The following is a 72,089-nucleotide window of genomic DNA, read 5'->3' on the forward strand; positions in this document are numbered from 1 at the left end:
CAATTAACCCCCAGTGGACACATTGGGTGGGATTTTACGTCCTCGCTCGAGTGGGGCTCCCACCCGAGGTCAACAGAGATTTTCATTGTCAGACCCTTGCCTGCTCCGATTGTGTGGCAGGCAAGGTGGCAGAGTTCCAGCCTTAAGTCTTAAATTGGCAATCTCTTTTGCACAGTTAGTACAATCTGTTGTTTTAAGATTGTGGTTTACTAAATTTGAATTATTCCTCATACACAGCCAGCTAAATGAATTATCGTTTAGTTCCCGACCTTAAAAGACATTCATAAATTTGGCCTGCATCAGATTAAAGATTGATGCCCAACTTTCTCACTTTGCAAACTTGGATCAAGTCTGCACTCAGTTTTCATTTAAACTTTACCCCAAAATCTCTGTGATTTTGCCTTTGTGGACTGTTCCATAAAGATGTTTACACATTATTGCCGATTTTTTGAAACAGAGGTTGCACCGAATGTTTCAGAAAGAGTCACAAATCATTTCTCAACCTGCATTCTATTTTTTTAATAGGCCATAACCATTTGATCAAGGTTCATAAAAAAATTCCAAACTATAGATATACATAGAGATACACTCTTAAGGAATTCCCATCAAACTAGCCAAGGCTTTACATGTTTTTTTTCCTTCTGCTATGGGATTACTACATTAGCAAGATCATGCCATAGTTCTAGTTCTCCCAGAGCAAAATGTCAACCAAGTAGTAAGATAAAAGGACCTCTGTCAGATTTTCATAGTGGAGGACTAGGAGTTACAACGTAGACCTCATGCTACCCATTTTACAATAAAGGACAGATTTAGGCACAATTGTCTTGCACTTCAAGAGACCGTAAGTGGGGGTCAATGGGTACTATTCGGATTGGCGGTTGGTGACTAGTGGGGTGCCCCAGGGGTCGGTGCTGGGGCCTCAGCTATTTACCATTTATATAGATGATCTGGAGGAGGGAACCGAGTGTAGGGTGTCGAAATTTGCTGATGACACCAAGATTGGTGGAACGGCAAATTGCGCGGAGGGTGTGGAGAGTCTGCAGAAGGATCTAGATAGGCTGGGCGAATGGGCCAGGAACTGGCAAATGGAATTTAATGTTGGCAAGTGTGAGGTGGTCCACTTTGGTAGGAATAATGGTAGGAAGGATTATTACTTACGTGGAGAAAAACTGCAGCAGGCAACGGTGCAGAGGGACCTCGGGGTCCTTGTGCATGAGTCACAAAAACCCAGCTTGCAGGTGCAGCAGGTAGTCAGGAAGGCAAATGGGATGCTGGCCTTCATAGCGAGGGGGATTGAATATAAAAGTAGGGAGGTCTTGCTGCGGCTGTATAGGGCATTGGTGTGGCCGCAGCTGGAGTACTGTGTGCAGTTTTGGGCGCCGTACTTACGCAAGGATATTTTGGCCTTGGAGGGAGTGCAGAGGAGGTTTACTAGGCTGATGCCGGAGTTGAGGGGGTTGAGCTATGAGGAGAGGCTGAATAAACTAGGCTTGTACTCGTTAGAGTTTAGAAGAGTGAGGGGAGATCTCATTGAGACATATAAGATGATGAATGGGATGGATAGGATAGAGGTGGAGAGACTCTTCCCGCTCAGAAAGGACAGTAGGACTAGGGGACACAGCCTCAAGATAAAGGGGGGGCGGTTTAGAACGGAGTTGAGGAGGAACTTCTTCACTCAAAGGATGGTGAATCTCTGGAATTCTCTGCCCGTTGAAGTGGTGGAGGCTACCTCGCTAAATATTTTTAAGACGCGGGCTGATGGGTTTTTGATAAGAGAGGGGATTAAGGGTTATGGGGAGAGGGCGGGAATGTGGAACTGAGCCACGACAGATCAGCCATGATCTTATTGAATGGCGGGGCAGGCTCGAAGGGCTAGATGGCCTACTCCTGCTCCTATTTCTTATGTTCTTATGTTCTTATGTAAATGCAGAGGTAAGACATTTTTCAGCACTCTCTCATATGTGCCTCAGAGAGCTGATTAAGTTTCTTGCATGTGTAACTGAGGGACCCACGATCTGATTTAGGACCCTTTGCAAAAATTGGATTGCAATAAGAATTCTTCAGCTGCTGCAGTAAAGACAAGTACCAAGGGAAGGTTTTAATAATAAAAAATATTGTTTTGGGGCTTGGAACTCTCCTCCATGTCCCTGTTTTTGCCATTGCTCCCTCCGATTCTCAGGGCTTCCTTTAGCATCACAGCTGGTGAAGTAAGTGGCCTGATATTTATCGATGGAAAATGGCAAATGATGTGGAGATACCAGCGTTGGACTGGGGTAGGTACAGTAAGAAGTCTCACAACACCAGGTTAAAAGTCCAATAGGTTTATTTGGAATCATGAGCTTTCAGAGCACTGCTCTTTCATCAGGTGAGTGGAGAGGTAGGTTTCACAAACATGACAGCCAAATTCTGCGTGCATGAGGACGGCCTAAATGGGATCTTGGGTTTATGTCATGCTGCATGTAACCACCACCATTTGGCCTGGGTTTGCAAAGTTCTACTAAGTATCCTGGCTTGAAACAATTCACACCTCTTTAACCTGTAATTATCCCTCTCTCCACTCACAGTGTCTGTACCTGTAAAGGCTTAATTACCCGAAAAGACTTGCATTCCAACCATTATCTTGCTATTGTGTCTTTGTCTATATATGCCATGTTTGTGAATCCTAGTTCTCCACTTACCTGATGAAGAAGCAGCACTCCAAAAGCTCATGATTCCAAATACCTGGTGTTACAAGACTTCTTATGATGTAAAACAGGTAAGCTGTCTGTATAACTATCCTAGCCCTGTGTCAGCTCATCATGAAGCCCAGTATGTGCTGATGGCCTGCATCCTGAAGTAGGATATAACCAATTTTTAGTCCCAAGTGCATTATACAAAAGGAGCTAAAGTGTCAATCACAAGGAGATGGCAGTTTTGGCCTGAAAGAGATGGAATTCTTTGAACTGTCAGTTTGGGATCAGTTGAAGCCCTGACCTCTTCAGGATGAGAAGGATCTGAATTATGATTGAGTACAAAATAACCAATCTCCTGAAGATATTATTAGTGAAAAGCAAATGTGTGCAAGAGATGCCTCAGCTCATTGTTTTAGGATTGTTGAACAGGTAATTGAGTTGATGGGTTAGGTTCTTTCCATTTAAAACAAATGTTGATAATAGGTATCCTATTCAGTTGTAGCTTCAGAATTGTAATAAAATTGCAATTATTTTGTGGGCAGCATGGTGGCACAGTGTTTAGCATTGCTGCCTCACAGCACCAGGGATCTGGGTTCGATTCCTGGCTTGGGTCACTGTCTGTGTGGAGTTTGCACATTCTCCTCACATCTGCGTGGGTTTCCTCCAGGTGATCTGGCTTCTGTCCACAATCTAAAAATGTGTGGGTTAGATGGATTAGCCATACTAAATTGCCCCTTAGTGTCAGGCCGACTAGTTACGATAAATACGTGCGGTTACGGGGATAGGGCCTGAGTGGGATTGTGGTCGGTGCAAACACAATGGCGAAATGGCCTCCTTCTGCACTGTAGGATTCTATGATTGGAAAGGGTAATAATTGCAACAGGGATTCCATTAAAGGATGCTACGTGGTTGACACAATAAATTAAAAAGTCAGGAAAGAATTGCAACTTGTTTCTGTGGTAAGCTGGATTGATTGGTCTGAAACAGAACCGTGCAGTAACAGACACTAAGACATGGCACATCTCCAGCAAAGCAGTTCATGTGTTCACCATAAATCACATATACTGTCTCATTCCAGGTGTACACAGGCCTTATAAGAAATACGTGATAAAATTTATATTTGTGAATGCAACCCCATCAAAAAACTAACTGTTGTAGGTCTTTTTACAGGAGTGCAAAAGCCAGGTTTGGTTTAGATGTTTGGTTTAATTGAACTGAAAAACCCTAGAGGTAAGAATTTCGCTTCTACACTCACCTGCCCATCTTTTTCCTTCTGTTGCCGTTTAAGCCAGAACTTTGAAATAATGATTTTGTATTTCAAAATGGATCAAGTGCAAGTTTGTCACTTGCGCAAAGTACGTTGTGGTTTTCATTGTTTCCTCAGAGTCCAAAGATTTTGAGTTCACGCCCTTTTTCAGAGAGTTGAGCGCATGATCTAGGCTGACACTATGGTGCTGTAATGAGGGAGTGCTGCATTGTTAGAAGATGTAGGCTTTTGGAATAAGTTGAGGCCCTATCTTCCCACTGAGGTGGAAGTAAAAATTCCATCTTAATATTTCAAAGAGGGGTACAGGAGTTAGAAACCATAGAAAATTACAGCTCAGAAACAGGCCTTTTGGCCCTTGTCTGTGCCGAACCATTTTTTTGCCTAGTCCCACTGACCTGCACTTGGACCATATCCCTCCACACCCCTCTTATCCATAAACACATCCAAGTTTTTCTTAAATGTTAAAAGTGACCCCACATTTACCACTTTATCCGGCAGCTCATTCCACACTCCCACCACTCTCTGTGTGAAGAAGCCCCCCCCACCCTCTACTATTCCCTTTAAACTTTTCCCCCTTCACCCTTAACCCATGCCTTCTGGTTTTTAACCCATGCCTCAGTGGAAAAAGCCTGCTTGCATTCACTCTATCTATACCCATCACAATCTTATACAACTCTATCAAATCTCCCCTCATTCTTCTACGCTTCAAGGAATAAAGTCCTAACCTGTTCAATCTCTCTCTGTAACTCAGCTTCTCAAGTCCCAGCAACATCCTTGTGAACCTTCTCTGCACTCTTTTGACCTTATTTACATCCTTCCTGTAACTAGGTGACCAAAACTGTACACAATACTCTAAATTTGGCCTCACCAATGCCTTATACAACCTTACCATAACATTCTAACCATACTCATTCTCCCCAATGTCCTGGTTAATATTTGATCTTCATTCAATGCTCAAAGATATGGGGTGGATTTTTCCCATCCCACCCACCACAGGCAGGACACGGACCATACATGCAGGTGTGATCAGGAAATCCCGCCCAGAATATCTGGCTATTTACTTCAATGCTTTTTGTGGGGTTTTACTGTGTGCAGAATTGCTTCCACATGTCCTATATTACAGCAGTGGTTACACTCCAGAAGCACTTAATTGTGTATAAAGTGCTTTGGGATGCTCTAGTGCCATGAAAGGCACTATATAAATCTAAGCCTTTGTTTCTTTCTGTTTTGCTTTTACTATATATCATTTTGATTGGGCTACTTCTACGATCTTCCGTTTTATCAATTTGTTGTGGTAATGCTTTAAAAGCAGCTTTGTTTCTAGAAGTATTGGCAATTTTAAGGGGGCTGCAACTGTACAGTTCCCCATTTCCTCAGAATAATGTTCAAATCAGGTTTGTCCAGCCATATCGTCCAGCAATCAGGTGGGGTGCTCAACAGTGAGCGATTATGTGTAGTTATCCGGTTGTAATGGGGCTGGGTTATTCAATCATGTTCAGAAGATTGAGTGAGGTGGATTTTGATTAAAAGGACACAGGATGATTCACCCTGGTGAGGCAGGGAGAAGAGATCTTGCTAAACATGGGAGGAGGGTGAGATTTTTAAATACAAGCATTTTCTGCTGAGAATGCAGCATAATGTAAAAATGTGGCATGGGATTTTCAGTTGTATTAAGCAGTGAATATTGAATACCTTGTCTGTAGTTTAGTGTATTAGTTGCCTACTAAGTAATGTTTGGTCTTAGTTAATATTAATGTTACAGTAAAAGTCTTAAAATATTAAATCCTGCTATGTGATCCTTTGACTTGATCACTGGGACTGTGAGTCTTTTTTTAAGATTATCAGTCTGTATGGGGATCCTAACAGGTGTCATTCTAGTTTATCTGCAACAAAATTAGTGTAATGTAATGATGGTACTTTGTACTTGCGTAATCTGGTCAAATGATCATGAGAAGATGTACCTACCAGGCACCTCTGTTTCTTTAGAAATTCCAGCAGTTAAATGAACATTGCAACTGTTGGAAATATTAAAGATAATGCTAGACGTTATCATACGAGAGATTGTGTTGCATCTCCCGATGATGTAATCGAGACAGCTTCTTCAGTGTCACTGCATATCTCCTGCTCAATATAGTTCTCAGTTCAGGTGAGCAAACTACTGACAAAATGATACAAAAGAAATGTTATGGAATCTGTCGAATCGACTATTGTCATCAGCCAGGTGCTCAAATTTAATGTGTCTAACTACAGGTAATTGGTAACTTGTGTGATGGCAAAATCACATCAATGAACATCTTTTGCATATTCATACAGGCCATGGAACACATAATGGATAGAGAGATGAATTGTCACTCACAAATAGATGGAGAGACAAGCATACTTTTAGAACTTAAGAAAATGCCCTTTCCTTAGGCTGAAGGACAAGTGATAGAAAGTCAAATTTCAGTCATTTTTCACAAAATTATATTCCAACTATTCTCAAAACATATCTCCTCTAGTGAACATATTAACGACATCTAAAATTATTTTTAATTTGTATGAATTTTCATATACCCTCTCATTCATCAATAAGTTCAGCATAAAATGAATTTTCATTTTAGTTTGAGCTAAAGCCATTAATATAATTGTGTATGAGGTGATTTGGTGAAAAATATGATACTCCAGTACTTGTGTGCTATTTCCTTTAGTGCCACACAACAAAATCCTTGGTATCATTTTCTTTGCTTCTGCCAAAATAATATTTAACATGATTTTAACATCATTTTTAGGTACACGCACCTGCCATTTCACTTGCATGATTTTTATTTCTCTTCAGATAATTCTAAAGCGCAGTACACCTAACCAGGAGACCAGATTTCTGGAATGTAATGCATGCTCAGACTCCTTCTAGTCAAAATAAGAGGGTGTTTTGCAGAGATTGGAGAGACACTCCTTCTGCATCAATTAAATGCTCTTTTTGATAGACCTAAACAGAGATTTTAAAAAATCAACATGTCATCTGTGCATTATACCATCCAAAACCCTTTGGCTCGGGAGTCTAAATGAATATTGCACTTAAGGGGAGGGAAATATAAATAAAATTAACTATTCACTTTCTGTCAAGTCAATAATTTTAAAACAACTGTAATTGATAAACCAGAAATTTTTGCATGCTGATTTTGATTTATTAATGTCACAAGTAGGCTTACATTAACACTGCAATGAAGTTAGTGTGAAAGTCCCCTAGTCGCCACACTCTGGCGCCTGTTTGGGTACATGGAGGGAGAATTTAGCATGGCCAATGCACCTAACCAGCACACCTTTTTGACTGCGGGCAGAACCAGAGCACCTGGAGGAAACCCATGAAGACATGGGGAGAACATGCAGACTCCACACAGATTATGACCGAAGCCAGGAATCAAACCCGAGTCCCTAGTGCTGTGAGGCGGCAGTGCTAACCACTGTGCCACCATGCCACCCTGACCATTCTAGGTGAAGTGTTGGAGTGGTTAAATTTAAACAAGCTTGGAAATAAATGTACAGTTAGTCAATAAATTTTTGGTATTTTCTTACACGGGAATTTGTATCTGTTCGCTACTGTAGGCTGCACTCGAATACTGGAGTATGAAAAATGACTTAGGTGCTGCATTCAACCATTTTTAATCATTTGTATAACTTGCAACTCTGAACATTTTGGGAATGCGGTCTGTGAAATTTCAGTTGAAGTGCTTATGTCTTCCTTGGAAGATAGATGGAGTGACAAATTTGAGGAAATAATGCTACTATCGCACAGTACTAAAAGCATCCTGCAATACATTACATCACATTTATGACAAAAATGTTCAAAGCTGCAATGATCTGGTTGAGGGAGGTTGGACTTCAGATGCAGAGGTTCTGCTTTTTGTCTGTTGGTGATCTATACAGTTTGCTTTTCTGTATGGATAAGGTAATTGTGAACAAAATAGTTTCACAGCTCCTTTGCCTTTGTGCATTTGTTAGAAAAAAGCAGGAGCCAAAAGCAGAATCGTGACTATCACATGCTATATATATATTTCTCCTCTCCCCACTTTCACACTACCCCACCCACCCCCAACACCCCACACCAATCATGACATTACATTTGGTTTTCTGACAAAGGGTTACCAAATGTTACTTAGTTTTGCATAGTTAACATTTCGGTAATGGGTAGTCAGGATTCTCTCAGCAACTATACAGCATTTTCTAAAGCAATTTGGCGTTGTTGTAGCAACTTGTGGTAGTGCTCTGAATAAAACAGATGTCACTGTGGCAGACTGATGCAAGAACAATCTATCATTGCGTTGTTACCACTCCTCCTTGTCCAAGCAAGTCATCAGAATGGCAGTTCTAGCTGCATAATCATCACCATAAGCTATTAGCAATGTCTTCCTTCATTCTGCTATTAAACAGTGAGGTGTTATGTTAGTCTTCATGGTTGCTTGGTTGAGGAGCTGATAAACTAATGAAGCGTTGACCATTTACTAACTAATGTTTGGATTAGGTCTTACTAGGCTGAGGTTTCCAAATGTCTCTTTAAGCAAACACATTTGTTTTTTATTGAAATGTTCTCAGGTCGACAGTTAAGAGACTTCATCTTGGTGGGGTATGGATTTCATCCAGTGATCTTTCAGTGAATGTTATTTGAAAATACAGATGAACTTAGAAAATATGTTGACAGGCTTAGATTGATGTGGAATTTTAAAATATGCAGACAGATGTGATTCTTTACAACCACTTATTAAGGAAGTAGTAAAGATACTACTTTATCTTTAGTGGTAATACTGAAGATAAAGTAGTAGTATCTTTACTGCTACCATGGTAGTAAAGGTAAAAATATCATATATGAAGAGATGAAAAACAATAGAACATAAAAGAAGTGTTAGAAGCTGAGAAAACGTACAACCTTTACTGTTTTACATCCAATTTATGCTAATGAATCTGTGGATCACAAAGTATTGTGGCCTACAAAACTGGATAATCTTCTATAATGTGCAGACAAGGGCAGTAAACTATTAAATCATGCAGTATTAGAATTCTATGATACAGTTAGTAGAGCAGTATTTTTGTTTCCTACATTTATTCATAATAAAATCTTATTGTATATTTTTAATATTGTTTCTGAGAAAGATTTGATGTGGCAGAAACTGAATCACCTGTGTTCGAGATGCAGATAGAAATACAGACGAGAACTTTGAGAGAGTAACCTGCATTATCACGGTCAACACTGGTGAATAAATGTGCTGCAGGACTCCTGTGTGAATTTTCTATACATGTCTAAGCAAGTAGATTATACATTTGAGAACCTTGTTTTTTTTATTGTTAATGTTTTCAATGACAGCTGGTTTTGGATTTTCCTTCCTTTTTTGGCAGCAAGACAACTCTCAAAAGTGAATGTTCAGTTTTGGTGAGATAATTGCACATTAATGTATGTATCTAAAACAAACTCTGGGAAACAATGTCAAAATTGAATGTGACAATGCCTTGCATTTTCAGAGCGGGTAGAAATCATTTTCAGAGTGGGTGCACGGTTTAGTACATATTGGCCGATTGAATGTTATGTTAACTAAATGCGATTTCATTAACTAGAGAAAGATCTGATAGGATTTTAGTTTGGGTGTCTTAGAGCTTGTGTAAACTACAATTTTTTTGCATTCTCTTGATCTTATTTAACACTGTTGAATCTTAAAATTCAATAGTTTTGTTACACTTGAAAGTTAAAACAAAACATGCAAGATTTACCTGTGCTGCAATTGCTAACCAGTGAATGTACTCTTGGTAATGAAACCTTCTTGAATTCTCAGCATTCTTTATGAAAGAAATAGACCACTTTTCATTGTTGTTATAGATAACAGCTCTGTCTGTTATCTGTGTGAATCAGACAGTGTGTATAGTGCTAGTTTGTACAGTCACAGTCTGAAGCATGGCCGTGACGAAATCAATCTGACACTTTCACAATATGGAGCTTTATCTCAAAGCACACACAGCACATTTGCTAGTCATAACCCCACATTTTAATGACTGACGCATGCGGGAAGCAATTTCAATTTTTTTTTTCTGAAAGGGATAAATGAGTATCCAGTTAATACCAATCATGAATTCAAGCCAACTAACAAAATTGATGCTACATACCCTGTTCTTGTTTTGCATGTTCTGCAGTTTGAAATGCAATAATGAGCCAGTTTGTACACACACATCCGGATAAAGCTAATCTAAGAAAGTTCATTGTGCATTTTTGACGCATCTACCATTTGAATCTGAATTTATCCAGCTTGCTGCTGTTCTGTCCATAAACTAATCGGTCTTAATGCCGTTAAATTCCCTCAGATCTATTACAAATAATCACAGCTTTTATGCCTGTTTTAAGAAAAGTACTGGTTATAGAGTTATACAAGCAGAAACAGTATAAATAAAATATCCATATAAAAATAGTCTCTTACAAAATATATTCTCTTAACCTATGGTTCCTTTGTCCACATGATGGGATTTGTCTGGAGTATCAGATTTGATAATCTTTAGTTCAAATGATTTATAATTAGTTTGAAGTTTCGAAGTGAAAAATAATCAAGTTTTTACAGTAGTTTAAGTAATCACAACCAGTTTGATTTTCCAGACAACTAGCAGCAAAACAGCAGAAGATTTACAAAAGATGCCTGCTTTTGTCAGTAAAATGCCTGATGCTGCAGGACACAGAAGGTCCCTGCAAACAGCTGTTAGAAATATCTGAGCAAACCTAATATATACAGCCAAACAAATCCAATTCTTGCTGTCTCAAAAGAAAGTTTTCCACAAAGAAAGTGAAACGCTTTCTTTGCAGAAGTGTCCCAAGGAAAGTTTTCTTTTAAAATAAATTAATATTAGTTTTCTTTTTCTCTAAATATATTGTTAAATATTGTCGTTACTATTTACTTAATGTTGCTGGTATAGTCAGTCATTATGTCCAAGTGCCCCAGTCCACCATGGTTTTCTTAATGGCTGTGAAAAAATGTGGCAGAAAAGAAAAAAAGGCTGATAAGTCAGTGTCTATGGGAAACTGAAAACAGTAATACTTGCTGTAGCCAAAATGTGAGATCCAGACAGGCAAGACAAGCAGAAGCTTTTCACAAATGCAGAAACCTAAATCTGCATAATCCACACTCAAAGCAGAAATTCTCACAGGGGCATTGTCAGCCCTGTCCTGTTTATAGTCCATATTTAAAGCGTTCTTTTTTTTCCTCTCTCCAAGCCAAGTTACTGTTGATTTTCATTACGGCTTCTTTCAACTTTGTGCCTTTTTCTGTTCAGACAGACCGGGATTTATTTCAATGCACTAATTGAAATCGGCTTTGCGTATTTGAATTCTGTGTGGTATACTTATGGTGATGGCAACAGGTGCTTCCCTTTGTAGTCCAGCTGGGCTTATCTATCTGGCAACATTATCGGTACAGGGATCCTCAAGCTTTTGCACTCTATAGGAAAGCGAGACATTATTTGCAAACTCACAGCCACTAGATTGAGATCATGTGCAAATTTAAGGAATATTTTTCTTTGGAGGGTATGACGCTCCTCCCTATAAAAGGTTCGATATCATTTACAGGTATAAACTTCTGTTCTTTCGCTGCAGGTGTTGCACTTGACGTAACAGCACCAGTGGAATTTGCAGTTGCACTGCCAGACTCTGGAATACTGGTGCGTGTTGTATCCCCGTCCACAACACATCAAATCACAACTGTTATTTTGCGAGGATGTCTTGTTACACATTCGTCCCTGTGTCCCGACACTCCCGGTGATTGGATCCTCCTCGCAGTAGTTAGGAGATTTCTCAATGTACACTAAGTCTGTAACCATCGGCTTACGATATGAAAGTGGCTTTTTAATCTTCAAGAAGACCGGCCGTTTGTTTCGATGCGTCCTTACTGGTTCGACTTGAACCGCTTCATTGTATTTCTCTTTCAGGATGTAGCCCAGTTCTCTGAATTTGGGTAGCATTGTCCAGCACGTCTTAGTGGTACATGATCCGGACACTCCGTGACATTTGCATTCCAGTTTCATATTTTCTCCAAGGATCTAGAATAAAGCAAACACAATACATGTCACCAAACCCACGGTAAAGCCACAAGCATTTGTTACACTTACAGTGGAGAACCTTAAATGTATCATAACACTGGGCACTGAATGAGATGAAAAGACAATATAGATCAATAAGATTCAACCAACCAGATTAAGAATCAGTCCATCTTCAAGGATTCATTTCCAACTGAAATGTCAGAAGTCATAACAATGCTTAAACCACTGTCTGCAATGATGGTCACAGTAAGAAGTCTCACAACACCAGGTTAAAGTCCAACAGGCTTATTTAGAATCACGAGCTTTCAGAGTGTTACTCCTTGCTCAGGTGAGTCAACTCATTCACCTGAGGAAGGAGCAGCACTCTGAAAGCTCGTGCTTCCAAATAAACCTGTTGGACTTTAACCTGGTGTTGTGAGACTTCTTACTGTGCTCACCCCAGTCCAACGCCGGCATCTCCACATCAAAAACGATGGTGGCAGTAGTCTAATAGAAGTCTCATTGTAGTTACAAACAGACAGTGAATAGAACCTTTTGAGAAATGGTAGTTTTACAATTAATTTTTTGAAAGATGTTTCTACCAATATCATCACTTGGGTGTTTGCTTGCTGTGTTGACCTTTCAATTGGTAGCTTTCCCCTGTTTTAGGAAAACTGAACAATTAAATCAGGCAGTCACTGGCAAAACATCCCAAGATGAAACTTAACACATTTTAGGGAACTAGATAGTGCAATAAGAACGTTCACTGTTTTGTTTATTTATTCTTTCAGCATATATTGCCCACTGATAATTGCTCTTGAGAAGGTGGTGGTGAGCTGCCTTCTTAAACTGCTGCAGTGCATGCAGTGCAGCTACACCCATAGTGCTGTTAGGGAAGGAATTCCAGGATTTTGACCCAGTGACAGTGAAAAAAACGGTAATATAATTCCAAGTCAGGATGGTGCGCTCTTGAAGGGAAAGTTCAAGCTAATGCTGACCCCCACATCTGTTGCCCTTTTCTTTTGAGGTGGCAGAGGTCTTGGGTTTGGAAAGTGCTATCAAAAAAGCACTGGTGAGTTGCTGTAGTGCATCTTAGCAATGGTACTTACTGCTGGCCACTGTGCATTGGTGATGAAGAAAGTGAATGTTTAAGATGGTGGTTGGGGTGCCAATCAAGTGGGCTACTTTGTCCTGGATGGTGTTGAGTTTCTTGAGTGCTGTTGGAGCTGCACTCACCCAGGCAAGTGGACAGTGGTCCATCACACTCTGATATGCAAAGATATTTTATTTTGGCCTTGGAGGGAGTGCAGAGGAGGTTTACTAGGCTGATGCCGGAGTTGAGGGGGTTGAGCTATGAGGAGAGGCTGAATAAACTGGGCTTGTACTCGTTAGAGTTTAGAAGAATGAGGGGAGATCTCATTGAGACGTATAAGATGATGAATGGGATGGATAGGATAGAGGTGGAGAGACTCTTCCCGCTCAAAAAAGACAGTAGGACTAGGGGGCACAGCCTCAAAATAAAAGGGGGGCGGTTTAGAACGGAGTTGAGGAGGAACTTCTTCACTCAAAGGGTGGTGAATCTCTGGAATTCTCTGCCCGTTGAAGTGGTGGAGGCTGCCTCGCTAAATATTTTTAAGACGCGGGTTGATGGGTTTTTGATAAGAGAGGGGATTAAGGGTTATGGGGAGAAAGCGGGGAAGTGGAACTGAGCAGCGACAGATCAGCCATGATCTTATTGAATGGCGGGGCAGGCTCGAAGGGCTAGATGGCCTACTCCTGCTCCTATTTCTTATGTCCTTATGTTCTTATATGTGCCTTGTAGATAGTGGACAAGCTCTGGGGAGTCAGGACGTGAATTATTCATTGAATTATTCACCTGAGCATTCCCAGCCTCTGAATTCCCCCTATAGCCCCAGTATTTAAATGACCAGTCCTATTCAGTTTCTGATCAATGATAACTCCCAGAATGTTGATAGTGGGGTATTCAGTGGTAGTTATGCCATTAAATATCAAGGGGAGATAGTTAGATTCTTTCTTGTCATTACCTGTCACTTGTGTGGCATGAATGTTGTTTGTCACTTATCAGCCCAAGCCTGGATATTGCCAGGTCTTGCTGCATTTAGACATGGACTGCTTCAATATCCGAGGAGTCACAAATGATGCTGAACATTGTGCAACTATTAACGAACATCCCCACTTCTGACCTTATGTTGGAGCGGATTCATTGATGGAGCAATTGAAGCCAAGGACACTACAATGAGGAACTCCCGCAGCAAAGTCCTGGGAATTAAATGATTGACCTCAAAACAAACACAGCCATCCTACTTTGTGCTAGGTATGGTGCCAAAGAATGGAGAGTTTTCTCCCTGATTCCCATTGACTCCAGTTTTGTTATGGCGCTTCAGGTCTCATTGTTCAAATACTGCTTTAATGTCAAGGACCATTACTCTCATCTCACCTCTGGCATTAAGCTCTTTTGTCCAGGTAAGGACCAAGACTGTAATGAGGTAAGAGCTGAGTGACCCTGGCAAAACCCAAACTGAATGTCGGTGAGCAGGTTATTGATGGGTAAGTGTTACTTGATGGCACTGTCAGCAACCTCTTCCATTACTTGACTGATGACCAAGAGTAGACTGATGGGCTGGTAATTGGCCCAGTTGAATTTTCCCTGTTTATTGTGTACAGGACACAACTGGGCAATTTTCCATATTGCTGGGTAAATGTCAGTTTCGTAGTTATACTGAAATAGCTTGGCTAGAGACACGGCTAGTCTGGAGCACAAATCTTCAATACTATTGCCGGAATGTCATCAGGATCCATAGCTTTTGTGGTGTCCACTGTGCCTTTAGCTGTTTCTTGATATCATGTGGAATGAATCGAATTGGCTGAAGACTGGCATCTGTGACGCTGAGGACCTCTTGAGGAGGTCGAGATGGATCATCCATCTTTTGATTCCTGATTTTGAACACAGCCCAGATGAGATGAAAGTAACTTCTTTCTGCACGACATCAGATTAAACCCTCATTATGCGATAATGGAGAGACAAGCTTAAAAAAAGCTCGGTGTGAGAAATAGGAATACCTTGGTGAGGTGGGGTTGTTACCAAAGCAAAATGCAAGATATTTCAATTTACACTTCATTCACATTTTCTCTGATCTGAGAATGCTTAATTGTGACCCTGATTACAAAAGTGAATAATGTTCCCATCCTCAGTAGGAATAATGTTTTCTGCATTTACGCATTTGCCCACTATAGCACTGCTGCCAATAGACCTCGAGTGTTCTTTAATTCTACTCAGAAACTGCCTGATCGCTCTTACTGAAATCGTTTCTCTCCACGGCTGTGATCATCGCTTTTAGAAATATCGCTTGCTTCTTTTCTTTTCTCCCTGTCCTTTCGGAAGATGCCATAACTTGGGACATTTAACTTTCAGGCACGCCCAGCTTGTAGCCAGATCTCTGTATAGGCTACAACTGTATATCCTTTAAGATGAATATGTGCTTCAAACGCCCAATTTTTATTTCTAATACTACATACAAATGTGTGTGAAAATGTAGAAGGTCCCTATTCTGCCCAGGTGCCCTGGTAGTGCATTTCTCACATGTTTTGACCTATCACACTAGCTAGCTGATGTGATGCACATTGCTGCACAAGGAATTTAATATGTTTATATCTCTCATCACTCCCACATTATTTTTAGCAGCTATTTTATTATTACTTCCTTCAATCTTCTCTGTTCCCACAGTATTTACATTTTCTTTATCTCTTTTTGTGCTCTTATCTCCTCCTTATGTCATGTTTTCCAGCCTGGACCACTTTAGGTGCATCCTATACCTGTAGTACCACTCCCTCATGTCCAAGTACTGGGGCTATTGCCCCATGATAAGATCATACATTAATCTTTTACAAAGACATTGTTGTCCCTGATCAGTTTATCCCTCAGGTTATAACCAGAGATTATCTTGAGGTCTTGCTTTTAATTTGTATGACTAATTTATATTTTTTAACATCATTCTCAGGATGTCGGCATTTATTGTTTAAAATTTATTTTTATTTTATTAGTGTCACAAGTAGGCATACATTAACACTGCAATGAATTTACTGTGAAAATCCTTTAGTAGCCACACTCCAGTGCCTATTCGGGTGCACTGAGGGAGAATTTAGCATGGCTAATGCAGCTGACCAGCACATCTTTTGGACTGTGGGAGGAAACTGCAGCAACCAGAGGAAACCCACACAGACATGGGGAGAACGCGCTGACTCTGCACAGATAGTGACCCAAGCCAGCAATCGAACCCAGGTCCCTGGCGCTGTGAGGCAGCAGTGCTAACCACTGTACCACCATGCACCTGCCCCCTCCATCACTAGTTACCACACTTGCTAGAGTGCTTCTGACACAGCAATGTTGATGTGTGATTGGAGTCACATAGAGGCCAAACTTGATAAGAACAGGAAGTTCCGTTCCTTTAAGAACATGAGGCCCTAATGCCTTCATGTTCACATTTACTGGATCCAGTTTTCTATTCACAGATTATTTTTTTGAATTGAACTCAAATGTTCAAACTCCCATATCAGGATTAGAACTCACATCCCCAAGGTTATTAGTCTAAACCTTTGGATTGCAAGTCCACAAGTATAATTCTCTTACTCTCCCAGCATGAATTCCTCCCTGTTCTTTCCTATGTGTTGCTTCCAACATGGATTGCTACAACTGGTTATTCCTCCTCTGGTTCCAAGCTACCTTCAAGCCACTTCTGCTGGAAAATCTCAGCTTTGGCAAAGGGTCATCTGGACTCAAAACATCAGCTCTTTTCTCTCCTTACAGATGCTGCCAGACCTGCTGAGATTTTCTAGCATTTTCTCTTTTGGTTTGAGTACAGTTCCCCATTTTAAAATCAATAACCTGAGAATCTTACAGACTTCAGTAAGTCATTGACCAGAGATTTAATTGGACCAGCACTATAAATACAGTGGTCACAAGAGCAGGCCAGAAGCTGGGTATTCTGCAGTAAATAATTTGCCCCCTGACCCTTTTCACCATCTATAAGGCATAAGTCAGGAGTATGATGGAATGCTCCCAACTTGTAAGAGATAATAACAGGCATACCTCATTTCCAATTCCCTCATGGAGATGCCCAGGCTCTTCATTTGACAACTTTATGCAACGGCTTTAAGTCTCAAAAGAATCTGGTGAATATGGAATCTGCACCCACCACTGCAATGTCACTGCAAAGCAGCACTCCCAAATACTACACTTTGGTACAATGCACCTTAGTGTCTTGCATAAAGCACAATCGAGAATGACTATAATGAATTACAGCACTGCCTTTCGTTTTTTTGGAACCTGCGATTATACCTCAGATCATAGTTAAAACACATTACAACACACACAGGGTGGCATGGTGGCACATGGTAAACTCTGCTGCCTCACAGCACTGGGGACCCGGGTTCAATCCTGGCCTAGGGTCACTGTGTCTGTGTGGAGTTTGCACATTCTCCCCATGTCAATGTGCATTTCCTCAGGGTGCTTTGGTTTCCTCTCACAGTCCAAAGGTGTGCAGATTAGGTTGATTGGCCATGCTAAAATTGCCCCTTGGTGTCAGGGGGATTAGCAGGCTAAATACATGGAGTTGTAGAGATAGGGCCTGGTTGGGATTGTTCTTGGTGCAGGCTCAGTGAGCCAAATGGCCTCCTTCTGCATTGTAGGGATTCAATGATTATAAGGATGGTATACAAGGAATGTCACTCGGCAACTGACCTATGGCATACCTGACCAAGGGCTTGGAATTTCTACCTCTGAGGGGTAAGCATTTTCCAGAAGCAGAAATCTCACCTACTTCCAATACATAGGGGAAGACCACAGTCTCCACACTGGTCGTAGCGGCTTAAAAATTATCTCTTAAATATCAAAAGTGTTCACATCTTCAACATCACCTTAACATATTGTCCAGGTGGACCAGCATCTAAAAAAAGTTGAAGTCAAGTTTCAATTCTATTTATACTCCAGTTCTCCACAGAGATCAAGGGGAATATTTTCCAGTTACTGTACACTTGGACATACTGAATTGCCAGAGCAAAGCATAAAGAAATATATGGCTGAAAGGAGCACATTTTGGTTTTTCCAGCCATTTAAGTTTGTGGACGGAAGATCGATGGCTTTGCTTTAAGGGTGAGTGATCCTTCCCACCCAATATTCCTCTATCCTGTACCCAAGTGTTCTGATACGCCCAATCTGAGTAACAGTGAATTCAATCTCATGTATCACTAATCTCAGATGGCCTACTTGTCAGAGCAACAAAAAACTACTGGAGCAATCTTTTACTGTGCCACTGAGGAATGAGTAAGTAGTTTCAATGCACTGATGCATTGTTTCACACCTTGGTCTACTCATCCTGACTAGGGATAAATACTACGAACAGGAGAAATAGCAGTAGGAGTGGACATACAGCACCTCAAATCTACTCCAACCTTTAATTAATCCATGTTTGATCCTCTATCTTAGCTCCAATGCCTGCTGGATCCCACAGCATCAATTTGAAGAGCAGATGACTGTAGGTGACAAAATAAGCCATTCTATTTTCTTAAATATTGCTTTTCAAAATGTTTATTGGCACTGTAGGGATTCTATGATTCATCATTCTATGAACTGTAGATTCTTTGTCAATAAATTTACATCTTCTGTAAACTTTAGGATAGTAATGGAAAAAGATGAGTGTTGTCCAATGGGTAAGGTGCTGAATTGGGCGAAGGCTAACTACAGCCGGATTAGGCAGGATTTGGTGGTTGTTGATTGGGAGAGGCTGTTCGAGGGTAAATCCACATCTGGCATGTGGGAATCTTTTAAGGAGCAGTTGATAGGGCTGCAGGACAGGCACGTGCCTTTAAAAAGGAAGGATAGGAAAGGTAAGATTCGAGAGCCGTGGATAACCAAGGAAATCATGGGTCTAATCAAAAAGAAAAAAGAGACATACGTAAGGTCCAGGCAGCTAAAAACAGATGGAGCACTGGAGGAATACAGAGGAAGTAGAAAAGAGTTCAAACAGGGAACTAGAAGGGCAAAAAGGGGTCACGAAATGTCCTTGCAGACAGGATTAAGGAGAATCCTAAGGCATTTTATACAAACGTTAGGAACAAGAGGGTTGTTAGGGAAAGGATCGGACCTCTCAGGGGCAAAGGAGGGGAATTATGCTTAGAACCAAAGGAAGTTGGTGAGATCCTAAATGAATACTTTGCATCAGTATTCACAAAGGAGAGGGCCATGTTGACTGGGAGTGTCTCAGAGGGATGTGTTGGCCCGTTAGAAAAAATCTCAATTACAAGGGAGGAAGTGTTAGGTTTTTTAGGAAACATTAAGACAGACAAATCCCTGGGGCCTGATGGCATCAATCCTAGGCTGCTCAGGGAGACAAGGGATGAAATTGCTGGGCCTCTAACAGAAATCTTTGTCTCTTCACTGGACACAGGTGAGGTCCCAGAGGATTGAGGATAGCAAATATAGTCCCGTTATTTAAGGAGGGTAGCAAGGATAACCCAGGTAATTATAGGCCAGTGAGCTTAATGTCTGTGGTAGGGAAATTGTTGGAGAAGATTATTAGAGATAGGATATATACGCATTTAGAATGGAATAATCTCATTAGCAATAGACAGCATGGTTTTGTACAAGGGAGTCATGCCTCACAAGCTTGGTTGAGTTTTTTGAGGAGATGACAAAAACGATTGACGAGGGAAGGGCCATGGATGTCATCTATATGGATTTTAGTAAAGCTTTTGACAAGGTGCCTCATGGCAGGCTGGTGCAAAAGGTTAAATCTTATGGGATAAAAGGTGAGCTAGCTAGATGGGTGGAGAACTGGCTTGGCCATAGGAGACAGAGGGTAGCAGTGAAGGGGTCTTTTTCCGGTTGGAGGTCTGTGACTAGTGGTGTTCCACATGGCTCTGTACTGGGACCTCTGCTGTTTGTGATATATATAAATGATTTAGAAGAAGATGTAGCTGGTGTGATCAGTAAGTTTGCGGACAACACAAAGATTGCTGGACTTGCGGATAGTGATGACATTGTCAGAGAATACAGCAGGATATAGATAGGCTGGAAAATTGGATGGAGAAATGGCAAATGGAACTTAATCTAGATAAATGCGAAGGGATGCATTTCAGTAGATCTAATGTAGGGAGGAGCTGTACAATAAATGGCAGAACCTTCAGGTGTATAGACACACGGAGGGACCTGGGTATGCAAGTCCACAGACCCCTAAAAGTGGCAGCACAGGTGGAGAGGGTGGTGAAGAAGGCATATGATATGCTTGCGTTTATTTGATGGGGCATAGAGTATAAAAGTTGGCATATGATGTTGCAGCTATATGGAACGTTGGTTAGGCCACATTTGGAATACTGCGTCCAGTTCTGGTTGCCAAACTACCAGAAGAACGTGGAGGCTTTGGAGAGAATACAGAAAAGGTTTACCAGGACGTTGCCTGGTATGGAAGGTCTTAGCTATGAGGAGAGATTTGGCAAACTGGGGCTGTTCTCCCTAGAAAGAAGGAGGATGAGGGGTGACCAAATAGAGGTGCATAAAATTATGAAGGGCATAGATAGGATGAACAGTGGGAAGCTTTTTCCCAGGTCGAAAGTGACGAGCACAAGGGGTCACAAGTTCAAGGTTAAGGGAGCAAGGTTCAACACAGATGTCAGGGGGACGTATTTTACACAGAGGGTAGTGGGAGCCTGGAATGCGCCGCCAAGCAAAACAATTCAGGCTGATACGCTAGGATCGTTTAAAACTTATCCAGATAGCCACATGAACAGACTGGGAATAGAGCGATACAAACGAATGGTCTAGCTGGGCACATGAGCGGCGCAGGCTTGGAGGGCCGAAGGGCCTGTTCCTGTACTGTACTGTTCTTTGTCCTTTGTTCTTTGTTTTGTTCTTTGTATCTTATCTTTGCAACTACTAATTCCCGAACATCGTATCATTGCTAATCAAGTGTATAAAATCCAAAGGTCTATGACACCTTAGACTTGGAAAAAAAAGAGATAGAGCAATAACACAACTTTCAGGAATTTTTCAGTGTGTATAAAATAAAATTTAAAAACTCACATAAGCACAGTTTCTGTGATTATGTTGTCATACAATAAAAGTAGCTAAAGTGAACTTTGGCTTCTTAGAAGGTGAGGCTAGGGAATTAATAATGGGGAACGAAGAAATAGCAAAAACTTTGAAGAAGTGTCTTGTAGCTCTCTTCACAACTGAAGATATAAAAAGCATTCCAAAGATAGTAGAAACTCAAAAGGAGAGAGGAACTCAAAACAATCACTATCACTAGAGAAAGGCAATAGGAATATCAATAGGGCTTGGGGCTGACACATCCCCTGAACCTGATGACCTGTATCCTATGGTTTTAAATTAAGTGGCTGCAGATATAGTGGATGCATCCTTCCAAAATTCCTTAGATTCTGGAATGGTCCCAGTGGATTGAAAGCTCGTAAACGTAAGACCTCTCTTCAAGGAAGGTGGGAGAAAGAAGACAGGGAACTATAGGCCAGTTAGCCTAATGTTGGTCAGTGGGAAAATGCTTGTATACATTATTGAGGAGGTAATAATAGATTTACGAATTTGTAACACAATCAGGCAGAGTGGATAGTTATGTGAAAGGGGAATTGTTTTTGGGAAATTTATTCGAGTTATTTGAGGATGTAAAAAGCAGGGTGCACAAAGGGAACCAGTAGATGCAATATATTTGGATTTCCAAAGGGCATTTGCTACAAAAAGGGTTATCATACAAGATAGAAGCTTATGATGTTGGGTGATAGATTAGCATGGATAGAGGATCGGCTAACTAAAGGAAACAGATAAATGGGTCATGTTCAGGATGGCAAATTGTAACTAGTGGAGAGCCAGGGAGATCAGTGCTGTGGCCTCAACATCTATATTAATGACTTGGATAAAGGGACTGATTGTACCAAAGACAAAGTTGCTGATGATATAAAAGGTAAGTGGGAAAACAAGTTGTGAGGAGGCTACAGAGAGCCTGCAAAGGCGTATAAATTGAATGGGCAACAAATTGACAAATGGAGCAGATGCGGGAAAATGTGAGGTTGTCCACTTTGGCAGGAAGAACATAAATACTGATTAATATTTAAATGGAGACAGACTACAGAATGCTACAGTACAGAGGGATCTGGATGTCCTTGTACATGAATCACATATATCACATATCACCGAGAGGGGTGCCAGTACATCAAGTAATTAAAAAGGCAAATGAAATGTTGGTCTTTATTGGAAGAGGGATAGGTTGTAGAAGCAGGGATGTCTTGCTACAACTATCCAGGATATGCCTAGAGGTTTGTATACAGTTTGTTCACGTTACTTACATACTTGCATCGGAAGCAGTTGTGAGAAGGTTCACTAGGCCGATTCCTAGGGCCTAGTGTGTAAAGATTGGACTTATATTCTTTGGAGTTCAAAAGAATGAGACGTGATCTTATTGAAACATATATGCCGGAATTCTACTACCTCGCCTACCACGGAAGTCAGAGCAGATGAGGAGTGGATAACGGAAATGTCCGTTGACCTTGTGTGGGAATTTCCGGTCTCGCTCAAGTGAGGCCATAGATGCTGAGAGAGCTTGACAAAGTAGATGCTGGAAAAATGTTTCTCCTTATTGGGGAATCCTGAACTAGGAGGCATAGTGTGGAGGGTTGTTAAATTCACTGAAGGCTGAGTTAGACAAAATTTGATACAAAGGAATCAATGGTTATGGGGGGATGCGGTGGGGGTGAGGCAGGAAATTGGATCTAAGGCCATGATCAGATCAGCCATGATCTTGGACAGGATCTTAAGCCCGTGTTCACCATCCTTGGGAACGTTAGCCGGGGCTCAATATCTGGCGAAACCCGGAAGTTGCAAATCGAGTGGCAAGATCATGACTTCTGCCTCACTGGCGATGTAATTGGGTTCACAGCCGTTATGAGCGTGAAACTAATTTACTTGCATTACAATACACTTCCATACGATTAAAGGCCCTCATCTGCCAGATATTGAACCCCTGCCATATCTACAAATGTCAGCACGGTTTACAACAAGTACAGTGCATGTCTCCACATATGTGGCTCAGCCTCAAGTGCTTTCCCACTTCCTGAGTTCCTCTTAACATCTACTGTTGTTGCGTCCGTGCTAATATGCCTAAATGGCAGTGAAGAACTTGAAATCCATTGTCACACCCAAGAATGCAACTCCACCATTTCTCTCACATGGCCTCTCTTTATTTTTCCAGTATTCCGACAGCCAACAAACCATTTTCCCAGTACATCAACATTCCACCATTATCCAGCGCGCCCAGGCTCCAAAACCTTTCTTTCATTGGCGCTTCTAACACATTACTTCCATACCTCAGAGCTCTCCAAGGACCACCCCACTGCAGCTCCTACAACAATGCTCCCACCCCTCTCCATTCTTCTCCTGCCTTGCCTTCTGCTCTGAAACGCTTCAGACCACTCTACCAATGATGTAGAAACTGTATCACCTGACCCAACCTTAAGTACTTCCACATGCTTCCACCCCAACTGAAACTGGAGCATCTTCCCAATTATCTTCTCTGAATCCCTGGTGTGCTTTTTCAAAATAAGGCCTCAAATTCGTTACATAGTTAAATAAGTAAATAATGGCAATCACTTTCAAATCTGATTAAAAATAGGACATAATTGGATCGCAGGAACACCAAAGCAGTGCGAACATTCCTGTAAGATACTGTGATGAATAGCAGTTGAATTTATTTAGTCACTAGAAAGCACTGACCTTGATAATATACTTCATGTTATGCAGCAAAAAGCAGAATGTCCTCTGCCTCACCGCGAGCAATATCATGAGTAATTCACTAGCATTTGGAAAAAGATTTTGGGTAGAATTTTCCCATCCCCCCTGCCACAGAAATCCGTTGACCTTAGGCAGGGTTTTCCAGCCCTGGGCCGGAAAATCCCGCCCTTTGTGTCAGTCAAACTTAAGATGCCATATTTCAAAGTGGTGAGTTATTTAAATGAAAGAGAAAGATAAACAGTCATTTCGTGCGGCTGCTTCTCACCAACAGGCTGAATTTTAAGGCCCCGTCACAGTGAGGGCGGGGCTGGAAAATGTAGTGAGACATTTAAAGGTCATTGACTTTGGTGGGACTGGAAGTTCCTGCTGGTGGGAGGAGTTGTCAAATTCTGCCCAGTAACTATGCCCCCAGTCTGCAAAAACTTCCACCAAGGATAGGACAGGAAGTCATTCACCCCCCCACCACTTCCCTACATTAAGGTTAAAATTGAACTGAAAAGAAGATCCTTTCCGTTTGTCATCTGAGACAGGACGGTACCCCCAAACTCTCAACAGATAAAAAAAATCATCCATCCCCCGCTATGTATATACAGCACAGTATAATAAAGATGAATCTATTTCTTATCTCCACTGTCTCTTATTCAGGCTCAATAATTCAGGAGCCTCAGTATGTTTAAATTACAATGGAATGACAGACGTCCATGGGTACAACTAAAGCAACTGCAACGTCTCAGCAAGAACCACATCTAGAAATCACTGACTCGCAACATGACTCCCCTTCCCACAGCACCTTCCCATGCAGATACAGGGGATGTTCTACTTCCCCTCTACCTACCATTCAGGTCTCCAAACCCTGCTTCCAGGCAAAACCTCCATTTACTTATACCTGTTTTGATTTAGTCTTCTGTATACACTTTATGGTGCGGTCTCCTCATACAACTGGGAGTCCGAAGACAAATCAGGTGACCCTTCTGTGGAACGCCACCTGTTACACAACAGGTAAAATTCCTCATTAACCATTTTAATTCTCCCCCCTAATCTCATGCTAGCTTCTCTGCCCTTGAGCCCTACACTGCACAACTGAAGCTGAATAGAAGCATGAGGAACAGCACCTCATCTTTTGATTGGACACTTTACAGCACTGGGTTCAATTATTTTAAATTTCTTTTCAGATGACAACTGTTGGTAATGATTCTCTATTGCAATTTACACTAGCACAGTAGCACAGTGATCAGAACAGCTGCCTCACAGTGCCAGGGACCTGGGTTCAATTCCGGTCTTGGGTGACTGTGTGGAGTTTGCACGTTCTCCCTGTGGGTTTCCTCCAGGTATTCTGGTTTCCTCTCACAGTCCAAAAATGTGCAGGTTAGACGCATTGGCCATGTTAAATTGCCCCTTAGTGTGCCACGATGGGTAGGTTAGATGAATTAGTCGTGGTAAACATGTAGAGTGACGGCAATAGAGCAGAGGATTGGGCCTGGTTAAGATATTCTACAAGAGAGTTGGTTAGCCTCAATGAGCCAAATAGCCTCCTTCTGCATTGTAGGGATTCTATAATCTTCTGGACTAAGTTTTTGTTCTTGGTGTATTTCCATCTCCTTCTGCCCTATACCATTACCCATTTTGTCGTTTGATTTCTCCAGTCTCCACCCTACCACCGACCTTCTGTTTCATACTTTCTCCACACTTTTCCTCTGCTCTGTACTTGCTTAAATCCTGTTACATCCCTAACTTTCTCCAATTCTAATGAAAGGTCATTGAACTGAAACTTTAACCTGGTTTCTCTCTTCAACACTGGTGCCTGACCTACATTTTCTATTATTTTCAGATTACTAACATTTATATTTAATATATATAAAACAGCTTTAATGTAGAAAAAAAGCAAGAGCACTCCATAGAAGAGAAAAATTGAACATAGGTTGAAACAAGAATAGATTAGAAGGAACAACAGAAGTTCAGTCAAAGCAAAATTTTAAAGGAAGAAAACTGAGAATTTAGGGAGAGATTCAGAGGCTCTGGAATCCGAATAACTGAAGAATAGCCACCAATGGTGGGGCAAAGAGAGGGGCATATGTAACAAGCAGGCATCAAAAGGATAACTTTATTTATTAGTGTCACAAGTAGGCTTACATTAATACTGCAATGAAGTTACTATGAAAATTCCCTAGTTGCCACACTCTGGAGCCTGTTCGGGTACACTGATGGAGAATTTAGCATGGCCAATCCACCTAATTGGTACATCTTTCCGACTGTGGGAGGAAACCAGAGTACTCAGCTGAAACCCACACAAACACGGGGAGAACGTTCAGAGTCTGCACAGTGACCCAAGCTGGGAATTCAGCCTAGGTCCCTGGTGCTGTGAGATAGCTGTACTAACCACTGTGGAATTCAGGAGTATGACGGTGCTGGACAAGCTTGCTAGACAGGAAGCTTTGAGGTGACAGAAGGATTTAAATACAATGATTTTGATTTGAGATGCTGGGAAACTGGGAACCAATGTGGATCAACAAGGGCAGGGTGACGGATAAGCAGGACTTGATCCAGCTGAAGATAAAGGCAGCAGAATTTTGAACAAACTAAAGTTTATAGATAGTGGATGTTGGGAGGCTAGCCAGGGAACATTGTAGTCTGGAGAGGTCTGGATCTTTCAGTAGACGATAAAGTATGAAACAAGCACTATTACGGGGGTAGAAGTCTGTGATCATTGAGAAAGAGAGGAACTGGGCTCAGAAAATTAGCTGAGGGTCTAATAAGATGCCAAAGGTATAAACAGTCTTGTTCAGCCTGCAACCGTGGGCGTGGAAGAGGTGAGAATCTGTGCCAGGTGTTGCGACTTCCCAATGTTTAACTGGAGAAAACCATGAGTCACCTAAGACTTGATGATGAACAGGCAGACTGAGAGTCCCAAGGCAGTGGACAAGGCAGAGTCAGAAGATATAGGGTTAGAGGCAAAGCTGGGTTTCTCCAGCTTATGTGCAGAAGCTGACACAGGTCTGTGGATATGGCCACAGGTAAGCATGTAAATGAGGAAGACGGCTCAGAATAGATGCTTGGAGGACTCAGAAGGTGAAAGTGCAGGGGTCAGAAGTGACGTTATTGCTGGAGAAGCTTTGCAAACATTGGGTTAGTGAGATGAACCAAGAAAGATTGGACTGGCCAAGCAGAACAATAAAGGAACAATGTTGGAGGAGGATGTTGCAATAATCTTGTTGTTGGTTATAAATGGGTTGAGGCTGATGCAGAAGAGCAATTAATTATGGTCACGGTTACTGAGAATATCATTCATAACTTATATTAATACTATTTCACTAGTGTGGAGGAGTGGAAACCTAATGGAGAAGATTGAAAAGAGTTGCAAGAGCAGTGGAAATGGATCTGTGAGACAGTAACATGCTTAAGGATAATAACCAGGAAAGTGAGGTTGGTGCTGTGCCAATATTTTCTAAGGACATGGGCTCACTGTTTTCTTAGGGAAAAGAAAGTTAAGAGGAGATTAGATAAAGGTGTTCACTTGTGGGGACTAGACAGTGTAGATTGAGAGAGATTGCTCTCTTTGGCAGAAGCTTCAAGAACCAGGGGACGCTGACTTAAGGTGATTGGCAAAGGAACCAATGACAAAATAAGAATTCTGTGTAGTGAGTTGTTAGAGGTTGGAACACACTGCCTGAGAGTTTGCTGGAGGCAGATTCAATTGCAGCTTCGAAGGATAAACATATGAAGAGACACAATTTGTAGAGTTGCAGGGAAAGAATGAGAGAGTGGGAATGAATGAGCTGCCCTTGCAGAGAGCTGGCATTAACATGATGGACCAAATGTCCTCCTTCTGTGTTGTCACTGTATAACTACCTTGATCTAGTGACATGAGAGTTGGACAGTCCCCGAGGAGAAGAAATTATTGACAATGTCAGCAAGTGTGGGAGCTGGGAAGGGAAGTTAGGCTATCAGTGGTTTTGTTGGAATTACAGACTTAAACCTTCTAAACTTTAGAAGGTTTAAGTCTTAACATGTCATTATCACTAGGAAGGCACTATCACTAGGAAGCAATCTGTGCAAATATTGTCTCAGACTTAAAAAAGGAACACACAATTTCCGTAAATAATCCATTTTTCATTGCCATTCAGGAAAGATTGTCCACATTCAAAAAGATCTCATAGTCCTTCTTGGGCTGAATGGAGGCTTACTGAAGCTACTTCTTGCCTATATTTACACTCACTCTCCTCTTAGTTATTGGTTAACTCTCAACTAGCTACAACATGTAGCACAAAAGGACATCAGTAAAATCAGCCTGGCATCTCAAAGAGCTTCAGGTCATCATGGTTCTGCAGCTGTTTCAAAAATTCCACATCACTCAATATAACATATTCTGCTGCTTTCTAATCTACTGCAACTCGGAGACACAAAGGTGTGCCCCAAGCTCCTTACAACTATGTCTCCAAAGTCTAAAAAAATCTCTGACAGGCAGATCTCCTCCTTCTGTTTAATATCCATCTTCACATCAACCATGAACACAAAAAAAAACAGAATGGCCAGAGGCTGCCACATAATGACAGAGGAATGGATAAGTTATTAAAGCTGCTCCTCAATAATCAAATGCAGCACAATCCACCAAAATCATACATGAGGAGCATACTGTCACAATGTGCATCGTACAATCCCAGCATTTCCTGTAAAAGGATTCCTGGAGTGGGAACTGGTAAAGATACACACTTGTTATGGACCTTTGAATGTTTACAGAGCACAAGGACCTGAGCCAGTGCCAATCTCATATCTTGCATTGTGTTGTATGATGCCCAGAAAACATTACATATGACCAGTAGCTACATTATTAACATCTGAGATAGATTATGCTCCGATTCCCCTGTCCCCAGCAAACCAAGTTCAAATGCAATACATTGCAATCCAAGCATCTGACATATTGCTGGAACTGAAAAAATATCTGGGGACTCATCCATAACTTACCTTAAGGTTTTGAGCTCCACCATATGTGCAGATTATGCAGGTGAGCAGGAACTTTTGGAGGATTAGATAGGTTTGGTCTATGAACTTCTTTGACACGAGCCAGTGTCTGGTAATATCGAATGATACTGGCACTCAGCATATTATGTATCAGCGAAATGTTATCATGAGTAAGAGTACAGTACCTCCTTATAGGGGGAAAATGTTTTACTTTCTCAAGTCAGCTGTCTTTGTGGTCTCTGTGAAGGAAAATAGAGTACATGTTTGCCAAATTAGGCATGGAGTATTTTGCTGTCAATAAAATTGGGGTGGAATCCTGTGCTCTCACTGGCAATGAGCTTGAAGACAGAAAGGGCATTTATTTGGATACCAGAACGCCCATAGTTAACCTCTCTGACCTATCATCAATTGAGGCCTTAAACAGTCAATTAATGACCATTGAAGGGTCTCATCCCACCATTAATCCAAGTGTTGGCAAGCCTATTGCCATGAATTGTGCGCAGCAAGTAAAACTGTGTGGTCAGCTGTGGGAGGTGGGTGAATCCCTCATTGAAAGGTACAGTGCCCAATCGAGGGGCTGGACATCAGGAAAGGAGGGTGGTGTCTGCTGCGAGCTATCGCTTTACCCTTGCTGTTGACCTCATGCCCTCCTCTTTCTATTTTATAACTTACCTGTGACCTGGCTGCATCTGAGACTTTGTTGTCTATCCTTCCAACAGCAATACAGTCTCCCTAGTTGCACTGCTGAGCACAAGAACTGAACTCTGACTGGCCGGCAGCCCTCAGCAGCAAGACTTCCTGTATAGAGGCCTTGATTCCAGGGTAAAGCCCACTACTGCCTGATTGGTGTGTGCATTGGTGGGGAAAAGAGACAGTGGGGGCTCTCCCTAGCTCTCCAGCCAGCAGATGAAACCCTGGATGTCTCAACAAGATTCCACCCTTGGATTGTATTTAAACTAATTTAAGTTTTTTTAAAAATCTAGTCATGTACAACATTACAGTGGATTTTGCATATTCCTTTTGATTATTCTCATATTATTAAATGTCCAACTATTTAAAGAAAAATGAGGAGCATCATTCAATTCACTTCACGGTGTTGGAGGGAGTGAAGTGTAAAATTATACCTAGACTCTAAGAGGTAGTGATGAAGAGAGATTTAATTAACTAGGGTTTAGCTCCTTAAATTGAGGAGATTAAGAGGTGGTCAGATCAATGTTTTCAGGATATTAAGGGAAACAGGTAAGGTAGATAAGGGGAAATTACTTCTGCTAGTTGGGAAGTACAGGATTAGACATCATTCTTGAAAAAAATAGAGCCAGATCTTCCAGTTGTGAAATTAGGAAGCGTCTTTCATGCAAAGTGTGGCTGAAGTTTGGAACTCTCTACCACAAATCTTAAAACTGTGAGTTGTATATTAAGGGTTGGGGTAAAATTGGAGTTGGCCATGGATTAGTTGTAATCTCATTACATGGTGGAACAGGATTAACTGGCTAAATGGCCTCCCCCTGTTCCTATCCATCTCTCTACTGAAACTTATTCCCTCACCAATACAGCATTGAATCAGCTCTTGATTGATTCCAGAGATCTTGCCGCCATTCCTAGTATAAATCACCCTTTGCTTGAACAGGAGCTTCCTGACATCCATTCTGAGCCAGTCTTTGATGCCCCAAAAACCTACCGTTTTAGTTTGAAATAATGCCCCGAGTTAACTATTTTTATATCGTGCTTTTATATCTCTTTAAAGTTGCCTTTCATTTATTTTCTTTCAAGACTAGAGAACTGCGTTTTTCTAATCTTCCGACAGGAGAAGTCAGCCTCCCTGGCCCTACCGTGCACTACTTCCATCCTATGGTTCGATACTCCAAACTGAACCCGATTCTCAACTATTCTTCCTAGAGATTCTTACTCGAGCGTCATGCAGTTCAATGTGACATCCTCGGATTCACACTGTTGATTGTCGTATGTTGAGTCTACTGTCGCTTTCAATCTTTTAACTTCTTCTTCAGCTAGTCTGACACGAATCATTCAAATTGTGAGTGCCCTCCACTTCTTTCTTTGGCCGCGAAACACCTTGCACTTAACGTCTATTACATCTGTCATTGTTCTGCTGAATTGCTAATTTTATCTAAACTCTTCTGCCTCATCAACCTCGATCGATGCTGTTTCCTCCAGTCATCTGTGGAACTGACTAGCTAGCATTGCATTTCTGTATCCAGGTGGTTCGTGTAGAACAGAAACCGTAATGATCAAGCAACGACCCCCAAAGCTGTCCACTGTACAATCCATACTGCTCCACTAGCCAGATCTGTTGGTTCCTTTCTTCCAGGCAATTCCCTAGTTTTATCTTCAGGCTTGTAAAACAGATTTTCATGCTGAAGTTACATTGAAGACTTTCTGGCTCTAGACCCACATCACATGCTTTCCGATGTACACTTGAGTTATCACTTCCTCAGTAATATAAAGAAGGCACAGGGAATAAAAATATCATACTGTTGTATTATGTCATTTTGAATATGATAATTGGTAAAGTAGTTGTGTAAGAAAATCAAGTGGTTAGGAACAGGAATTTAACAAAGAACCCTAAGGCATTCACACCTGCCTCATCATTCTTTTAAGGAAGAGTGATGGTTTTTAAAAATATATAAAGGACAGTTTTGTCTTGTTTTTCTAACTACGGATAATGGGGAAATGATCAGATTCCTCTTATCCCTTAAATGCTAGGAGCCTTAAGATATGTTAAAATAATGTTTTATGACATATTTAATCAGAAAACAAATGTGATGTAATGATATAGGAAATGGAATGGTTGATGCACAACTTGTCCTGAAGGCTTATATATAGGCATCATTTTTTAGTGCTTGGTAGGGAAAACGTAATTAACTTGAGTTTTGGTGAGAAGTTTGTTTTCAAATAATAATTATAGTGTTTGATTTTCTTTCATTTGTCTGTTATACACTCAATATGGTCACATTCCAATTCATCATTGTGCTCTTGGATGAGATGCCATTATGATGAAAATGAGTTGCAACGTAACTCCTCTCACGCCCGAAAATAAAAGAATTGATAAATTCCATCCTACGATGATTGTACTTTTTTATAGCTTTAAAAGCTACCATTTTTCTCTCTCTGTTTTTATAATCTAAAAACTGCCTTTCTTGTAGCCTATGCAAAATATATTTTGGTTCAAAACATGAAGAAATTATGCGAGTCACCATATCAGTTAAAGTTGAAGGGCATTTTCCAAAGCTTAAATACAAAAGTCTACCAGCCCAAGTGAAAATAATATATGCACCATTAGGTTGGGTGTCTCTGTTGGTGATTTATATGTGTTCCAGATTGATTATGCACAGGGGGAAAAAAGAACTTTCAAAGAAAGCAATGCAACTATATTGTACTGCACTGCAGTGCATTGTCGGTGTGGGTAGTCAGCCTTATGCCATCTTGAAAAATGTATGTAAGCTACAACTGAAGAAACAACAACTATTGCATTTCCAATCAAACCACCTCAATCTTATTATCTAGACAAATCCACACAATTTCAACAATCAGAAAATGTCTGCGCATCTTAAAATACAGAATCATTGTGAAAATGCTTATTAGCTCAGCACCCTTTTAGTTACCATATTTGATAATGCAAATTTAAACTATTAAAGTACCTGTGTGTGGGTGAGGACGGGAATTTTCCTGTTAAAACCCATTTTCACCCTATATATTTAACAGAGCGGCACCAAAATATAACACCGAGTGTTCAAAAAAGTATCCAAAGGTTATCAATAATGTATTTAGCAATAGGTCACATCAAACTTTTTTACCCCCATAAACTTAGCTGTAAGTAATTGTGCAATGAATTCAAAACCCAAACAAAAAATAAGATCTAAAATTCCAGTTTAAGGTTATAATAAAACACTTTTAAACTGGTTCTACATACTGGTTCTACATCAATAATGTTTGTGAAGAGTGTTTAACTTGGTTAATGGAATTGTGCATATGCCATGTCACTCTGTTTGCTTGGGAGAAATCTAGGCATTAATACCTAATTATTTCATTCATTTTCCATTTGTTCAGGTATAATTGAAAAATCAGAAACTGAAACATATACCTTCTCCTGTTACTACTTTCTATTCAAGACAAGCGGCTGTCATTCTTACCTTGCGCCCTGCCTCATTATTGTGCAGGTTCATAAGTGTCCTGGCATTTTGTTTGATTTCTCTTGCATCTACAAACACTTTGGAGAATCCAATTCCATATCTGATGTCCGCAGAGCAGCCTCCCCATTTCCAGCCTTCCTCCTGGTTGTAGTGGCCCTGTTTCTCTTTGTCACAGCCACAGTCACTCAGGTTTCCCTGGGTGCATGCAGCAGTAATGGCATGAGCTACTCCAGCAGCAATAATAGCGTAAGTGAAGGCTGCTTCTCTGCTTCCTGTAATCAAGATATTACAGGACACACATATTAGTTTGCTTAATAGCACCTCATGTTTAACTTCTTAAAAAATTAGAACATTTGATATAACTGTACCTTAGTTTAAATCTCAGCAAATATAAACTCATAAAGTTCACGTGTTTCAGGTCAAATCCTAAGTGATGGTAAGAACACTGCGCCTGACTTCTAAGCAATTTATCAAATAACAGAATGAAACCTGAGGGTAATACTAACAACACAGAAATGATAGCAAGAAACCTCAGGTCAATGTCAAAAGGCAGAAAACACATAAGGTTGTGTTCACGGAACACTATGCCAATCTATAAGTTTATACTATCAGATAGAAGACTCCCTGGGGCAATCGATTATCCTCAACCAATTTGCAGTGAAAGATAGTTAATGATATTGATCCCTTTTTCTGACGGTTCTTTTTTGATCGCCTTCCAAAGTGTTTTTCACATATCTCACACCATATTTCCCTTCGGCCTCAATTAGAAAGCACCTAATTGCTGTACGACTTAACAAAACAAATGCATCTTACGTTCTCACATTTAGGAAACGGTTGCAATTATGCTCTGTATGTACCTGAGCAATCGGCTGTGTTCACATTCTTTTATTTCTGAATAAAAATTGAAAGGTGACAATTTTCGACAATAAGGAAGTCAGTCAGGATGAGGGTGAGCCATCCAGGCCATGTCGGGGGGAACTGGATAGTTATAAACTGAAAAGGATTCTCCCCAGAGCTATAATTGTCAATATTATGTCAATATTCAGTCAATATTCCGGCAGTCAATATTCCGCGATGGCACTGTGTGGATTATTAGCGGCACCTTTTCCCCAATTGTGAATGAAAATGAAATTCGCCTCTAGACTATCGTGTTAAGGGATCTGCAGTTCTAGAATTTGCTGCCATTTCCTCTGAATGTATACCACTGAGATCCAAGCATCAAATCAAATCCAAGATGGGGTGCAATGCCTCACCTTGCCAGCTTGGATCTTGTCTGTCTCCTGCATGGAGACCGTGAATTGGATTCAAGCAGATTTTGAATTTGGTTTTTGGAGCAAGTAAAGAATGGATTTGGGTTTGTCCGGTCCATTCTGAGCATTGGCTTTGTAACTTTAAGAACGGTAAAGTGGAGTGGACGCAATAGATGGCAGAGGTTAAATAACCCTTAGAGAAACGGGATATGCTTCCCTTAAAAAAAAAATCCACTTTTTATTCGACGAAATTTAAGAAACAGAAGATAATCATATCGACTGACTCAGAGTGGGCATGTGATTTAGCAGGAAGGTAATTGGCTGGGTTCAGAGCATTGCTTTGTTTATAGTGAAAGTTACACCTTGAGTTCTTTGAAGTCAAACTTGATAAAATGCTCACCACATTACGCGCGTCTAAAAGTCAATAATCACCTAGAGTTTCAAAGGATAGTCAGGTATTATGTAGAGTTGGCAGGCGATCAACTTTGACAATGATTTTAACAAAACTGCCCACGCTGCAAAGACTGATAGCATGTGTGTGCTGTAACTAGGAAACCAGTCAGTGTTACTGATTCACAGCCAGGGATAGGAGAGGCACTACTGTTCTTCCCATGAATTCAGTTCAAGTGAATGCAGAAGACAGGGGTCGTCAAAAGATTTTTTTTTAAATCTACCTGTGGAAGGACTTTTTGATTGTTTGGTTTTGCAGAGCCGACCCCAAACACACACACACACACACACACCTCAATAAGAGATATGAGCTACTTCCAAAAACACATATAGGTTTATTCTTATTAAAGAAATGGTCTGTCAATTCTTCTGGTGAGCCAGGTCGATATTAATTATGGAGGGGGGCGGGGGGACACAAATAGCCGCTCGTTTAGAATGGCAGCCTGCTATTTCAATCAAAATTCGACTCGTCTATCTCGACAAGTGACAAGACTGGTTCCAGAGAGGGACTTGTTTGGATTGGGTGAATCAATGTGAAATTGAACATGAACACTCCTGATTTTCTTGGGTATGAAGGGTGGTGGGAAGGTGCCCCTGTATCGGACACAAAGTTCCCTACTATATAGATATATCTCGATATCTTAAGTGGTGACAGATTACACCAGGACAGCGGAGTTTGTATTTCTCCAACACATACCAACTCTGAGTTCCTTGCCAAAGACTGTTCTTTCGCCGAGTGCGGAGCAGTTCCAGCGACCGTATCGGAACTGGAATTGACACTCGTTGATGCCCATCTGAGCCCCTTCTCCAATGACGATGATGGCATCGGGGCGACTCTGACAGATTGCCCGCTGCCGAGGTGCCAATCCCGGTATCTTACTGCAGATAATGTTCACTCCCAGCGCCACCACCGAGGAGAATCCGCTGTAGTAAATATAGGCGGACATTGAGAAAGAGAAAGAGAGCAAACACGATAACTAATCATTAACCCTAAACTTGTAATTCACTGCATAAATACAATCGAGTCATTTTAAAATCACTAATGAGTGTTCCCTGATAAGATTCTTGTTTTAAATGATTTCGTCATTTTCATAGGTTCAGACATATCCGATGAGGCATTTAGCCCACCTGTAATTCTTAGGAAACAAGTTATACTTTGATCGACCTCAGTCAACAGTTGAGTAGACGTAGCCGGGTTTTTCACGGTCTTCTGTCTGTAGAGTTTTACTTTGAACTCCTGGGTCTGCCCAGCTGAGGTAGATACAGAAAAGCTAAAGACGTGAGTGAGGATCTCTGTCAAGTGCAAGAGCCTTCATTCATCTTGGAGATGTGCACACGCTGTCCCGGGAACCCCGCCACAACATTACAGGAGAATATAGGAAATGAATGGCAAGTTTTAAATTCATTCATTCAGGGACGTGGGCGTCGCTGGCTAGAGCAGCATTTACTGCCTATCCTTACTTGCCCTCGGGGAAATGGTGGTGAGCTGCCTTCTCGAACCGCTGTAGGTGTAGGTACACCCACGACGCTGCTCGGCAGGGAGTTCCAGGACTTTGACCCAGTGACAGTAAAGGAACAGGGATACATTTCCAAGCGTGTGGATTTGGAGGGGGAACTTGCAGGCGGTGCTGTTCCCAGGCATCTGCTACCCTTGTCTTTCTGGCTGGTAATGTGACAGTGGGTTCAGTCGTGCGGTAGTGAATTTGGTAGTGTGGTAGTGGGTTTAATAGTGTGGCAGTGGGTTCAGTAGTGTGGTAATAGGTTTGGTAGTGTGGTAGTGGGTTTAGTAGTGTGGTAGTGGGTTTGGAAGGTGCTGTCCTGGTAGAATCCAGCAATGCACCTTGTAGATGGTACACACTGCTGCCACTTTGTCTGTGGTGGAGGGAGTGAGTGTTTGTGGATAGGGGTAGCAATCAAGCGGATAGCAAGGCAAACCTTTCCACTGTGGTGTTAAATAGTAAAGAACAATGAGCAAACGATGTATATCAGTGAATACTGAACAATCTCACATCAATCAGAACATGCTTGGGGACTACTAGGGTTCATCAATTCGGCTGCACTGTGATATGAACCGGTTAAAATAAACCTCTCCGCCTATCAATACACGGATATACAGCAAAACTCATACAGTGGACTGATAACCTGGGACTGATATTGGTCCAATCGCGACAATATTCCCACGGCAGCCACTTCACTTTCATACATGTACTATCTCTGAATAACCACTGTCCGGGTCTTCACGGCGCGTTTACCCGATTTCTACATGTCTCTTTGAAGGGAGTTGTACTAAAAGAGATGAGGTGAGGCAGAGCGAAAAGGGAGGGGGAGTGTGTGTGGCGTGGGGGTGGAGGGGGAGGGGAGGAAATCGGGGTTAATTCTGTATGGTAGTGCCATCCCAGCAGTATTTAGCGGTCGCTCTATAGAGCGCGATTGTGCAAATCAGAATTATCCTATTGTGTTAATTGTTCGCTCCGAGTCTCCATATCAAACTGTGTAAGACTGAGGAGAGAGAGAGAGAGAGCCCATCGCCAACAAAAAGAGGAACTGCGTTCCCTACTCTTTCTGCATATAACACCCTTAATCTTTTTCAGGAGTGCTAAACAGAGTGACCATCCCTCAGCAGCCTGTTTCACATTCACTAGAGAGAGAAAAAAATATCTGATTTATGAACCTCTCACTGGTGAGTGTTGGGTCGAAGTTGGAGTTACAGGTTCCGCGGTATATGGTGCATTTTTGAGTCCGGGCTACGGACATGTAAAAAAAACTTTTTTAAAAGAATCATTTTGTTCTCCAGCCCATGATATACAACATTTCTCTTTCTTGTTTCCTTTCCTAAAGGTAAGTGTTAAATTTTAGTGTGTGATTTGCTTTGCAGACTTACTAGCTCATTCATTAGAGAAATAAACCTTTTAAGAACGTGTGTGTGTGTGTGTGTGTGTTAGGCAAACGCAACTCGAGTTTTTTTTAGGGTTTAACCACACAGTAAACTTGTGTTATCACAGACACACAAAAAAAACACACACGCAATCATACCGTCAAAACTTGCAATGAAAAAAGGGAAGAAACAAGAAACACTGACACGTCTAGACACGGCAATCTTTCCCCGAAACCTTTACTTACCCTATTTTCAGATACACGATTCCCACGCAGAGGAAGATGTGAAACAGCCAGCGCCTGGTTTTCCTGTTCATGATCTTGAGAAGTTTTTGGGAGGGCTGGATGCTATCCTTTACTCCTTGTTGGTTAATCAGAGTCCCCCGGCAAGGGACAGTCCAAGGTACTTGGGGAGGCAAAAAACTGACCCTTGTGATCTCAGCTTAACTGTGCACCCAAATTAAAACAAAACAGCCTGTATTGTAAATCCCAGCGGAGAATCGATATCCTGCACTCTCCTGCTTGCGGGGTGGGGTGGGAGGGGGGAGCTTTTTCTCTTTTTACAGATTATCCATCATCTGTATGCGTGTCACACGTATGGAGATTGCAGTGGGAGGCTGGGATCGAGATCACACAGGGTCTCAGGCAATCGCCACAATGAGACGCCGGATCTTCTCCCCAGGTTCTATATATCTATCTAATCTATTTGGGCGTGTACGTTGGGAAAGCTCAGCAGATCCACAAAATACCTTTGGAGTGCACACACACACACACACACACACACTCACCTTATTTTCCAAAGAAGGGTGGGTGGGTGGGGGGAGGAGAGAGGGTGTATTAGCTGGGGGAGTGTTTGTGTGGGGGGGGGGGGCGGCGGTTGTGGGTGGTTGCTAACGAAGAACGTGCTGAATTATGTGTGGATGATCTAACAAGTTGCCAATTTCAAATCGTGAATGAGTGCAGAGCCCACTGAATTTGATCGGGACGGGGCTGGCCAGGATTGGAAATGATTTGGGACATTAATGTTGACTCTTTGTTTTTGATCATTGCGAGCTGATCTGTTCGCTGAGGTATTTTCACTCCCGATTCTCTCTCTTTCTCTCTCTCTATCACGGGTAGAATTGCAAGTTCTTATCAAGCGCTGCCCATGTTGTACTGTGCCTCTGTTTTATCGATACTTAATCGGTTCATTACCCCCCCCCCCCCGCCAAACGAGTTACCCCCAAATGAGCACTTGGCATATTAGATAGTGAGGTGCCTGCCACAAGATATCCTGCCAACGAGAGGTTTTACACAGCTAAGGCTTGCTCATGCTGTGTCTTGATAGAAAGGGAACTGAGGCACTTTTGTGAGTGTACCCCCTGTCGCGCCGCCCTCTGACTGTCTAACTCGTTCAGTACTTCCCATTTGTTACATCTTTTTTTTAAACAAAAAAAGAGTCTTCTGACTCCCCTCCCCCTACCCCCTCTCCAGCCTCGCCTCACATTTTAGATTAATAAATTGTACACCCCCGCCCCCTACCAGATTTCTGTCACCCCAACTCTTTCGAAAGCCTTTCTCAGACTGAACAGGGTGATTGCAGGTTCCACATTGCAGACTGGATGCGAAACTGTCAGTGAAGCAGACTCCAGCCCAAATGGTGTGAGACCTGCACATTCAGAGAATTCGGATTGCTGGCCAGTCATTCATCTAACTCTGAGCTGTTTAATAAAGCTGATCAGGTTCGTGAGAAAGAGAGAGAGAAGACATTCCCCCACACCCCCCACCGCCACCCACCCCCCCCCACACACACACACAGACACACACACACACACACTTATTCTCTTTAACAATTGAAAAATTTGACTATCAAACTGGTAAAATTTAAACAGTTTAAAAGTTTATTTATTAGTGTCACAAGTAGCCTTACATTAACACCGCAATGAAGTTACTGTGAAAATCTCCTAGTGGCCACACTCCGGCGCCTGTTCGGGTACACTGAGGGAGAATTTAGCACGGCCAAATGCACCTAACCAGGACTGTGGGAGAAAACTGGAGCACCCAGAGGAAACCCACACAGACATGGGGAGAACATGCAAACCCCACACAGGCAATGACCCAAGCCAGGAATTGAACCCGGGTCCCTGGTGCTGTGGGGCAGCAGTGCTAACCACTGTGCCGCCATGTATGATTTCAAGACATATTTGCTGAAAAAATGTAAACATTTATTGCAGTTCAGTGTAATGACTTCAAATCAATCGAAGAGTGATAAAAAACTTTAAGTGATGTTTCAGTGTATACCATATAAACATACAATTTCAATTCCTTCCTTTACATTCTGCCACTTTGCACTATTCACCAGGCTAATTCCTGGGGTGGCACGATTCTTGTGTGAGGGGAGATTGAGTCATCTGGAGCTGAGAAGAATGAGTGGGGACCTCATTGAAACATATAAAATACTGGTAGGGATGGACAGACTGGATTCAAGCATGATGTTTCCTCTGGTTTAGAGCTCTAGGACAAGGGGGGACAGTCTCAGAATACAGTGGAGGCCATTTATGACTGAGATGAAGAGAAACTTCTTCACTTGGAGGGTGGTGAACCTGTGGAATTCTTTACCTCAGAAAGCTCTGGAGGCCAGGTCACTGAATAAATTTAAGAAGGAAATCAGTTTCTAGACACTAAAGGAGTCAAGGAGTATGGGGAGAAAGCAGGGGGTTGGAGCAGAGACAGAGGATCAACCATAATCAAATTGAACTTTGGGACAGCCTTGATGGCCCAAATGGCCTATTAGTCAATTTAACAAGTTTATTTTTCAGACAATCATCTCATGGTCTAAATAGGATAACTGCAGATCATTTCTAAGAGGCATTAGCACATTGCCCAAAACAAGTGGTCTTTGATTTCGGTGGACATTTTTGTATCTGTTCATATTGCAAATTAAGAGTTCAAAGGTCTGTTTTTTAAAATCACAGCCAAAATTCTGTATCCAAAAGGATGGGCTCAATCAATTGCTTGAATTGATTTTCGGTGGCTATAACAATAGTCATTTAAACTCATTTCAGTTCAGAACTTACCATGGTGTTCTTAATTGAATGGATCATGAGTGGAATATGCTAAATATCTCCACTAGGTAAGCAACCATAGTTGACATGAATGACAAAGTGACTTTAGGATGAGTGAGTTCACTTGTTCTACTTCTGTTTTTCCATTGCTGTGGTGCCCATCATGTATTTAAATTTGTCTCTGTTAATTAAGGTTGAGGAATATAACTGGAAGGAAGAGTTTAGCCCCTTTATAAGGGCAGCTTGGTGGCGCAGTGGTTAAAGCTGCTGCCTCAGAGTGCCAGGGATCCAGGTTTGATTCTAACCTTGGGTCACTGCCTGTGTGGAGTCTGCACATTCTCTCCGTGTCTGGGTGGGTTTCCTCCGGATGCTCCAGTTTCCTCCCACAGTCTGATGCATTGGCCATGCTAAATTCTCCCTCGGTGTACCTGAACAGGCGCTTGAGTGTGGCGACTAGGGTATTTTCGCCTTCATTGCAGCATTAACATAAGCCTACTTGTAATACTAATAAATAAACTTTAAAACTGTATATACATCTCCCTTTGAATTAGGAAATTAGAATTTGGTTAATTCTACTTGTGCTGGTCAATGATGGCGCCTAGTTTGGCCATTGCTACTGGTTGTCCTATGCTAGCAGTGTTGCTTCTTCTTAGCGAATGTCACAATGTGATTGATAATTCTCTCCCTGAGCCTTCAAGGGCAGGTGAGAGTTATTCCCCTTTGACATTATGACAGTGAAGCTTTCAGGACCACTTTAATGTAAACCTGGTGTATCATGAATAAACCTCTTATTAAGCTCATCATTTATTAACCGTATGCAATACTAATCATATGTCACAGTTAACTTTCCAATATCTTCTGCAATATTTTAAAGAAACATCATTTAAGCCGCAAGTTCAGCAAGAAAACTGGTACAACAGTTGAGTGAAGAATTTGATACCTATATACAATGTAACACTGTTAGATAGTGAATAGAATTAGTGGATGAGGTTAGCAACCTTTATAGACTAAAATCAAGCAATGTTGCCTAATGCAATGTATAGTTAATGCAGAATAAGTAAAATATAGAAAAGGACAAAGTAGGATTTGTAAGGAGTCACTTTAAAAGTATATTATAGATACAAAACACTGGAGTATCACTTTATGGTTCTAGTTATAACTAGTTTGAGACATATTTCTGGAAAGTATCTAAGACCCTGCCTTCATGGGACCCACAGGAATGGTAGACTCATGGGACCACATAAAAATGATCCAATTGATTTGCTTATATCTTAAGTTGCTAATATCAACGGATCTTCATCTACCAATGGCAGATTCATCCATCAATTAAGCTGCTGCAACACTAAAATGAAAGTACTTGTTTCCAAACCTACAGGACTATAACATTAAATCGTCAGTAAATAAATAAATGCACAAATTGGAACGAGTTATCATTGCTTCCAGAATCCAATTAAGTGATCTTAGGGGCTCCATCTGTCCCCCTTACCTATAGGTTGGATATCCCTGTTGCCAAATGTGAAGCACATTGTAAATAACAAAATTAAACTGCTGAATGAGAATCATGCTCTTTCTGCTAAGAGAGACCTTTCCATGTTCATGGTACAGATCTTACCTTCCCGACTAGCTGTAATGTTAATGTTAGGTAAGTGCAAGTTATAATTTTGGTTTGATTTATTATTGTCACATGTATTAGTATACAGTGAAAAGTATTGTTTCTTGCGTACTACAGAGACAAAGCATACCATACATAGAGAAGGAAAAGAGAGGATGCAGAATGTAATGTTACAGTCATAGCTATGGTGTAGAAAAAGATCAACTTAATATGAAGTAGTCCATCAGTAAGTTTTGGTTATTTTCCTCATTAAGAAAATTCAATTCCTCACTAAGAAAGAATCAAGACAATTTTGCCATTTTTTAAGCTAGATTTCACACCATTTTGAAGTCATATTCCAATTCATGCCAAGTCCAAGTAATTCTAGTGCATCCTGGAATCAGTTTAGGACCTGATTATGCTTCAAAATTTGCGTCACATGTACTTTAAGCTACTTTGCATCAGGCAAAATTGGCAGTGGAATGACAACTTTAGTCAAGGGTGTACATGGTACAGGAGAGACAGTTCAGTACAGTTTCAGGTTAATAAAAGATAATTTTGTCCTGTTATAGTATTTGGATGTTTAGACAAATTGTAAAGTTATTAATACAGTATATAAAATTAGCAAAGCATAGGATTAGCACAGTAAAAGAGGTGTACTATTAGTATAGTATGAAAGCGTACAGTACAGTGGAGACAAGGTTTACAGCAGAAACCGTGGCAGTTTAGCATAGGATTAGTGTACAGTGCCCTCCTAAGGATTAATTTGAAAAGCCACATAAATAGCAGGATGCATTTTAGGGAAATTTATTTAAATGTTTGCAGAAAAATCAGTAGTTAGTTGTCTCCAAGTATTACCAGAATTGTATTTATACCAATAAGTCGGATTAAACATTTAATACGTTAATTCAGAACAGAATAAGGTACATATTAATAGGTGGGATATTAAGGCACCAATCAATACAGAAAATGAAATAAGTTAATTATTTATAAAGGATGTAGATCAAGCAACTTTTTGAGTAATCTATTGTTAGATTTTAGGCTTATATATAGTAGTGAGTGATGTAAGAATAGGTTAGTGATTTGATCAATAGAACTACAGGAGGTAACATTACATGTAAAATGACAGGAAAAGTGATTTTAAGCTTCATGCATTGTCAATTAACAGAGTACAGATGACAGAACTAGTTCTTATCTAGCTACTGTTTCCCAATAGGTCTAATTGTTGCACATCCCTCTGCAACAAAACAGAAACCGGAATCCCTCGCCACTTTCTCCACCCAACCTAATTCCAACCCTGCCACTAATTTAGCACACCTCCATCTTCTCGAAGTCTGACAAGCAAAAGTTTATCAGGCACTTTTAAGAAGCTAAGTAAACTGTATCCTGTGCATTATCCTGATCCTATAGTTAGGCTAGTTCCTCCAGGATTTCATCTGATAATTGCCATGTCAAGGGCACTGGGGTATTTTAACTGCATTTAAAAGTGCTGTATAAATGCAAGTTGAAGGATCCTGGCAGATAATACAAAATGTTCCATTTAGCTCTACATTTTCTGTATCCTATAGTGGTTAAGGCAGGGACATTGACAACATTTAAAAGGCTTTTTGACAGATACACGGGTAGGAAAGGTTTAGAGGGATATGGGCCAAATGCAGGCAAATGGGGTTTGCTTAGATGGGCTTTTTAGTCGGCATGGACCAGTTTGGGCCAAAGGGGTCTGCCTCCATGCTATACATTCTATGATTCTGTGATTCTATAAATGAACATGCATTTAAATACATGACATGCTTTTGAGCATTTTCTTGCTTACCGGTGTTTCAATAAGCAGTTTTAATTTTCTGACTACATATCATCCATTTTTCACGAAATATCAAAGAGACCTGTGTGTCAAAATTTTACCGCCCCGCCCACCACGGGAATTGGACTGGGCGAGGGGCGGACAGTGGGAACGTCTGTTGATTGTGCACAATTTTCCAGCCTCGGGTCGAGTGAGGCTGTAAAATCCCACCCATAATTTAGTCTTCAAGTTGCCTTTAAAAGAAACTGTGCTGGCTTTCTTTAATGAATTCACATTTATCCAAGTGAGAGTTAATTTTGCCTTGGAATATCATTTCCAAATAACATTTTCCTCCATCAAGGTTAAACTGACTGGCTAGTAATTCTTGGGTTTCTTTTTGGACAAAGACGTAACATTTGTAATACTCCAGTCCTCTGCACTAATCCCTATATCCAAGGAGGATTGGAAGAATGTGATGAATGAATCCACAATTTCCATTCTTGCTTCCTTCAGTATCCTAGGATTCATCCCATCTAGACCTGATGACTTATCGATTTTTAAGTACAGCCAGTTTTTCTATGATCTTTTTAACATTTTTAGCCCATTCAGTGCCTCAACTGTTTCCACTTTCAGCATGACATTGGCACCAGCCTTTTATCTGGTGTAGACAGGAAAAAAAAAACTCATTTAGTACCTCAGAGGACAGATAAGACAATCAAAAAAGTCACTGACATCAAAATAATCAACGTAAGCAAATTTAACTGAATTTTATAACACATACTATTTTACACTATATATATAGGCATTCATTTTAAATATATTTAATAAAGTCACATTTCTTTTCATCAGAAGTGACAGAGGTTGGATGCCATTAGGGAGAAAAAAATAATGATATTATGTCAAAAGTATTGGTAAAATTGTGCAGGTGATCTAACTGTAAATGTTAGCATGGTCTCTGCAGAATTGTATTTAGAATATGAGAAGTTGGAGTCAATTAACCTGTGCATCAGAAATAAAATGAAACTAACTGCAGTATAATGTATTTCACATGTATCAATAAATGGTATATCTTCTGACGTATTTGGGGATTTAATGCAATGAGGTGCTTGAGGGGGGTTGGGTTGGCAGGTAGCTGGGAGACAGGGGCATCGGAGGAACAAAATGGAATGTTAATTTTCAAGCCCTGTGCTCACCATCCTTCTCTTCACAACACCTACAGAATTCTCCATGAGCTGGTGAAAGTGACAGACGTTGTGTTGCCCCATGCCTGTGAGCCTCATGACCTTCCTGCGACTGCCTCTAGCCATGACCCTTAATCCCCTGGGAGATTGTGGTCTCTTCAATGATGAGGGTCAGGAGGGTGAGTGATAGGATGAATGAGAGAGGGCACATCTTGGTCTTACAGGCGAGGAAGGAAGCCCACTGAAAGCTTTTGGGTAAGCATCACTCCACTTTATCACAGACAGTTTGGACTGCATGGAAGTGGATGAGCTGCATGACCTGGACATGAATCATATGGAGTTGAGACACAACCAACAGAAATGTAATTGTATGGTGGAATGAATTTGAGAGGCAGAATAGCCCCATCCCACCCAGGCCCTTTCCCTGTAACCCCACATATTTTACCCTGCTAATCCCACTGACATTAAGGGGCAATTTGCCATGGCCAATCAACCTAACACGCACATCTTTGGACTTTTCCTTTGTTTAGTCATTTTAAAGCAGCACAGTGGTACAATAATTCGCACTGCTGCCTCACAGCGCCAGGGAGCCAGGTTTGATTCCAGGCTTGGGTCACTGTCTGTGTGGAATTTGCACATAATCCCCATGTCTGTGTGGGTTTCCTCCAGGTGCTCCAGTTTCTTCCCACAGTCAAAGATTAGGTTGTTTGGCCATGCTAGGTTGCTCCTTAGTGTTAGGGGGATGTCAGGGGGATTAGCAGGGTAAATATGTGGAGTGACAGGAATAGGGCTTGGGTGGGATTGTGGTCGATTCAGGCTCGATGGACTGAATGGCTTCCTTTTGCATTTTAGTTATCCTATGATTCTTTTTAATGCCCTTGTTCTTTCTCTTTTCTGTCTTCAGGAGCTGAGTGGTTAGCATTGCTGCCTCACAGCGCCAGGGACCCAGGTTCAATTCCCACTTGGGTTACTGTCTGTGTGGAGTCTGCACGTTCTCCCCGTGTCTGCATGGGTTTCCTCCGGGTGTGTCGGTTTCCTCCCGTGACTGCATGGGTTTCCTCCGGGTGTGCCGGTTTCCTCCCACTGCCCGAAAGATATGCTGGTTAGGCGCATTGGCCATGCTAAATTCTCTGTTATTGTACCCGAACCAGCGCCGGAGTGTGGGAACTAGGGGAATTTCACAGTAACTTCATCGCAGTGTTAATGTAAGCCTACTTGTGACATTAATAAGTAACATTTAACTTTAACTTTCATTCTGCTCTCTTTCTTTTTGCTTCTCTTCTATCTTTTCTGGGCTCCATTTTGTAATGAATGCTTCCACTACAGAATGTGGTCCAGGGGACCAATTGAGTGATTAAGTTTCAGTAGGATTCCACCACTGAGCAGTATGGTGGCACAGTGGTTGGGTGGCATGGCTCCAGGGACCCAGGTTCAATTCCCAGCCTCGGATCACTGTCAGTGCTGAGTTTGTACATTCTCCCCATTTCTGGGTGGGTTTCCTCCAGGTGCTCCGGTTTTATCCTACAGTCCAAAGATGTGCGGGTTAGATGGATTGGCCATGCTAAATTAAACCTTAGAGTCAGGGGGACTAGCTAGGGTAAATGGATGGGGTTATAGGGATGGGGCCTGGGTGAGACGGTGGTCAGTGCAGACTCAATGGGCCGAATGGCCTCCTTCTGCACGGTAGGATTCTATGACTCTATGACACTAAGCTCCTTCTGTTTTTGGAAAGATTTACTAATGGAGCGGGATAGGAAATCTGGTGACTCCCCTGCAAAGCCCAATTAATGCAGTTAAATAAAAGCTGGAAGAAGATTGGGAATTAATCCAAATTTTGGATCCCAGAGGATCAGGCATTCACATTTCTCCTAGCCATACAAAAATAATTTTGAAAACTTTTCCTCAACCTCTTTGAAGTGGCCTGCATCAATCCCTTTTAAAGAACACTAGTTAGGCTGTTCCACGTACTTCCACGTATCAAATAGTGTGCACACGCCACCCAACGATCACTTAAAATTGCATCTGGACTTTACTTATGTTATTGGCAGAAAACTAAAGTGAGGTGGAATCTCCCAGTCTGAACTGGTTACAACTGGTTACTAGTTTTGCCTGAGAAGCTTTTGAGGTTCTTAGTAGAACACGGTCTGCTATAAAAACGGTCTCGCAAGATAAAAAATCTTTCTGAAAAAAGGTAAATTAAGCATCGGGCATGGCGGTTGTTTTCATTTTTGGTAAATTGTTATAATGTTGTACTGCTAGTTGGCAACTCAGCAGTTGGAGAAGATGAATGCACACTGTGGATAGAACTTCATCTCTGAAACTGACAGGCTGGGAAGGCATTAATCAGTTACACTGAAAAGCTTACTTTCTAATCAGCCACCAATCCCTGCTCCAGTCACTATACAAGTTCCTTTTCAGAAGGGCAGGTTAGCCCCCAGTGGCAATAGCCACTCATGATATTGGGCCCTTACTGATGTGTCCAGCCAATTAACAGGATGGTAAGTGATGGCTGGACACTGAAACAATATGACTAAAGATTAGTTTTGCAGGAAATTTAACTTAAAATTATCAACCCCCCCCCTCCGCATTTATACTTAACTATGTCCCTTAAGTGGGTATTTATTCTCCAGGAATCAGTCCAGAACTATTCTCAGTTTCCAATGGCTTGTTTCATGTTTCCAGTTCTAAGAAGACAATACATAATTCCAGAGCTAACTTTCACAATAAGGGTTACTCTGACAATTCCTCCCTCTAGCTAAAGCTATGTGAATCATTCAGCCTTGTTTCAATCCTCATGAAATTTGTCTCTTCAATCCAAGTATGTGTTCCTACCTGCAGTCTGCCTGGTGATCAATGGAGACTGGTTGACTCTATCTCTATGCTGTCTCTCTGATTCCTGCAGACTGACCTTTCATCTGTGAGGTTCTGTGAGATTCAATGATATCTTAAGAAATCCTACAATGACTTCCTATGGACTCTTCCCCTCTCTAAGCCCATCCATAGCAACATGAATCACCTGGGCCTGGTATCCAGGTAGGATTATTTATTAGCTGACCTCTAAGTCCCCAATTCCTTTCCATCTTGTAACTAAATAGATAGTTTAAAGTATAATCATTTATAAAACATGACAGTCCTAACACTTTCCTGTGCAATTTGGAGACTAATAGTCTACCCAAACTCAGCAAAGGTACTCTCACCATTATCTACGGGTGTGAACATCTTGCACCTTCTTCCCAGTATATGAATCTGGGCCTCACTGTCTCCATAGCAACCAGGGGTGTAGTGCTACCAGAGCGCACTGGAGCACCACTCCGGTGCCCCTGATTTAAAGGCTTTAATATTCACCACTTGATTTTTAACTCCACTTTGCTGATTGGCCATCCATTATATGCCCCATTTGATTTTTCTTTCCACTGGTCTCATATAGCCCAGGTAAAGGAAAGACCCTCACCTCCCATCACAGTAGGAGCACATCTGACTTCAGTAGAAAACTATGTGTGTGAATCACATCCTAAACACCTTTACACAAAATGTGTCTGAATACAGTAAATGGAACCACCTCGTGATAAATTGTTCAACGTTTAGCGAAGGAGCTTCGTGGAGTGATGTATTCAAGAGGCAGCTGGACATAGCATTTGAGGCAAATGGGATCAAAGGTTATGGGGAGAAAGCAGGATTAGGCTATTAAATTGGAAGATCAGCCATGATTGTAATGAATGGCGGTGCAGCAGGCTCGAAGGGTCAAATGGCCTGTCCTGCTTCTATCTTCTATGTTGCTATGCTTCTAAGTGTGGGATTCCCTCATTTCTGAGTTTGTACAAAATCAGGAACAGGCAGAGCTCTGAAAGGTTTACAGGGAAATCATCTAAATATATCTCCTTGTCTCATGTTTACTCCATGGCAAACCCATGGACTCATAAAGAGTCAGAGATGGATGATCGAAATAATCACAGCCAGAAAGACCAGCAGTAACCCTCAGTGCAGGAAAGGCAACTCAATGTCTTTTGGCCATGAAACAACAGATTCCTAGAGTTTGGGTTGAGATAAGAGGGTAAGAATTGACTGGGAATCCAGAGCTTGCTGTGTGGCTGTGAATCCAGAGCCTGGGAATGTTAAGAGTTGAAGAGGGAAGATTGAGCTCAGGCTCCTTGGCCTTATGTCGCTGCTGAATGTGTTTGAGTAAGTGTGCGGCATCAACAGCAGTAACTCTCTTGTACAGTTCCTTGATTGCCAAGAAATACAGACCTTAGAACTTCCTGTACACAGTTTTCTCATAAGCAGGCATTTCAGGGTATTTGAAGTTCAGGGTTCCTGGGATCTAAAGCAGCATCATTATCCCCATATACCCTGCTATGTTTGCCTGCTAAACAGTAATTCCATAGCTGTGATGGCCTGAGGATGTGAAACATGATATATTGTTTGCGTTCCCTGCTGGCAGCTTTACATGGAATCTACAGCACAGAAACAGGCCATTTGGCCCACCTCATCTATATTGATGTTTATGTTCCACCCAAGCTTCCCCTCACCCTTCAGCTTCTTTCTTCCTGATGTCTTTATCAAGTTTCTTGAATGTACCTATATTAGAATCAAAGAATGGATACAGCAGAGAAGGAGTCCATTCAGCACATTGCTTTGTGTCAGTTCCCTGTCACAGCAACTCAGCCGGTCCCACTCCTCCACATTTTCCCTATAGTCCTGTAAAATATTTCCTCCTTAGACAATTATCCGGTTCCCTTTTGAAAACTGCCATTGAACAACTGGTCAGGCTGAACCAATGTTTTACGAAGGTTGTTAACACACACTTATTTTTGGATCTGTGTCTCTATGTATAAAACACAATATTCAGTGTAATTTATTAACCTGTCCTGCTACCTTCAATGATATATGCACATATATACCCAGGTCCCTCTGCTGCTGCATTTCCTTTAGAAATGAATAGTTTATGTCATCTGTTGTTCTTCGGACCAAAATGTATAATTTTACACTTCCCCACATTAAATTTCATCTGCCTTGTGTCTGTCAACAAACCCAGAGCTGAAGCCATATGTTACCTGAAGACGTGAATTATCCATACAGGTTGGCTGCTTTCTCTGGGGAATGTGGATCATCATTCCACTATTGCTAAGGAAACACGTGCTAAACCAACTTTCTGAAGGTGATTGTGGAATAGTAAGGATGAAGGAGATCGCCAGAAGCTTTTTTTGGTGGCCAGGTCTTGACAGCAAAATTGAGAAGAAGTATTCAGTTTGTGCAGAAGTTCAAAACCTGCCGCCACAAGCCCCGTTACGCCCATGGGAATGGCCAGAAACACCATGGCAAGATCATGCCGACCATTCCAAGGGCATGTTTCTCACTGTGATCAGCATTTCCTCGAAATAGCTTGAAGTTGCCATTACTGTGTCCTTGGAGAGAGCAGTAGAAAGACTGAGTGAGATTTTTGTAATTGTGAGTAAAAATGGGCCACAGTTCATTTCACGATAATTCACAAATTATCAAAAGGAGAACCGAGTCCAACACATCTGATCTGCTCCATATCATCCTGCCACTAATGGGCTGGCTGAAAGGTTTATTCAGACAATGAAACATTTGTTGAGAGTTATCCATGAGTAAGGATCATTGTCTGAACAAGTAAGCCAATTCTTGATGACGTACAGGAATACAACACATTCGTCGACTCAGAGTTCTCCGGCACTTCTCACGATAAATGTTGGTTGCGGACAGTGTTTGATTTGTTGCCGAAGCCACCTAAGAGAAATTGTTGAGAGGAAACAACAAAGTCAGGTTCTGCGACGTAAGAACAGGGTGAAATGCCACATGTTTCAGGAAGGCTAGGAAGCGATGGCGAGGAACCATACCACAGTGGGAAGTGGATATCTGTCATCGCATTAGCACAGATAGGACTGGTCTCCTGTAACTCTCAAACTCAGGAAAAGGTTGTGTGGAGAAGACACGCAGACCAACAAGAACTAGTTTGCCAGAGACAAAGTCAACCGAGAGTCCACAAAAATCTGTGCCAAGTGAAAATTTAAACATGCCTGAGAACCTGACAATACCAGAAACAAGTGTGGAAGAAGGTGCCTCAGCTGAGAATACTTTAACACCAAGTAAACCTTTAAATCCTATGTCAACTCCAATTGAGATAACTGTGGACAACATCCAAACTCAACCAGAAACACCAGAGGTTGCAGTCATCATGAAAAAGCAAAGGCCTGAAAATCAACGACAACCACACAGGAATCAATGCCCTCCAAAACATCAAACCTGTTGACTATTGTGTTCATGAATTGTTTATATTGAGAATTTTGTTAACTTTGTAAGTGTTTCATTGCAGGAACCTCTAATGTAGAGGGGAAATAAAGTGTTGCATTCATGTTTGATCTTAGTTGTAACAAGGTCAATTTAAAAGTCCAATCACATGATATAGAACATAGAACATAGAACATTACAGCGCAGAACAGGCCCTTTGGCCCACGATGTTGCGCCGACCAGTTAAAAAGCAATGACCCTCTAACCTAAACCAATCCCTTTCCATCCATAAACCTATCCACGGATCTCTTAAACGCCCCCAAGCTAGGCGCATTTACAACTGCAGCAGGCAGGGCATTCCAATCCCTCACCACCCTCTGGGTAAAGAACCTACCCCTGACATCCGTCCTATAACTACCACCCCTTAATTTAAAGCTATGGCCCCTTGTGCTAGCTTTCTCCATCCGAGGAAAAAGGCTATCACTGTCCACCCTATCTAAACCTCTAATCATCTTATATGTTTCAATAAGGTCCCCTCTTAGCCGCCTTCTTTCTAATGAAAACAACCTCAAATCCCTCAGTCTCTCCTCATAGGACCTCCCCTCCATACCAGGCAACATCCTGGTAAACCTCCTCTGCACCCTCTCCAAAGCCTCCACATCCTTCCTATAATGTGGGGACCAGAACTGCACACAATACTCCAAGTGTGGCCGTACCAGAGTTTTGTACAGTTGCAACATGTCGCTGCGGCTCCTAAATTCAATCCCCCTACCAATAAACGCCAAGACACCGTATGCCTTCCTAACAACCCTATCTACTTGATTCCCAACTTTCAGGGATCTGTGTTCACATACACCTAGATCCCTCTGTTCATCCACACTATTCAGAGTCCTACCGTTAGCCCTATACTCTACACATTTGTTATTCCTGCCAAAGTGGATTACGATGTGGGTATGCCGGTGTTGGACTGGCGTAAACACAGTAAAAAGTCTGACAACACCAGGTTTTAGTCCAACCTATTTATTTGATAATATTCTCACAAGCTTTCGAGGGGTTACCCTCTTCGTCAGGTGAATGGAGAGTTCTGGCCTCAGACAGAGCATATAAAGCACAGACAGTTTAGAGATTACTGATTAAAATGCGAATCCTTACACCTAACCTGCTGTTCAAGACCTGAAGTGGCTGACAATGTGAGTGGTACGAGCACTGATCACAGTTTAAAGAGATGTGTATTGTCTCCAGACAGTACAGTAAGTGAGGTTTTGCAAACCCAGGCAAGTCACGGGGGTTACAGACAGTGCGACATGAACCCAAGATCCCTGTTGAGACCGTCCTCATGTGTGCGGAACTTGGCTATCAGTCTCTGCTCAGCGACTCTGCGCTGTCGTGTGTTGTGAAGGCCGCCTTGGAGAATGCTTACCCGAAGGTCAGAGGCTGAATGCCCGTGACCACTGAAGTGTTCGCCAACAGGAAGGGAACAGTCTTGCCTGGTGACTGTCGAGCGATGTTCATTCATCCGTTGTCGTAGCGTCTGCATGGTTTCCCCAATGTACCATGCTTCGGGACATCCTTTCTTGCAACGTATCAGGTAGACAATGTTGGCCGAGTTGCAAGAGTATTTACCATGTACCTGGTGGATGGTATTCTCACGTGTGATGATGGTATCCATGTCGATGATCCGGCATGTCTTGCAGAGGTTGCTGTGACAGGGTTGTGTGGTATTGTGGTCACTGTTCTCCTGAAGGCTGGGTAGTTTGCTGCGAACAATGGTCTGTTTGAGGTTGTGTGGTTGTCTGAAAGCAAGAAGTGGGGGTGTGGGGATGGCCCTGGCGAGATGTTCGTCTTCATCAATGATATGTTGAAGACTCCGGAGAAGATGTCGTAGCTTCTCCGCTCCGGGGAAGTACTGGACGACGAAGGGAACTCTGTCCACTGTGTCCCGTGTTTGTCTTCTGAGGAGATCGGTGCGGTTTTTCGCTGTGGCGCATCGAAACTGCTGATCTATGAGTCGAGCACCATATCCTGTTCTTACGAGGGCATCTTTCAGGGTCTGGAGGTGTCTGTCACGATTTTACAACTCATCCGCTTTATCCTGGACCACAATGTCTTCACCTTCAACGACCAGTTTTTCATCCAGACACATGGAACAGCCATGGGGACCAAATTTGCGCCTCAATATGCCAACATCTTCATGCACAGGTTCGAACAAGACTTCTTCACTGCACAGAATCTTCAACCGATGCTGTACACTAGATACATCGATGACATTTTCTTCCTCTGGCCTCATGGTGAACAATCACTGAAACAACTATATGATGATATCAACAAATTCCACCCCACCATCAGACTCACCATGGACTATTCCCCAGAATCAGTTGCATTCTTGGACACACGCATCTCCATTAAGGACGGTCACCTCAGCACCTCACTGTACCGCAAGCCCACAGACAATCTCACAATGCTCCACTTCTCCAGTTTCCACCCTAAACATGTTAAAGAAGCCATTCCCTATTGACAAGCCCTCCGTATACACAGGATTTGCTCAGATGAGGAGGATCGTGACAGACACCTCCAGACCCTGAAAGATGCCCTCGTAAGAACAGGATATGGTGCTCGACTCATAGATCGGCAGTTTCATAAGAACATAAGAACATAAGAAATAGGAGCAGGAGTAGGCCATCTGGCCCTTCGAGCCTGCCCCGCCATTCAATAAGATCATGGCTGATCTGTCGTGGCTCAGTTCCACATTCCCGCCCTCTCCCCATAACCCTTAATCCCCTGTCTTATCAAAACCCATCAACCCGCGTCTTAAAAATATTTAGCGAGGTAGCCTCCACCACTTCAACGGGCAGAGAATTCCAGAGATTCACCACCCTTTGAGTGAAGAAGTTCTTCCTCAACTCCGTTCTAAACCGCCCCCCCTTTATCTTGAGGCTGTGCCCCCTAGTCCTACTGTCCTTTCTGAGCGGGAAGAGTCTCTCCACCTCTATCCTATCCATCCCATTCATCACCCTATACGTCTCAATGAGATCTCCCCTCATTCTTCTAAACTCCAACGAGTACAAGCCTAGTTTATTCAGCCTCTCCTCATAGCTCAACCCCCTCAACTCCAGCATCAGCCTAGTAAACCTCCTCTGCACTCCCTCCAAGGCCAAAATATCCTTGCGTAAGTACGGCGCCCAAAACTGCACACAGTACTCCAGCTGCGGCCTCATGCATACAGTTGTGGTTGCCGCATTATAAGAAAGACGTGGAGGCATTGGAAAGGGTGCAGAGGAGGTCTACCAGGATGTTGCCTGGTATGGTGGGAAGGTCTTATGAGGAAAGGCTGAGGGACTTGAGGTTATTTTCATTGGAGAGAAGAAGGTTACGAGGTGACCTGATTGAGGCATACAAGATGATCAAAGGACTGGATAGGGTGGACAGTGAGAGCCTTTTACCTCGGATGGTGATGGGGACATAGCTTTAAATTAAGGGGTGGTAATTATAGGACGGATGTCAGAGGTAGGTTCTTTACTCAGAGGGTAGTAAGGTCGTGGAATGCCCTGCCTGCAGCAGTTGTGGACTCGCCAACTTTAAAGGCGTTCAAATGGTCAGTGGGTAGACATATGGATAACATTGGAATAATTTAGGTTAGAGGGTCAGATGCGCCACAGCGAAAAACCGCACCGATCTCCTCAGAAGACAAACACGGGACACAGTGGACAGAGTTCCCTTCGTCGTCCAGTACTTCCCCGGAGCGGAGAAGCTACGACATCTTCTCCGGAGTCTTCAACATATCATTGATGAAGACGAACATCTCGCCAGGGCCATCCCCACACCCCCACTTCTTGCTTTCAGACAACCACACAACCTCAAACAGACCATTGTTCGCAGCAAACTACCCAGCCTTCAGGAGAACAGTGACCACAATACCACACAACCCTGTCACAGCAACCTCTGCAAGACATGCCGGATCATCGACATGGATACCATCATCACACGTGAGAATACCATCCACCAGGTACATGGTAAATACTCTTGCAACTCGGCCAACATTGTCTACCTGATACGTTGCAAGAAAGGATGTCCCGAAGCATGGTACATTGGGGAGACCATGCAGACGCTACGACAACGGATGAATGAACATCGCTCGACAGTCACCAGGCAAGACTGTTCCCTTCCTGTTGGCGAACACTTCAGTGGTCACGGGCATTCAGCCTCTGACCTTCGGGTAAGCATTCTCCAAGGCGGCCTTCACAACACACGACAGCGCAGAGTCGCTGAGCAGAGACTGATAGCCAAGTTCCACACACATGAGGACGGTCTCAACAGGGATCTTGGGTTCATGTCGCACTATCTGTAACCCCCGTGACTTGCCTGGGTTTGCAAAACCCCACTTACTGTACTGTCTGGAGACAATACACATCTCTTTAAACTGTGATCAGTGCTCGTACCACTCACATTGTCAGCCACTTCAGGTCTTGAACAGCAGGTTAGGTGTAAGGATTCGCATTTTAATCAGTAATCTCTAAACTGTCTGTGCTTTATATGCTCTGTCTGAGGCCAGAACTCTCCATTCACCTGACGAAGAGGGTAACCCCTCGAAAGCTTGTGAGAATATTATCAAATAAATAGGTTGGACTAAAACCTGGTGTTGTCAGACTTTTTAAAGTGGATTACCTCACACTTTTCCGCATTAAACTCCATCCGCCACCTCTCGGCCCAGCTCTGCAACTTGCCCAAGTCTCCCTGTAAACTATGACACCCTTCCTCACTATCTACCACACCTCCGACTTTGGTGTCGTCAGCAAATTTACTAATCCACCCAACTATACCCTCATCCAGATCATTTATAAAAATTACAAACAGCAGTGGTCCCAAAACAGATCCCTGAGGCACACCACTTGTAACTGAACTCCATGACGAATACTTACCATCAACCACCACCCTCTGTCTCTTATCTGCTAGCCAATTCCTGATCCAATTACCTAAATCACCCTCAATCCCATACATCTGCATTTTCTGCAGAAGCCTTCCATGGTGAACCTTATCAAACGCCTTACTAAAGTCCATATATACCACGTCAACTGCCTTACCCCCATCCACCTCTTTGGTCACTTTCTCAAAAAACTCAATAAGGTTAGTAAGGCACGACCTACCCTCCACAAAACCATGCTGACTATCTCCAATCAATTCATTACTCTCTAAATAACTATAAATCCTATCCCTAATAATTTTTTCTAAAACCTTGCCCACAACAGAAGTAAGACTCACCGGTCTATAATTCCCGGGGAAGTCTCTGTTCCCCTTCTTAAACAATGGGACAACATTCGCTATCCTCCAATCTTCTGGCACTATACCTGTGACCAACGATGACCTGAAGATCAGAGCCAGAGGCTCTGCAATCGCCTCTCTTGCCTCCCAGAGAATCCTAGGGTAAATCCCGTCCGGCCCAGGGGACTTATCTATTTTCAAACCCTCAAGAATATCTAGCACATCCTCCTTATCAACTGCAATACTGTCCAGTTTACAACCCTGTAACCCAGTATTCTCCACAGCTACATTTATGTCCCCCTGCGTGAATACCGAAGAGAAATATTGGTTCAATGCCTCTCCAATCTCTTCCGGTTCCACACATAACTTCCCACTGCTGTCTCTAACTGGCCCTAATCTTGCCCTAACCAACCTTCTGTTCTTAACATATCTATAGAACGCCTTGGGATTCTTCTTAATCCTATCAGCCAAAGTCTTCTCATGTCCTCTTTTAGCCCTTCTTAACTCACTCTTTAACTCCCTCCTAGCCAATCTAAAGCTTTCTAGTGCACTACCTCAAGTCTCATCCGGACATAAGCCTCCTTTTTCTTTTTAACCAGCGAATCAACTTTTTTAGTGCAGGAGTGAGGATGTTTTTTAGTGAGGATGTAATCGGCTGTTTACACAGGCAAACATGCAGTCTATTCTAACAGCCCGTAGAGTAAACTCCTGTTTACATAAGAACATAAGAACATAAGAAATAGGAACAGGAGTAGGCCATCTAGCCCTTCGAGCCTGCCCCGCCATTCAATAAGATCATGGCTGATCTGTCGTGGCTCAGATCCACATTCCCACCCTCTCTCCATAACCCTTAATCCCCTCGCTTATCAAAAACCCATCAACCCGCGTCTTAAAAATATTTAGCGAGGCAGCCTCCACCACTTCAACGGGCAGAGAATTCCAGAGATTCACCACCCTTTGAGTGAAGAAGTCCCTCCTCAACTCCGTTCTAAACCGCCCCCCCTTTATCTTGAGGCTGTGCCCCCTAGTCCTACTGTCCTTTCTGAGCGGGAAGAGTCTCTCCACCTCTATCCTATCCATCCCATTCATCATCTTATACGTCTCAATGAGATCTCCCCTCATTCTTCTAAACTCTAACGAGTACAAGCCTAGTTTATTCAGCCTCTCCTCATAGCTCAACACCCTCAACTCCGGTATCAGCCCAGTAAACCTCCTCTGCACTCCCTCCAAGGCCAAAATATCCTTGCGTAAGTGCGGCGACCAAAACTGCACACAGTACTCCAGCTGCGGCCTCACCAATGCCCTATACAGCTGCAGCAAGACCTCCCTACTTTTATATTCAATCCCCCTCGCTATGAAGGCCAGCATCCCATTCGCCTTCCTGACCACCTGCTGCAACTGCAGGCTGGGTTTTTGCGACTCATGCACAAGGACCCCGAGGTCCCTCTGCACCGTCGCATGCTGCAGTTTTTCGCCACATAAGTAATAATCCTTCCTACCATTATTCCTACCAAAGTGGACCACCTCACACTTGCCAACATTAAATTCCATTTGCCAGTTCCTGGCCCATTCGCCCAGCCTATCCAGATCCTTCTGCAGACTCTCCACACCCTCCGCGCAATTTGCCGTTCCACCAATCTTGGTGTCATCAGCAAATTTCGACACCATACACTCGGTTCCCTCCTCCAGATCATCTATATAAATGGTAAATAGCTGAGGCCCCAGCACCGACCCCTGGGGCACTCCTTGTTTGTATCTTTGTGGTCTACAAGCCTGTCCTTTAAAAATACAAAGAAGTATGTAAAGTTTTCTGTAATTCATGTTTTTAATAGGATTAAATTAAATAATTAAACTGTTACATAATGAAATTCTACCCATGCTAAAGATTAATAATGGTTTGAATAGTGCGGCACGGTGGTACAGTGGTTAGTACTGCTGCCTCACAATGCCAGGGACCCCGGATCGATTCCCAGCTTGGGTCACTGTCTGTGCGGAGTCAGCACATTCTCCCCTTGTCTGCAAGGGTTTCCTCCGGGTGCTCCGGTTTCCTCTCACAGTCTGAAAGACATGTTGGTTAGGTGTGTTGGCCATGCTAAATTCTCCCTCAGTGTACCCAAACAGATGCCAGAGTGTGGTGACTAAGGGACTTTCATAGTAACTTCTTGGCAGTGTTAATGTAAGCCTACTTAAGAACATAAGAACATAAGAAATAGGAGCAGGAGTAGGCCATCTAGCCCTTCGAGCCTGCCCCGCCATTCAATAAGATCATGGCTGATCTGTTGTGGCTCAGTTCCACTTTCCCGCCCTCTCCCCATAACCCTTAATCCCCTCTCTTATCAAAAACCCATCAACCCGCTTCTTAAAAATATTTAGCGAGGCAGCCTCCACCACTTCAACGGGCAGAGAATTCCAGAGATTCACCACCCTTTGAGTGAAGAAGTTCCTCCTCAACTCCGTTCTAAACCGCCTCCCCTTTATCTTGAGGCTGTGCCCCCTAGTCCTACTGTCTTTTTTGAGCGGGAAGAGTCTCTCCACCTCTATCCTATCCATCCCATTCATCATCTTATACGTCTCAATGAGATCTCCCCTCATTCTTCTAAACTCTAACGAGTACAAGCCTAGTTTATTCAGCCTCTCCTCATAGCTCACTTGTGACACCAGTAAATAAAATCTGTATCAACACATATCTTTTTCACTTAAACAGCATAGGGCAAGATTATTCAGCCGCGCTTGCCCCAAAACCGAAAAATGCTGCTCGAGGTCAATGGATCTTTCAATGGTCCACCTCTCGCCCACTCCAATTCCAGTAGCAGCCAGAATGGGAAAGTTTGCCCATAGTTTTTCTGATTTGTGGGGACTTGAATGAGTAATAAATAAGAAAACAATGTAATAGTAGATTTGAAAATTTTCTTTGAGCGCTGGCACTTCTAAATCTGGCACTATACTCCTGATAGCAAAATTGAGCTATCTGGGCTTATTGTCAATCAGGATTAGGAGTAGAACTTATCACCTCTATCCCTGCTCCATTTTACCTTAAATTAAACATCATTGCAAAACATAACAATATTATAAACTTCATCTTTGTAACACCTGTCCCCTAAACGATGAAAATTCATTACCAACATGGTGATCTTTCAAAAAGTGTTGTCAAAGTACAACATTGTAAATATTTTGTCATGTACTTTATTACACACAAATAAAATTCTTTTCCTTGATGTCACATTCTACTGTTACACAATTCAAATCACACAATTACACAGTGTGCTAAATTCTCCCTCAGTGTACCGGAACAGGCGCTGGAGTGTGGCGACTAGGGGATTTTCACAGTAACATCGTTGTGGTGTTAATGTAAGCCTACTTGTGACTAATAAATAAATAAACTTTAAACTTTATAGTTCATAAATTCATAAGATATAGGGGCAGAATTAGGCCATTATGACCATCGAGTCCGTTATGCCATTTGATCATGGCTGATATGCTTCTCATTCTCAATTTCCTGCCTTCCCCCCATAAACCTTCAGCCCATTACCAATTAAAAATCTGTCTATCTGTCAATCTGTCTAGATAGTTAACTTGGTTAACTTGGTTGTACCACCAATTGCATCTGATAATTAAGATCATATTAAATTATTTTTCCCCACACTGTAGTTCCACTGCATGAACTTTGTTCAACTCCTCCCTAACAAGAACAATAGCTTAATCATTCTGAAGTTTTAATTTACATTCCAGAACTTGAATTTTTCCATGTAGTTCCACAGTATCAGCACAATGGAATTACAAAAGGAATGCATTGAATAAATTCATCAAACCCAAAGAAGATAGGTGAATTGCATATTTTAAACAAATCTGTCTTACAGATGCATGACTGTTTCATCATTTGTTATAAAATGAGGTATAGTGCCAGATGATTGACATAATTCCTACATATATGAAGGAAAACAGAACAAGTCCAGGAAATTGTGGACTAGTCAACTTAATGGTAGGAAAAACAATGGAATCCTTAGTAATGGAGAGGGAATAGAAGAACATCACAAAATAAAAAATACAATAATGAATAGTTTGCACATATTTCAAAAGGGGAAATTCTGCTTGGCCAACCTTATTGAATTTTTGAGGAGGTAACAGACAGGGTAGACCATGGTAATGCAGTAGATGTAATTTATCTGGATTTTCAAAAGATTTCCACAAATAGCTAATAACAAGCTAATGACATCAAAGAATATGGATTCAGAGGACAAGTGGAAAAATGGATTGTTACTTGGCTCTGGAGCAGAAAACAGAGAGTGGGAGTAAAGGATAATGATTCAGAGTTGCAGAAGGTGAGGAAGTGATGTTTCACAGGATTCAACGCTGATGCCATTGCTGTTGACAATTTGCATTAATGATTTGGACTTTGGAATCAAAAATTAAATTTCTAAATTTGCAGATGACACCACATTGAGGAGGATAAGCAAGACTGAGAAGGATGCAACAAATTACTGGATGACAGTAATAAACTTGCAGAATGGGCAAATAATTGGAAACTGAAGCTCTACAGATATAGAAACAAGGTAGTACATTTTGGAAGGAAGCATAGGGAGGTTACTTGTTACTTGGAAGGTGCAAGTATAGGTGGGGTAGAAGAACAAAGGCATCTTGGCTTACAAACACATTAATCATTAAAAGTTGTGCCATAAGCTAACAAGGACATAGAAAAAACAAAGCAGGCTTTGGGTTTTATTTCTTGAAGAACAGAATTAAAAACTGGGGAGTATGCTCAGTCTGTCTTGATTCTTTGTTAGACACAACAGTATTGCATCCTGTACTGGTTGCTGTACTATAGAAGGGATAGAAAGACTCTGAGAAGATTGCAAAGAGAATTTAGAAAAACAATATACATATCAAGAAAGGATTGACAAAGCTGGGCCTCCTCTTTCTTGTAAAAAGAAGTTTGAGGAGTGACCTAATTGTGGTCTTTAAAATTATGAAGTGTTTTGATCAAGTGGATGTGGAGAAGATGTATTCTCTTGCGGGGAAGAGCATAACTGGATGCCATTAATATAGGACACTCACCAAGGAATTGAGTGAATTCAGAGGAAATCTCTTTATGTTGAGTGTGTTAAGAATTTGGAACTTGCAATCATGGAGGCGGTTGAAGTCAATAGTAAATATGCATTTAAGAGGAAATTAGATAAGAATATGAGGGAGAAGGAAATAAAGCATTACAATGACAGTTCTAGGTCAGAAAAGATTGGAGCAGGCTTGTGTGGAGCATTAACACCGGTTTGGACTGGTGGGACCAAATGGCCTGTTTCCATGTGGTATGTTCTATGTAAAGTTATGTATTTACAGCGAGCCAGGAAACTCCTCAAACACACTCTCAGAAACCAGTGAGACTGGATAGCCATAGCTGCCCATGCCAGGAGTCAAACCCTAATTATTTGGAATCCAAGACACAAGAAGTTCAATGACTTTACATGAGTGTTCAATCTCAATTAATGCATCTTGCCATGTCCTACTAACTCCAGCACCAGCCTGAAATACTGCCCAATTCAACAAACCCTTGTCATTCACCTATTGACAACCTCTATCATTTAGGACTCAAGCCTGATTTTAGAACATAGAACATAGAACATTACAGCGCAGTACAGGCCCTTTGGCCCTCGATGTTGCACCAACCAGTGGAACCAATCTAATGACCCTCTAACCTAAACTATTCCAATGCTATCCATATGCCTATCCACAGACCATTTGAACGCCCTTAAAGTTGGCGAGTTCACAACTGCTGCAGGCAGGGCATTCCACGACCTTACTACCCTCTGAGTAAAGAACCTACCTCTGACATCCATCCTATAATTACCACCCTTTAATTTAAAGCTATGTCCCCTTGTGTTAGCCATCTCCATCCGAGGTAAAAGGCTCTCACTGTCCACCCTATCCAATCCATTGATCATTTTGTATGCCTCAATCAGGTCACCTCGTAACCTTCTTCTCTCCAATGAAAATAACCTCAAGTCCCTCAGCCTTTCCTCATAAGACCTTCCCACCATACCAGGCAACATCCTGGTAAACCTCTTCTGCACCCTTTCCAATGCCTCCACATCTTTCTTATAATGTGGGGACCAGAACTGTACACAATACTCCAAGTGTGGCCACACCAGAGTTTTGTACAGTTGTAACATAACCTCACAGCTCCGAAATTCAATCCCTCTACCAATAAAAGCCAACACACCGTACGCCTTCTTAACAACCTTATCAACCTGGGTGCCAACTTTCAGGGAGCTATGCACATGTACCCCGAGGTCCCTCTGCTCGTCCACACTACTAAGAGTCCTTCCATTAGCCCTATATTCTGTACTCCTGTTATTCTTACCAAAGTGAATCACCTCACACTTTTCCGTATTAAACTCCATCTGCCACCTCTCGGCCCAGCTCTGCAGCCTATCTATGTCCCTCTGCAAGCTGTAACATCCATCCTCACTGTAATTTTCATATGCTCCTTCATAACCTCAACACTTGGAACTGCTGTACACCTCAGACCCACATCTCATATCATGTGCATACTCTGTCCTGACTGTTCCACAGTGATTAAGCACTTCCTGCCATGACTTGCAGATAAAGATAGTTGACTCCTTTATGTCCACTGTCTTCACCATATGGATGAAAATTATTCCTGTCCTCTACATGAGATTGTTACTCACAAATCACAGCTTTAATGATTAGTCCCCTTCAGCAAGGCACCTTTTATAACATCTAAAACAGATGTACACACAATGACATATTAACCACTCCTGTCCGTTGCTCTCCACAAAACATGTCCCTTAAAAATGGCCATTTCAGTACTGAATTAGCCTTCTTCTCAGTGACGGTGAATCCACATGGAGCTTTGTCACTGTTTCAGGCTACTCCACATGGTTAATGGGAGCCTGGGGAGGGAAACCATGAGATTCGCAGTAGATGTATGGGGTTGCCAACCCGTCAATTGGGGAAACTGTGATTATATTACTTGGTGCGTTTCTAATGATCTTGTTCATTTCAACACTGTTCAATGCACAGTAAACCTTGCCAAAATCAAAAACAAAGTTTGTAATTATTTACATTAATAGTACACAAGCAATTTAAATGCTTTGTTAACTATTTTAGTTATTAATAGTTTTGCACGTAACTCTTATTGGTTGATTGCAATGCAGTACATTTCTAACTGACTGTGTGCATTATGTCCATTTCAGAATCATTATTAAGACAAAGAAACCAGTGACTTGTTAAAATTCCCCTCTCCACTCAAACGTGACACCATGTACTTTTTTATTTAACCTTTGACACCATTTTCCTTTCAAGTATTTATTGAACTCTTAGCTCTCATTGAACTATTCCAGTTCTCTTCAGGTTTCTCTCCTCCTCTGCTGCAGTGTTAACCTTAATTCTGAATACCTGCATGTCCCTTCAGAATGCTTCACAAAATTCCTTTGCTGTAATTCATTGCCAACAGTACCCCACCCTACAAAGGCATGGCAAGGCAAAATCTGACATTATAATCTAATTCTGTGCTGTTTTCCATGTTTGTGGAGATTTAATCACATATTAAACTATGGAATACATCCTTAACACTCAAATAAGTCAACTGATTGTGTACATCACAAAAAATCCTCCACTTGACTCAGTTAGTACAACTCTTGCTCCTGACTAGCAAGATTATAGATTCAAGCCCCAGTCCTAGACTTGAATGGCAAAACTAGATTGACAAAACAAAACAGTACCGAGGCAGCGTTGCTACCGATGCTGTTCTTTGGATGACACGTCGAATTTTGACACTGCTGTGGCGTCTGCAACCTACACCGTTAAGATAGAATCACAGACAAGTAGGCCATTTAGTCCATCCTTTCTGCACCAGCTCTCCGAATGAATATTTCACCTGGTGTCATTCTTCTTCTGCCTGTGACACATGCAGATTGTTTCTTTTCAAATCATCATCTAATACCCTCGCAAACGTCTCGATTGAACCTGCCTCTGCCATACCATTGGGCTGTGCATTCCAGAGCCTAACCATGAGAAAAGTTTTTTCTCATTTGGCCTTTGCCTCTTTTGCCAGTTATTTTAAACCTGTTCCTGCTTACTGCAAATCCCTTCATAAGTGGGGACAGTTTCTCCTGGCCAGACCCCTCATGATTTTGAATATCTGTTAAATCTCCTCTTAGTCTTCTTTCCTCCAGGAAAAAAAGTCCCAACTTCTCAAATCTATCCTCATAACTGAAGTTCCTCATTACTGGAAGGATTCTCGTAAACCTCTTCTGCACTCTCTCCAATGCCTTCACATCCTTTATAAAAAGTGGCAACCAGAACCGTACACAATACTCCAGTAGAGGCTGAATACATGTGGTATACTAGTTCAGCATAACCTGCTTGCTTTTGTACTCTTTTCCCCTATTAATAAAGACTAGGATAGTGTATGCTTTTTTAACTGGTCTCACAACCTGCCCTTCCACCTTTAATAACTTGTGCACATATACACCCAAGTCCCTTTGCTCCTACACTTCCTTTAGAGTGGTACCCTTTGTTTTATACTGTCTATCTGTGTTCTTCCAACCAGAATGTGTCACCTCATATTTCTCCACCTCATCTGCCACCTTTCTGTCCATTCCACCAACTTGTCTATTGTCCTTTTGAAGTTCGAAACTGTCTTCCTCCCAGTTTACAATGCTTTCAAGCTTGTAACGTCCACAAATTTCAAACTTATGCCTGGTACAACAAGGTCAAGACCATTAATATGGATCAGGAAAAGCGAGGGTCCCAATAGCCACCCCTGGGGAACTCCATTACAAACCTTGGTCCAGCCCAAGAACATACATTAACCAATACTTTCTCTTTTATGACACTTTGTTAATTTTGAATCCATGTTGTTACTGTCCTCTTCATTCCATGAGCCATAACTTATTTTTAAAAGTTTGTTGCATGGCACTGTATCAAATATCTTTTGGAAGTCCATGTATACCACATCGACATCACTGCCTGCATCAACCCTTTCTTCAAAAAACTCCAACAAGTTGGTTAAATATGATGCTGGCTCTCCATAATTAACCTGCATTTTACCAATGTGACTATTAATTATGTCCAGAATTATAGTTTTGAGAAGTTTCCCCACTACCTCAGATAAGCTGATCATTCCTATTCATGGGATCTTAATGTGTGCTGCGGCATTTGGCAACATCATACTGTAATTCATTATGTACAAATGCTTTACAACATTTGAGAGGTACTATAGGGTGTGACTCAAATACATTTTCTTCTTTCTTAAGATCTTTGTAAAGAACATGTACCTGAGTTACTAAATGCTCAGGGATCCACAATAGTAATCCTCATCCTTTATATTCTCCTCAGATTTCCAGGGCCCACTTCAATGGAGAGGGGAAAATTGCTTGAGTCTACAAGAGGCACAGGCCTAGAGTAAGTGTGGAAATGAAATGGGAGGCCAACTGCTGGAACTCACTTCCCTTTTACCTCCAGTTTCACAGGAAGGTCATCTAGATTTAGGGGCATCAAGTGTGGCATTGGATTTTTGTCCTGGAGTTCCTCCTCCCCCACCCACCGCCCCCCATGCCCACCCCTCCTCCACCACCACCCCCACCCCAAACGTCTTGCCCTACTCAGCAATCAGGAGGTCTTAATGGACAGACAAAGGTTTCCTTGTCCAGCCTGTGGGAGTTTTGGGCATAAGGGCCTCCTGACCAATTTCTTGACAGCTGCATTCTCTCCCCGTTGGATGCAAGGCCTGACCAGTGTGTGGGTCGGTACCAGCTTCTGGCCACTCAAACAGCCTAGTCCATCAAGTACAGGTGTATTTAAATCAGGACAGACACAGTGCACTTTAAGAAGTCTCACAACACCAGGTTACACCATGTTTGGGTGTCACGGTGGCAGTGTTTAACACTGCTGCCCCACAGCACCAGGGTCCCAGGTTCAATTCCGGCCTCGGGTCACTGTCTGTGTGGAGTTTGCACCTTTTCCCCGTGTTTGCGTGGGTTTCCGCCAGGTGCTCCGGTTCCTTCCCACAGTTCAAAGAAGTGCTGGTTAGATGGATTGGCCATGCTAAATTGCCTCTCGGTTTAAGGTAGTTAGCGGGGTAAAATGTGTGGGATTGCGGGAAAAGGTGGGACTGTGATTGGTGCACACTCGAAGGGCCGAATGATCTCCTTTTGTACTGTAGGGATTCTATGGTATTCTATGATAAAGTCCAACAGGTGCATTTGGAATCACGACCTTTTGGAGCACTGCTCCTTCATCAGATGAGTGACTCTCACCTGATGAAGGAGAAGCGCTCTGAAAGTTCGTGATTCCAAAAAATCCGATTGGACTTTAAGCTGGTGTTGTGAGACTTCTTCCCGCGGGCATCTCCACATCACAGTGCACTTCGACGTGCCTGTTTGGTGTCTGAGAACAGTCAGGATGGATATTCACTTTGTGCATGAAATATGCAGATCAGAAAGGCAGGAAATCCTTTTACCTGATTCAGAAAGGCAAATAAATAAGGCATGCATTTTAATCAACTCTAACATTTTTCTCTATACAACTCACTTATACACTTTTCTAAAGCATCTTCTCCCTTTAATTTTCTTCCTCTAACACGTGGACTATAACTTTACATAAACCCACAATAACCCATTTACCAAATGAACCTTTTTCTCAACATAAACAGTAATTAGTTTTGCTCTATATTGCTTCATTTGTGCACTATATTACTTTATAATGTACATTGAGTGGTACAGTAAATACCTCAGCTAATACACAAAAATTCTTACTTTATTTGATCAACTGGGAGTGGACTTCATGTCATATTCACAAGTCATGAAACCTGTATAACACTTCATGATTAGTAAGTATCTAGAAACAGATCCTGAAAAACTCAGAGACTGCAAATGAATGAGGGAAATAAGCACTGGATGAAAGATAAATGACAGATCGCAATATGTTGCAGCAGTTTTATTATGGAAGCACCTTTTTGTTTACAAATCAAAATCCCTATAATTTTCTCTAAAGACATACTGTATACACCCATCAAAATTAAAAACATGTTTCAAGAGCTAGACAAGGTTTTGAGCGATAGCAGGAAATTCAGTGTCAAAATCTCAAGGACTGGCCTTATGTTAACCAATATTTGACAGACATTGGTCCAGGTCAAATATTCATTTCATGTTTTGAGTTGCTTTGTCTCCAACTTCCAAACAGTCAAAAGGGACACTTTTGTACTTTACAGATTAGTGGATCCTCACAATAAGAGTGTAACTGATACTTTGGAGCTGGTTACTAGAGAATAACACATCAAAGGGTTTGGATGATATGATAAACCATGAAAGCTGATTCCTGGGCAATGGATCAGAATCTCAACATTGCAAGAAATGGTAGGCTGGAGCTTGAAAGATGATGGTTACTTCAATCCTGGAAGAGGATCAGTGGATGTTGAACAGAAGTGATTACCAACTAGCAGGAGGCAAAGGTAAATGGAAGTCAGCTTTTTTCTAACATTGTTGCTGTTTTCCACTTGCAGAGTAAAGATTTGTGATTGTTTAAGGTGTTGGGAAGGTAAGGGACCACAAACCTAGGTTTGGGATGTATCAATTTGTATAGAAAATCAAAATATTACAGGTGAAACAGAATTTAGTGAAGTGTTTAGATTTGTGTGAAGAGACGTAACCAGGACAATGGGAGGATGTTGGTTACAGAACGGTGTCACTTAAGTCTTCATAATCTTCAATAGGATAACTGCAAGTCATTATTAACCACTTGTAACTAAAACACAGACAGCAAAGGCTGCAGGCAAGCAGCTGTCTCCAAGTCAAGGTCTTTACTCGAGCAGCACAGTGAGCCGGGAAACCTCAGTGGAGGGCTGTAGCGGGCATCGCAACCAGCGTCTGGCCAAACATGAGTCTCCTAGGCCAGGTTTTTTGACATAATCAGCCTCATGATGGAAATCAGCATGAGGCTGATTACAATGTGGGAATGCAAATTTCATAAGCGAGCCTGAGACTGTATTCTCCGAGCTCGCAAATGTCTCTCCACCAGCAGGGATTAACCAGGCGTAATCACCCTGCCAGTGAGGACAGACGCTATTGAGGCTTCCCCAAGAGATCGGGGTAAGAGTTACCCCTTGGGCAGTAACGGCCTAGTACTGCCAGCTTGGCACCCTGGCACTACCAGCCTGGCACTCTGGCACTGCCTCCCCCCAAGTTTTTTTTAATGTATATGAAGTTACATTTACTTCATATCCTAAATTATTTATCAATCTCACGGGGGGGTGGCAGTGGCATAGTGGTGTTGTCATTGGATGTAGTAAAACTTTGAAGGCTTGAGTTTGAATTCCACCATGGCAGATGGTGAAATTTGAATTCAATAAAAATTTTTCATTAAAAATGATGATCATGAAATCATTGCTGATTGTTGTAAAAACTTATCTGGTTCACTGATGCCTTTTAGGGAAAGAGAACTGCCGTCCTTACCTGATCTGGCCTACATATGACACCAAAGCCACAGCAATGTGGCTGACTCTCAACTGCCCTCTGAAATGGCCCAGCAAGCCACTCAACTGAAGGGCAATAATACCGACCCATCTAGTGATGTCCACAGTCCATGAATGAATAAAAACAAAATACATTTACATTGTTATTACCATATTACTGCTGCTAGTTTTACACTATCACTATTATAACATTATCAATACCACATCTCCCCCCTTCAAGTCCTTCCGTTCAAGTTTTCTGGAGACTTATCCCATTTACTGTTCTGTTGGAGGAGCGAGTGTCATAAGGTCATAGAATCTCCACATTGCCCATCCAGTCTGCACTGACTGTCTGGCACAACATTCCAACCATGCCCTATCCCCATACACCACGTATTTACCCCATTAATCCCCCTAACCTGTGCATCTTTGGACACTAAGGGGGAATTTACCACAGCCAATCAACCTAACCCACACATATTTGGAGAGTGGGAGGAAACCGAAGCACGCAGAGGAAACCCACGCAGACATGGGGAGAATGGGCAAATTCTACACAGTCACCCGGGGGTGAAATCAAACCTGAATCCCTAATGCTTGTGAGGTAGCAGTGCTAACCATTGTGCCACCCCAGTAGGTGCTGTTGGTTCTGATAGTTGCTATTGACTTAGAGGTAGAGGCTTCTCAAGCTGCCAATCGCCCTCTTCCACCAATTCCACTGGAGACATTGTGGTTATCTTATGGATAATAGGACGGTCTGACCATGTAAGGGTTTCCTTCAATGAGAACAGACAGACCTACACCACAAAGGGAGCTGAAAGTTGCAATCCAAGTCTGAGTAACGAAGACATTTAACTTTGGATTGGGTAATAACAGTGGTTGTCTTGACAACTATCTGGAGGAGATCCAGGATTACTCATTGCTGCTCAGGAGAGAGGAAAGCTGGTTACAAATAATGTACAAAGATCTGTTTTATGCCACACCTCAGTAGTTAAAGAATCATGTCAATGACTGGAAATCAGATTTCCTCTGTCCTGTAAAATGAAGTATCCGCTGTTTGAAGCCGGATGTCTTTGAGCCGTTAGTAGCCTAACAAGGCCGTTACGGTGGCATCCAAAGCTAATTTAAAATTTGTGAGATGACCATTTGCAGAGTTGTCAGCATTTCAAAATGAAGAACCATGATTTTGGACGTCACCAAGAAACATGGGTTATCAGTCTTGACTTTGTGGACACCTTGGGGTACTGGTGTGATTCTAGGGTTTTGAATTGCACAGTTTGCCAAAGCAGTAGAAACATTGTACTGGACCCCCAGGACACTGAGCTCTCCTGTGAGGGTACTTCACACCACAACACTGGCAAGGTCGCTCCACTGGACGGTTTAGGAATTGCTTTCCCTGACATGGATTGTCCCTGTGTCTATAATCTGATAAGCTGGACTGAGAGTTGGCTTTTGCCCCACTTTGTATTCTCTCCCATTGTCCTGTGTTTCTCATGTAGTTCAAACAGTCTAACTGTCTGCATTGCCTTGTCTAGTGTAAAGTCACCTTTAGTTTACAGGAGGAGAGGATGAATCATCGGTGATTACTTCACTATTCTGTCTGATAAATTAAGACTTAAACTCTTCAAAATTCATAGCCTGCTGCCATCTTATAGGGGCCATTGACAACATCTTCAAATATGACAGACGTCTCATTAATACCCTGCCTTACAACAGTGTGGCCTACAATTGGCCCTATAACATAAAGCAGTGTGTTCATTCATTCTTCTTCTGACTTTTCATTTAAACCAAAAGCACTGCTGTATCTTAAAAACCTTTTCCTCCAAATTTGTGACTTGGGCCTTGGGTTAGTCCACATTAAATTGGCAGTGTTGAATAGTGATCCATGTAAAAGATTTTAAAAGTGTAGGTACAGCTTTAAAAGTTTACAGGCTTTCAAGATTTCCAATCTTTATTTTAATCTTGGGCAGCACAGTAACACAATGCTTCCCACAGTGCCAAGAATCCAGCTTGGGTCACTGTCTGTGTGGAGTCTGCACATTCTCCCTGTGTCTGCATGGGTTTCCTCCATGTGCTCTGGTTTCCTCCCACAGTCCGAAAGACATGCTGGTTAGATGCATTGGCCATACTAAATTCTTCCTCAGTGTACCCAAGCAGGTACCAGAATGTGGCAATGAGGCGATTTTCACAGTAACTTCATTGCAGTGTTAATGTAAGCCTACTTGTGACACTAATAAATGAACTTAATGGCATCACCATTCATTCCAATACAAACAATTTCACACACTGACCTGTTTTGTCATGCTTCTTGAAGGAAAATTTTTAACAATGGCTACCTGTGTCACTGTCTGCTACCTTCTTTTGTTCAGTGGTTTGCTTTTCCAGGTATCAAGGCATTCAAATTTCAATGTAAGCTTTCTGATTTCTGAATTGAATAGTCACCACGTACCCCAGAAACTTGATTATTGATTTAGTTTTTCTCTTTTCCAACCTCAGGAGCCATGTGTTGAGGCTGCAAGTTGGGGATTGAGTTTTAGCTATTAGTTTCAATCAAATGGCACTTCTGATACTGGATTAGTGAAAGGGTTTCAGCACAAGCCGTAGCCTGGAACTTTAAAAGATTTAACTCACCCTTGCAGTCTCTGTGGACTCTGTATTTTGAAGCTGGTCTTCAAGGAAGAATCAATGGAATCTTCTGTTTCAGCAAATCCTGCGGTGAGTAACTCATCTCCTAACTTTCCAAAGCCTGTCTACAACATACAAGGCATAAGTCAGGAATGTGATGGAATACTCACCACTTTCTGGATGAATGCTGCTTCAACAACAATCAAGAAGCTTGACATCATCCAGGGTAAAGCTGCTTAACTTGTTTGGCTTCCTCCACTACCAATGCACAGTGCCAGCTGTGTGGTACTATCTACAAATTGCACTGCAGGATCTCACCAAGCCTCTTGAGACAGCACCTTCCAAACCAGGAACATTACCATCTAGAAGGACATGGGGCAGCAATTACACAGGAACATCACTATCTGGAAATGCCCCTCCAAGCCACTCACCACATCCCAATGTGGTAACATATTGCT

General features: G+C 42.0%; 1 protein-coding gene across 1 annotated transcript; it reads right to left on the reverse strand.

Moving 5' to 3' along the window:
- Positions 1-9,924: 9,924 nt before the first annotated feature.
- On the reverse strand, positions 9,925-38,187 carry wnt7aa (wingless-type MMTV integration site family, member 7Aa). The gene is made up of 4 exons (XM_080182294.1): positions 37,692-38,187; positions 35,269-35,495; positions 32,872-33,143; positions 9,925-11,979 (listed from the first exon to the last, which is right to left on the reverse strand). Exons 1-4 carry the CDS (start codon positions 37,760-37,762, stop codon positions 11,500-11,502), a joined length of 1,050 nt encoding a protein of 349 aa, XP_080038420.1. The 5' UTR covers positions 37,763-38,187; the 3' UTR covers positions 9,925-11,499.
- Between the last annotated feature and the right edge of the window lie 33,902 nt (positions 38,188-72,089).

The sequence above is a fragment of the Carcharhinus amblyrhynchos genome, chromosome 3 (genome assembly GCF_965287045.1).
Source record: "Carcharhinus amblyrhynchos chromosome 3, sCarAmb.v2.hapA, whole genome shotgun sequence".
NCBI lineage: Eukaryota > Metazoa > Chordata > Chondrichthyes > Carcharhiniformes > Carcharhinidae > Carcharhinus > Carcharhinus amblyrhynchos.

What these genes read in the sequence shown, in the direction of transcription:
- wnt7aa (XM_080182294.1), bottom strand. Translation starts at nt 37,762, where the DNA reads ATGAACAGGAAAACCAGGCGCTGGCTGTTTCACATCTTCCTCTGCGTG. An exon ending in TGGCAAGGAACTCAGAGTTG is followed by an intron (nt 33,144 to 35,268) that starts GTATGTGTTGGA and finishes TCTTGATTACAG; the next exon opens with GAAGCAGAGAAGCAGCCTTC. An exon ending in ATAATGAGGCAGGGCGCAAG is followed by an intron (nt 11,980 to 32,871) that starts GTAAGAATGACA and finishes GCTTTATTCTAG; the next exon opens with ATCCTTGGAGAAAATATGAA.